Source organism: Rhinatrema bivittatum, chromosome 2 (genome assembly GCF_901001135.1).
Source record: "Rhinatrema bivittatum chromosome 2, aRhiBiv1.1, whole genome shotgun sequence".
Classification (NCBI taxonomy): domain Eukaryota; kingdom Metazoa; phylum Chordata; class Amphibia; order Gymnophiona; family Rhinatrematidae; genus Rhinatrema; species Rhinatrema bivittatum.
The window spans coordinates 18230586-18283054 of NC_042616.1; the positions used below are offsets into that span (position 1 = coordinate 18230586).

A 52469-nucleotide genomic window follows, 5' to 3' on the forward strand; every position below is an offset into this window, starting at 1 on the left:
CATCACTTTGGAGGCGAGGCTGCCATCATGTGGAGTTGTTTGTCCCCCATTAGAGGAATGTCTTGGTCTTGTAGGCAGTACCGCAAGCAAGATGTCTTTTGCAGCCATTCTTCGAAGTTGAGTGCATGGTGGAAGTGCGGGAGAAGATCTGTGCCGCTTTGCCAGGGTTTCCTGGAGTTGGGGCGATAGGCATTTTCGTCTTGAGATAGAGGACAAATCCGAGTAGACTGTGTCTGGAGCTCCCCGAATGGCTACCAGATGGAGAGGAGTTAAGGGGGTTGTCCAGGTCTGAGATGATCTCCACATCACTGTGCGCATCTCCCGAAGGTTCCTGAGGGAGCGAGTGAGGTGGATGTTTGTGGCGCGCTGAGTGTGCGGAATGCTCCAAATGGGTTGAAGCAGGTTTTCAGTGGACAGAGTGCACATGATGTTTGGGATGCGGCGGACTCTTCTTGTGCGCTGTTTGCTTGGGATGCGCTGATTGTGTCATCTGCGTTGGGTGCACCATATGTGCCGTGTGCGTTGAGTGTGCTGGGCGCTCTGGATGTGTCCGCCGCTCTGGCGCTTCGTGTGACTGAGAAGGCGCTCCAGGCTGGGTTCCCTGACCGTTTTCTCCCGTGCCATGGAGCGGGAAGGGTCCAGTACGGCTCTCTGTCTGTGCCCTGACTTTTCCAATGGTGTTCCCGAGTGAGGGGACGCAGTGCTGCGACCTTTCAGGGTTTTCTTGTGGGCCGTGTCACCTGACCCTGAAGACTTGGGCGGTTTAGAAGGAGGCCGCTTCTGGGTGTTGGGTTTGGCGTGAGGTGGGCCCTGAGGTCCCAGGGAGGACACTCTCTATTTATTTATTTATCAAGTTTTATATACCATCATTCGGTTTCGCCATCACAACGGTTTACAAGTTTCGATGGGTAAGATGTTAAGAGGTTAGGATGGGGATTAACATCGTTAACTTCCGGTGTTTTCACTCGATGGCGGCGTCTCTTTGAGCTATGGTGGTGGAGTTTTTGTGAAAGATTGGAAAGATTTATACTATGTGAGATGAAGCACTCTTTAAATTTGAATATAAGACGCTGGGAAATAAGAGTCGGGGATGTGTCTGGCTGAATGCCTGAGAAAAGGTTTTTGGGGCGTTCAGATGATAAAACCCCTTCAATAGATGTTGAGGATATATGAGCAGTAGGAGACTCCTTAAAAAATTCTCCTGAAGAAGCCTGAGGGAAGGCGAAACATGTTGAGAAAAGATGAAGATGGATTGAAAGGAGAAGATTAAGGATTGAAAGGACTGGCGTTTTCTACAATGGAGACAAAATTCCTTATGCAATAGAACTCTTCCTGCTTGTAAACAGCTTGTATTCAGAATTGATGAAGTTATGTGAAAAAGTTTACATTTATGTGTAATTTAAACTTTCGAAGTGTTTTATATAATAGAGTGTATGAGTGATATAAAGAGTGAATGTGAGTGTATGGGTGTGATGAGATTTTTAAATGTTTAGTGTCTGGGGTATTATGGAGACTGTTACGACTGGGCTCCGGTCAGGAGTCGTGAACACCACCCAGAAGGATGGCTCCAGGTTGAGAGAGACAGGAATGGCTAAAACAGAGTCTGGGTCCAGGCTGGGTCAGGGCAAGCGGCAGAAAGCAGTGTCTAGGTTCAAGCTGGGTCAGGGCAGGCGGCAGAAAGCAGTGTCTAGGTTCAGGCTGGGTCAGGGCAGGCGGCAGAAAGCAGTGTCTAGGTTCAGGCTGGGTCAGGGCAGGCGGCAGAAAGCAGTGTCTAGGTTCAGGCTGGGTCAGGGCACAGTAAGCAGGGCAAGGCAGGTCAGAAGACCCGTAGGCCACACACACACACAGAAGGCCCGTAGGCCACACACCGTAGTCGGGGCAAGGCAGGTCAGAAGGCCCGTAGGCCACACACACACACAGAAGGCCCGTAGGCCACACACCGTAGTCGGGGCAAGGCAGGTCAGAAGGCCCGTAGGCCACACACACACAGAAGGCCCGTAGGCCACACACCGTAAGGCAGGTCAGAAGGCCCATAGGCCACACACACACACAGGAGGCCCGAAGGCCACACACCGAAAGGCAGGTCAGAAGGCCCATAGGCCACACACACACAGAAGGCCCGAAGGCCACACACCGAAAGGCAGAGCAAGGCAGGTTAGAAGGCCCGTAGGCCACACATACACAGAAGGCCCGTAGGCCACACATCATAAGCAGAGCAAGGCAGGTCAGAAGGCCCGAAGGCCGCGCAAGGCAAGGCAAGGAAAGGAAAGGCCCGAAGGCCGCGCAGGGCAAGGAAAGGCCCGAAGGCCGCGCAAGGCTAGAGCAGGGAGCCCAGGTGAGCTCGATGCCGAAGCACCGAGGCAACTGTCAGGCAGGGTTATAAGGGCACACCCAGAACATAGAGTGGACAGAGGAGATGGACTGGGCCTGTCAGGAAAGCCAGCACTAGAGGGACCCCTGGTGGTGAGGTGGTTGCACTGCAGCCAAAACTGTAACAGTACCCCCTCCTCAAGGCCTCCCCCTCCTCCTGGATCCCATCTTAGCAGGGGGTACTCAAAAATGAAATCAGACCCCTCTGAGGGCAGTAACAGCTGGAGCAATTCAACAGGCTCAGATGGCTGAGTCAGAAAGTCTGTTAGTGGTACCGGTTTGAACCCCTCCGGGGGTGGCAGCAGGGCCGGTTTAAGCCCCTCCGGGGGCGGCAGCAGGACCGGTTCAGCAGGCTCTTCTCGGGGTAGTGCAGCAGGCTCGGGCCCCTCTCGGGGTGAAACAGCAGGCTGGAACACCTCTCCGGGCGTTGTCGTAGGCTCGGACCCCTCTCGGGGCGTTGTAACAGGCTCGGACCCCTCTTGGGGCGTTGTAACAGGCTCGGACCCCTCTCGTGGCGTTGTAACAGGCTCGGACCCCTCTCTGGGCAATAAAGCAGGTTCAGACCCCTGTCGGGGCGATGAAGCAGGCTCGAACACCTCTCCGGGTGTTGTAGCAGGCTCGGACCCCTCTCGAGGGGTTGTAGCAGGCTCGGACCCCTCTCGAGGCGTTGTAGCAGGCTCGGACCCCTCTCGGGGTGTTGCAGCAGGCTCGGACCCCTCTCGGGGCGATGAAGCAGGCTCAGACCCCTCTCGGGGCGATGAAGCAGGCTCAGACCCCTCTCGGGGCATTGTAGCAGGTTCGGACCCCTCTCGGGGCGATGAAGCAGGCTCGGACCCCTCTCGGGGCGTTGTAGCAGGCTCGGACCCCTCTCGGGGCGTTGTAACAGGTTTGGACCCCTCTCGGGGCGATGAAGCAGGTTCGGACCCCTTTCGGGGTGATGAAGCAGGCTCGGACCCCTCTCAGGGTGATGAAGCAGGCTCGGACCCCTCTCGGGGCGATGAAGCAGGCTCGGACCCCTCTCGGGGCGATGAAGCAGGCTCGGATCCCTCTCCGGGTGTTGTAGCAGGCTCGAACACCTCTCTGGGCGTTGCAGTAGGCTCGGACCCCTCTCCGGGCGTTGTGGCAGGCTCGGACCCCTCTCGGGGCGATGAAGCAGGCTCTAACACCTCTCGGGGCGTTGTAGCAGGCTCGGACCCCTCTCGGGGCGTTGTAGCAGGCTCGGACCCCTCTCGGGGCGTTGTAGCAGGCTCGGACCCCTCTCGGTGCGATGAAGCAGGTTCGGACCCCTTTCGGGGCGATGAAGCAGGTTCGGACCCCTTTCGGGGCGATGAAGCAGGCTCGGGCCCCTCTCGGGGCGTTGAAGCAGGCTCGGACCCCATTCGGGGCGATGAAGCAAACTCAGATGGCAGAGCAGCAAGGTTAGAAGTAGTGTACATGGAAGACACAGATTGTACTGCCAAGGGCTTGATACCTCGAGCCAAAGTCTGAAGCTCCTGATTTTGTTTCTGGAGGAGCAGGTTAGAGAAGGCACAGGCCGTTCTAGGACGTCTAGGGAAGGAGCTCGTTACAGGCTGTTCAGCAGCTGTGGGAAGCAGAGCCCTGCTCGGGTTAATGAGTTCCATCTGTTTTTGTGCTTGATCTCCTAGAATGGAAGTCCTAGAAGTTCTCTTGGCCAGGTAAGTTTTTGGTTTTTCTGAAGTATAAGCTGCTTTTTGGTAAAAGGTTTTGTGACGAGTTATGCTACAATCTTCTGTTAGTAAACTGTCCAGGGTGAAAACATTCCTAGCTGAGCCAGAAGCAGGGCAGAGTGTGATAGCTCTGGCTGAATCTTTATGAGGAGACGGTGGCCCGTTAGCTGTGCAGCGGGGGCAGGGTTTGCCTGGAGGCAAAAGACAAGGAAGACAGAGACACTTCCACCAGCCTGGTTTGGGAGAATTGCAATTAAGGCATTCTTGGTATACAGACACATTTCTTCTGTGACAGTTGCTGCACATCCAGTGCTCCTGGTCCGAGAGCTGACAAGCTAAACAGTTCAGGTACGTAGGATAATTCAGAGTTTGACAAATGGTACAGATAATAAACCGTGAGGACTCACCGTCTGAATACTGAGTCCTTTCTGTCTCTCCCAATGTGAATGGCTTCGGCATACTGTTACGACTGGGCTCCGGTCAGGAGTCGTGAACACCACCCAGAAGGGTGGCTCCAGGTTGAGAGAGACAGGAATGGCTGAAACAGAGTCTGGGTCCAGGCTGGGTCAGGGCAGGTGGCAGAAAGCAGTGTCTAGGTTCAGGCTGGGTCAGGGCAGGCGGCAGAAAGCAGTGTCTAGGTTCAGGCTGGGTCAGGGCAGGCGGCAGAAAGCAGTGTCTAGGTTCAGGCTGGGTCAGGGCAGGCGGCAGAAAGCAGTGTCTAGGTTCAGGCTGGGTCAGGGCACAGTAAGCAGGGCAAGGCAGGTCAGAAGACCCGTAGGCCACACACACACACAGAAGGCCCGTAGGCCACACACCGTAATCGGGGCAAGGCAGGTCAGAAGGCCCATAGGCCACACACACACACAGAAGGCCCGTAGGCCACACACCGTAGTCGGGGCAAGGCAGGTCAGAAGGCCCGTAGGCCACACACACACAGAAGGCCCGTAGGCCACACACCGTAAGGCAGGTCAGAAGGCCCGTAGGCCACACACACACACAGGAGGCCCGAAGGCCACACACCGAAAGGCAGGTCAGAAGGCCCGTAGGCCACACACACACAGAAGGCCCGAAGGCCACACACCGAAAGGCAGAGCAAGGCAGGTCAGAAGGCCCGTAGGCCACACATACACAGAAGGCCCGAAGGCCACACACCGAAAGGCAGAGCAAGGCAGGTTAGAAGGCCCGTAGGCCACACATACACAGAAGGCCCGTAGGCCACACACCGTAAGCAGAGTAAGGCAGGTCAGAAGGCCCGAAGGCCGCGCAAGGCAAGGCAAGGAAAGGCCCGAAGGCCGCGCAGGGCAAGGAAAGGCCCGAAGGCCGCGCAAGGCTAGAGCAGGGAGCCCAGGTGAGCTCGATGCCGAAGCACCGAGGCAACTGTCAGGCAGGGTTATAAGGGCACACCCAGAACATAGAGTGGACAGAGGAGATGGACTGGGCCTGTCAGGAAAGCCAGCACTAGAGGGACCCCTGGTGGTGAGGTGGTTGCACTGCAGCCAAAACTGTAACAGAGACATGATTTTGGGATGTGTTTTATGAAGATTTTTCACGAATAAAGATTCATAATTGGATATATGTTACTATATGGTTATTGAATATTAATTAGTGTGTGATATATAAATAGATTGCCAGGTTTGTCGTATCTTGTTTACCAAATGGGGCAGGAATGCACTCTACACAACACTGCTGAGACCATAGCCATCCTACTCTTGAATCACATGTTCTACTGCTGGGGCCTGCCAATGAAAATAGATTCAGACCAAGGTCCCCATTTTGCTGGACAGGTAATTAAACATATGTGGAAACTGGTGGGTGTGAAAAATAAGCTCCACATATCTTATCACCCCAATCATCCGGTCGGGTAGAGAGGACATAGAAAACCATAATCAGCATTCTAAAGAAATACGTGTCCATCAGGTAAGGTCTGGGATGTCAAACTAATCCTAGTGTTAATAGCTATCAGAGCCATGCCACTCCGTACCATGGGGTTCTCCCCGTTTGAGATGACGACAGGGCAAGAAACGACCTTACCTATGCATTTGCTTTTCGGGACGCAGGATGCTAATTTGGCTAGTACTACACTTGCACATGAATATATTACCCTTCTGCGCGAACATATGAAAAACACTTTTGCCTTTGCCCAAAAGAATTTGAAGATGAATATCGGCCCATCTATCTGGAATAGCATCCCATCAAATCTCAGACTGAAGCCTTGCCTTTTAACTTTCAGAAAAAGACTCAAAACCTGGCTCTTTCACCAAGCCTTCCCTGAACCACCAGACAATTACTAGTTGGCCTTCATTCCTACCCGGTCTGGCACTCCGTTTCTCAATGAAAAAAAAAATGGACTCTGAGACTTTCAGGTTAAAGCACCGTTCTTAAGTTTTTAACTTGTACACTCTATGGTAACAATACTTGTACCGGCCTTTCTTCTTTCCAGCTTGTTGCAAGCTTCCAAGTTCTCTCCCCCTGTTGATTGTAACTTTGACTTATTCCTACTTATTGTTATCTTTCGTTTACGTGAATTGTTACTCTAGTTTTTCCCTTTGTTAAACTGTAAACCGATCCGATATGGTAATTTACTATGAAGGTCAGTATAAAAAACTGTTAAATAAATAAATAAATAAATAAATAAATGTAGAAAGGCCTATTATGATTTGAAAGCTTTCTCCAAAGAGTATAAAATTGGAGACAAAGTCTTCTTATATATATTGCCAAAGAAAGCAAACTCTTGCCTAACTGGAAAGGACCTTTTGTAAATGTGGATAAAGTCTCACCAGTTGCATATCTTATCTGAACTGACAACCCTTGATGGTGAAGATGTCCTTAAATGGGTCCATATTACTCAACTCAGACCTTGTCACCCTCATAAATTAATGGATCAAAATATGGTGCCCACTAACACTGATACTAACAAAGAGCCAGAGTAGCAGTCTATTGTTTTTCAGATGGAGCGTGGAGCCCTAAAAGGGATTTTTGAGGTGCTGCTGCTGACAGGAGCAAGCGCTGCAAGTTGGTTGAACTGGGCCCCTCCTCCAGCATCGTGATGCAAGATACCCCCAGCTTCCTCATTACCCAGTCACAGATAGTTACCCAGAAAGTCTTCATGTCGCCAGACCGCTGGCATGTGATCCAGAAACACATTAACCTCACTAGTATCCAGTTGCCTTCAACCAGGATGGAGGACACCACCAAGTTCAACCTTGGATGGAGGACACCACCAAGTTCGCCACCCAGAATGTTTGAAATATTCTGAGCCAATTAGTTAAGATAATGATCCAGCCTATTACCAAAGACGCCAACAAACCCAAAAGGTTTATTGGACTGATTAGTGGACCCATTATCTACTCAGCCCTGGGTTCTCTCTTTGGTTCCCTTCATGTCCATTGCCAATGTAGTTTCCATAAAGAACTTGAGAAATACTGTAGCAGAGTTGCAGGGTGATATGAAAAGTATCTCTAAAGAGATACGGTTGCAACAAAAACAATGTAAATGTTCGGGGTAGAACCCTAAGCAACACCATCCTGTTGGTTATCTTACATTCTCAAGCAATTTGATAAGCAGCAGGAAGAAATCACCCTTGCCAGAGTATGGCAGGGGGAGAACCATACCATTCTAGAGCCCACCCAGACATTAGCCCATGACTTGTTTAGAGAACTGGACAATAGCATTAGCAATCTGAGGACAGATCCCCATGCACTTGCTTCCCCAGATGTCAGTACAGAGGCCTTTGTGAAAATTACCCGAAATAACATTGGAGTTTATGTAGATCCAGATTTCTTATCATATGGGTAATGCTATTCCTCTGTATGTGGACTTAGAAACTATGGAGGTTGCCTTTGTAATAAATTTACCTTTCATTTTGTCTGAAAATATGTACTAGTTGAAACGAATGGTTAATGTAGGTACCTGGACAGACAGTATCTACCTACCTGTAGACACTCCGCCCCTTTTGGCCTATCAAAGTGATAACCCCAGCAGTATCTCATCCCTAACTTAGGCTTGTACCAGCAGACAAAAGGCATACATTGGCTCTGTCCTGGTAAGCCTTTCTTAAAAGATACAATTGAAGCTCTGTGTGGTTTGTCCCCAGGCAGTGTCATGGAGAAGTATAAGATTACCATGACAAAGTATGATTTATTTATTTATTTAAAGCTTTTTTTATACCGGCATTCATGATAAAATCACATCATGCCGGTTTACAAGTAACAAGGGGGGTGATAACCTAGAACATTTAACAGGTGACGAGAAGCAAGAAAGTTACAATAAAACAGGGGAAGCAGGAACTGGGAGAAGACAAGAAGCCAGAATAGTTTTAGGAGTAAGAACAAAAAAGGAACAGCTATTTACATAGTGCTGGAATGTAACTTGGTGGTTGTTGCAGTCAGTCTGTTAGGTCCATTGGAGGAGTCAGTGAGATTCAGGAAAGGCTTGTCTGATTCTCTGAGACCAAGGGTGCTGTAGTGGATAATGTTTGGTTGGTAGCACCCCACTGATGGAAATCAGTATTTCTAATAAGTGTGATGTCACCAGCAAGGTTCCCTTACCCAGCAATGTTTCTCTAATTACCATGCCAAAGAACTCTAGTTACTATAGGGGGGATGTTCCTGTAATGCCTTGAACCTGACCCTATCCCTACAGAGATAGAGATCCTAAATGTGTTTTGGGGACATGAAATCAACATTGATGAAGACCTGGCATATCTACTAGACTGAAGAAAATCTCACACTATTGAGCTGTCTGTGGACCAGGACTCCACGGAAGTTGCAGACAACAGGGATGAGGATATTTTGCAAATGGACTATGTTCTGATTTATACCCTACTTATCCTAGCTGCCCTCTCAGCTGGGGTTCATGTTTTCTCTTTAGGAAGGTTGTAACTCTAGTCAGGGCCCCGATAGAGAACTCCTCCTCAGAGGTCAGACAGTTGCATGATTTCTCCTTGGAAATGTAGTTTAGCTTGGCACTTGTGTGTATCATATGGGGTTACTCAGGAATGAGCCATGCACAATCATGAGATTATTGCATCACACTTAGAATAGAAGTGAGTATATATTTGCACACATATACCCCAGATCTAAGGTTGTCCTTACACATATGGTGTGATCTATGATTTTCATTTATTCTTTTCCTTCCTCATTGCTATTACTATCCTTTCTTCTCTCTTCTATTATTGTATCAATATTATTGTTACATTTTCACTATCATGCTTATTATTTCATTATTGTTATTATTCATCAGTATTATTTCATTATTGTATTACTATTGTTCCATTTATTATTGCCTTAAGGCTTGTTGGCTCATGCCATCTAATTGTGACTTGCGCAGTTAGCCTGGTAGTTAGTTGTAAACAGTGCGATGCTCCCTTGAGAGCCCCTCCCTGTTTAAAAAGGGAGAAATGTAGGGAATATCCCAATTCTTGTCAACAGGACAAGCAGCCAAAATGGACTCTCTGATGTTAGTAAAAATGGGCATTGCTTGTTCTGCCATGGGCAGCCAAATGCAGAGACTGCAGTTCTGTGCATGTGCCTAGCTGGACAGATTTATGGACCCTTTTGCTAGCTGAGCTAGCACCAAAAGAAGCCAAAAGAAACATTAGTACAAATGGTGCTGTGTGTGACTCAGTACCAGAAAAAAAATCAGGGACCTCTTTTTATAGCTAGTCCCTGTCAGAAATGAACAACTGGCAATTAGCTTGAAGAACCTGGAGCTGAGATAAAGGACTGGCCAAAAGAGTGGGAAGATCAGTTGATTAAAGCCTTAATTATGCATTCACCTGACTGCATGAAGCTGCTGAATTATGCATAGGTGAGCCCTTACAAAGCAGCAGGGTGCCAGCATATAGGTTCATCATCAGCTGATCGTTACTCAAAGAGAAGGAGATGGCCCATCTGAGTGCTGTTGCCTCTCCAGGCTGGAATCTGCACCCGCTGCAGAGAGAAAGACCAATCCCCTCCCGGGTGTCCCTAAGTAGAGGAGCCAAGTGCACCTTGCTGCTAAGAGTCACAAGGTGCAGCCTTTTTCAGCCCAGGACATTCTGCTGCCTCAGACTCTGTGGTCCCAGTCACAGAGAGATCAGCCTGAAGATCCAGAGAGAGAGTGTGATTTTGCAAGTCCTGTGTGGTGAGAAACTGTAGCTGCATTCCCTATCAGTGGGTTAGTAAGATAGAGCTCATTAGCAGTTCAAACGCAACTCTCTGCTAAAGAGAGGTGAGCCCAGCATTAATTAATTGTAATCTGATAAGCACTGGATGTCAAGCATGCTTTTGTAACATTGTTTTCTTATTTTCTCTTTCCTTAATGGCTTGTGGGTTTGCTGAAGTCGTGTTAAGCTTAGCCCCGTGTAACTGTAAAAAATAAAGCATTCTTCAGACAAACAATTTTATAATTCTCTAAGCAAACGGAGAGTCACAGGGTGAAGAGGAGATACATACACAGAGGGAGGTGGGGTTGGAACTCCTAGCTCTTCTCCCTTCAGATCTGTTCAATAAAGCAAAAGGAATAACTGAGAAAAATAAATCTGTAGGGGTTGTGCCCTATGCGGTAAAGTAGGCTTCATCGTTGTCAATCTGTAAAAATGAAAAATCTTGCATACGAAGAAAAATTAATTCCATCTTTAAAATCAAATCACATCACAAGACAAGAACAGCTATAAACAATTAAGCTAACTAGTCATATCTTCATTTCTAAACAAAATGGGAAACACCTACTTCAATTAATTTACAGTTTAAAAAAAATAAACAGCTCTGTTCTAATTACATGATTTTAATTTCTCAAGCAAGAAGCAAAAAGTTTACATTCCTTCAGTTTTATATCAGGCAAGAAGGAAGAAAGAAGCTTATAAGAAGACAGATTACTTCCCATCTCTTATTTCTATAACCCAGCCTCATAATGATTCATATCAGATCTCAGTATAAACAGCTACACACATAGGTCTACGGTTTGAGACTTCTCTGCTGGCCTACATGTATATTTATTTATTTTATTTATTTTAATTTTTTCTATACCGGCATTCGTGAAAATATCACATCAAGCCGGTTTACAATAAACAATGGGTGATAACCGGAACAGAGAACGAAATAATATGAACTATAAATAATATAGATGCAGTCACAATAAACAGGGAGACGTACAACTAGGAGCAAGAAGAAGACAAGATAGAAACTTTAACAAAGTGTATAAACCTGTAGAATGGAGGAATTTCCAAAAATGGATGTTTGAGAATTACAATGAATTGTTCCGTACAAGTATGTAGTTTAACAATAAAGGCGAAATCATAAGTAATGAAGATTCTGGATGATAATAATGCTTAGGGGTAGGATACCAGGATGGTTATAATAATAAAATATGTTGATTGGAGGTTGAAAATCGGATAGAATAGTTTTTAATCTGCGTCTGGGAAGGCTTGTTTGAAAAGCCATGTTTTAAGTCTTTTTCTGAAAGTCAGTAAGCAGGGTTCCTGTCTAAGTTCCGTTGGTATGGAGTTCCAAAGCGTGGGTCCTGCTGTGGAGAAAGCCCTATCTCTGTAAGTTATGTGGAGGGAAGTTTTGGAAGGCGGTACTTGTAGTGACTCTTTGTAGTACTCTCTTATGGGTCTGGAGGAAGTATGTTTTATGAAAGGGATTTGTAGGTTGAGAGGGGCGATTTGTTGGATGGATTTGTAGATTATGGTGATTGACTTATAAAGAATTCTGAAATGAATTGGTAGCCAGTGTAATTCTTTAAGGATTGGGGAAATGTGCTCTCTTCTCTTTGTATTAGTTAGGATTCTGGCTGCAGTATTTTGAACCATTTGTAGTGGTTTGGTGTGTGCTGATGGGGTACCTAATAATAAAGAATTGCAATAGTCTAACTTGGAGAAGATTATTGTTTGTAGGATAGTCCTGTAGTCATGGTTGTGGAACAGTGGTCTTATTCTTTTTAGAACATGCAGTTTATGAAAGCAGTCTTTAGTAGTTTGGTTTATGAAAGCTTTTAAATTAAGTCTATTATCGATGATTGCGCCCAAATCTCTTACTTTTGTTGTTTGTAAATTAGTTTGAGGAATTGTGGGTGTGTGGCAGATCTCAGAGGATATGAGAAGGAGTTCCGTTTTTGAGGAATTTAGGATTAAATTCATACTGGAAAGGAGGGAGTTGATTTCTTGTAGACAATAATCCCAAAGCTCGAGGGTTTTTTTAATGGATTCTTTGATTGGTATTACAATTTGGATATCGTCGGCATACAGGTAGTGTTTAAGGTTCAAATTGGTTAAAAGCTGGCAGAGAGGGAGGAGGTAGATGTTAAAGAGGGTAGGTGAGAGGGATGAACCCTGGGGAACTCCTTGTGATGAAGGGTAGCGTTTAGATTCTTTGCTGTGTATTTTTACCTTGAAGCCTCTATTTTTTAAGAATGAGTGGAACCAGGACAGTGCAGAGCCCGTTATGCCGATGTTCAATAGTTGGTTTAAGAGCATGGAGTGGTTAACAGTATCAAAGGTGGCTGAGAGGTCCAAGAGAATCAAAAGATAGGACTGGCCTTTGTCTAGGCCTAGGATGAGGTAGTCTGTTAAGGAAATTAGGAGAGATTCTGTACTTAACGATTTCCTGAAGCCATATTGTGAAGGGTAGAGAATTTTGTGGTCTTCCAGGTAGTCTGATAATTGAGAGTTAACCAGTTTTTCCATGACTTTAGCAATGAACGGGAGGTTTGAGATAGGGCGAAAATTGGAGGGGTCGTCTGGGTCTAACTTTGGTTTTTTCAAGAGCGGCTTGATTGATGCCATTTTGAGGTCGTCAGGGTAGAGTCCTTTAGATAAAGAGCAATTGATTATGTCTGCCAGAGCTTTGGATATGGTGTCCGGAATAAGGAGGAGTAATTTGGAAGGGATTTGGTCTAATGGGTGTGTCGATGGTTTCATATTTTTCAGTATTCTATGGATTTCCGAAGTTGTAGTGGGTTCCAATGTGTTGAGTGAGATGTTTTTGTTATGGTGTATAAAGGTACTATGAGGGGAAGAAGTATTGAGCAAATTCTTAGAAAGAAGGTTGGCTATTTTGTTGTTGAAGAAGAGGGCAAGTTCCTCTGCTTTTTCTTGGGCTTTGTTAAATGGAATGTCAGGTATTTGGATTTGAGTTAAGTTGGAGACGTAGGCGAATAGGGCTTTAGCATCAAAGATCATATGATGAATCTTATGAGCATAGAAGTCTCTTTTGATTTTTAGCAAGGAATTTTTGTAGTGATGGAGAGCAAATTTGTAGGTAGAGAGGGTGGACGCTGAAGGAGATTTGCGCCATTTGCTTTCTTTCCGTCTGAGGGAAAGTTTTAGATTTTGTAGTTCTTCATTAAACCATGGTTGTTTTTTTGGAAGGTTGTGTTTTAGTTTTTTAGTTGTTAGAGGACAGAGTTATTAGCTGCAGTTTCTGTGATATTATTCCAAGAATGAAGTGCTGAATTTGGAGAGGAAAGGTCCATATGGGGAAGTTCTAAAATTAGGTGGTTGTGGAGGTCCTCGGATGTACATATTTTCCTATAGGAGAATTGTTGTTGAGGGGCGAGGGAGCTGTTTTTTTGTGCAAGTGTGATGGTGGTCGAGATTAGAGAGTGGTCCGACCAGGGTACTGGTTCGCAGATTGGTTGAGTTGAATTAGAGATACCAGAATTAGTGAAGATGAGGTCCAATGTGTGACCTGCTTTATGGGTGGGTTCCTTGATAATTTGCTTGAAACCTAAAGCAGATAAGGCGGTAATGAGAGTTTTCCCATTTGTAGATAGAGAGGGATTGTTAACATGTAAATTGAAGTCGCCGAGTATAATTGCTGGAGAATCTAGATTGATGTGGGAGACTATTAATTCCAGAAGAGGAGAGGCATCTGAGTCAAGAAGGCCTGGGGGAGCATATACAAGAAGGATTTGAAGATAGTTTGATTTGAAAAGGCCTGTTTCCAGTTTGTTAGGAGAGTTGACTGTGTATTGGGTGAAATTCAAATCTTTTTTGGTAGCAAGAAGAATTCCTCCACCTTTTCTTTTCTGTCGGGGAATTGAGAAGAAGTCATATGAATGTGTAGGTAATTGGTTAATTAGTGCAGTGTCTGTCGGTTTGAGCCAAGTTTCTGTTATAGCGCATACGTCAGGATTTGCGTCTAGGAGAAGATCGTTGAGAATGGGCGTTTTCTTAGTGATGGATTGGGCGTTGAATAGAAATAGTGAGAAAAATGTTAGCCCTAGTAATTGTGTAAAGGGAGACGCAATAATGGGAATGAGGGCTTTATAGGTGTGAGGATGAGAAATCAGAGACTTACTAGTTGCGTTATGTCTTCTGTGATGGAGAATCGGAATCGAGAGACCACAGAGCATGATGGTTAGAAATAGTCGAATGTCTTGTTGTTATTTTTTAAGAGAAGAATTAATGGTTTGTTGTATGAATGGGGGTGGGTAGGTAGGAGAGATTCACAGTAGTTTTGTGATTGAGGTTTGAATGAGATGTGCAGTTAGAATGCAGATTGCTTGTAGGCTTGGAGAATGGTCGAGTGATTTGAAGGACTGGTAATTGAAGAAGAGTGGTAGATGTTGATTGTTAAGGGAGCGTGTTGTGCCTCCGGGATGCACGAAGGGGCGCACAAAGGGGCAAGCCCCTTTGTCGCGCTCCTTCGGCGCGCGACGCCGGTGCGCAACGCCGGAGGGTGAAGAATTTTAAAAGTCCCTCTCGATTTGGATTGGCTGTTCGCGGTGGTGGGCGTGCCTAGGAGTCGAGGGGCTGCCGCTCAGCCGCGAGATCGACGGTCAGGCTCGCCGGGGGGAAGGGAAATTAAAAGGCCTTACCCCGACGGGTCTGGGCGCCGATCGCGCAGGCCTCCCTTCGCAGACGATGGTGCAGTTGCGGCTTGAGGTGAGTAGGAGCAGCTGGTTAAGTTTTGTTTAATCGCGGCGCCGGAGGGTGAAGAAGTTTAAAAGTCCCTCTCGATTTGGATTGGCTGTTCGCGGTGGTGGGCGTGCCTAGGAGTCGAGGGGCTGCCGCTCAGCCGCGAGATCGACGGTCAGGCTCGCCGGGGGGAAGGGAAATTAAAAGGCCTTACCCCGACGGGTCTGGGCGCCGATCGCGCAGGCCTCCCTTCGCAGACGATGGTGCAGTTGCGGCTTGAGGTGAGTAGGAGCAGCTGGTTAAGTTTTGTTTAATCGCGGCACCGGAGGGATATGTATATCGGATGTATATCCTACAGCTATGCAATTTTAACAATAACGCAAGCTTTCATTCGTAAACTGCTAGCACACAGAAAAATAACACAAACATATGCTTCATTCAAAGATCAAGGCACTCAGAAAATGAACTGCGTTTCAATTTCAAGTTATCAACTGAGGCCTGATTCCACACTGTTTAAGCAAATAAAGAGTGTAGAAGAAACAGGGTCAGCCAACCTGGGAATAATCCTCAAGCCTGCTGCAAGGTGGAATTAGGTATTAAATGTGAAATTTGGGGGCCTGTACTGTAACCATTCCTGGCTATATGGCCCTTCCTTTTACAATGAAAGCAAATACGGTGAAACTTCACTGACTTGAGTTTTAGGAGCTGGATCATGCTCCCGATTAAGTGCAGGGCTCCAATTTTTAAATCTTGTCAGGGATGCACACAATGATGACATCCTCACTGCCCCCTTCTCTGCAGGATCATTTTCTTCACTCTCTCCAATGGTTTCTACATTCCTATCTCCCTTATTCTTTTCGGCAGAGGGGAATTTATATGTACAATGGTCCCTTGGGCCTGGATTCACCATTCTATCGCAGAATAGTGAATCCAGCGAAAGCGTGGGGGGGGGGGGGGGGCCTGCGAAAGCCGGCAGCCTTCGCACAACCGTGGTGTTTTTGCTGCCGGCTTTCGCACCCAATAGCGCCACCGTGAAAGGCGGCGCTACTGGGCGCGCCACTGGTGACGATAACGTGGCTTACCTTATTGCCGCCAGCGAAGACACCGCCGAGTCCGTCTCCTCGCCGCCCCGACTCCTCCCCTCGCATGCTACCGCACACGATAAGCATCTGAAAATGACCCCCTTGGATTGCTTTCTTGTCATCTTTATGAAGCAATTGTTCAGTTAAACAGGAAACGTCAGACTTTAAAAGCCTCATTCTGGGTACGAAACTGGTCATTGTCACCCTGTAAAGTCTTATTCTTGGCACTAGCAATTTTTAGCTTCAAAAGCAAATAATCTTCATGCTCCACATTCCACTGTCTTTTGGCTGCCGACGGGGCAAAAGATAACGCACTGAGACATTCGGACCTTGCTTTCACACGATCTAGCAGCAGCCACATTAAGGATGAGATCTGTTGTTTTTTTATTTCTATTAAATGTGGAGTTAAGAAATTTATTCTCCAAATCAGAAAAAGAATTTTTCTACTGTGACTTTAGGATCCCATGGGTTTTTCCCACATGCTGTTACAATTTCTAAACTATACCTCCCGCGTGGTTCTTCTGATACTATCTTATTGTTCTTTGGGCTCTTAACAAATGACACTTTTTGGTACAACATAGTGCAGACTCTAAATACACACACAAGTCTGTACTCAATATGTTCTTTCCTGTACCAAAACAAATAAATCTGGCCTTCACACTAAAAAACAAACAAAAAAAAAACGACCCAAAAAAGAAATATTATCCCATCCTCATCGCCGTGTGTAGTGGGGTCTGGAATGAGGTGGTCCGGATCACACAGACAAAGAAAATAACAACATTGACTATGTTTTATGTGCAACAATGAAAAGCTATATTTTTTCTGTAAAATATATATGTACAAAACAGGTGCTTATGAAAAAACCTAAGACAAATAACAAAACAGTATATAAACAGTATATGAGCACAATAATCAAGAGTAAATATCTTAACTCCCCAATTAAAAGGGAATCATTAAATACAAAAGCTTAGTGAAAGCTGTCACCTTCCTGGAAAAGAGTATCCAGTCCCCACAGATAGTGAGTCAGCTAAGCAGGTTCTCAGTTGGAAACAGGTCAGTGCTGGAGATCCCTTGTTGTGAGATTTGGCATCCTGTCTATTCAGAATCGGTTCTCAGCAGGGAATCTGACTGAGCTATGATGTGCTGTGGTTGTATGCTTTTTGGGATAGGGCATGCGCTGTTCCAATTTCTTTGTGTAACTTTCTTGAAAGATTGCCAAGTTACTGCTAAGAAAAAAATTACTTCATGTAAAAATGGTGGACTTCATGTATCCACAAAACGAATGTCCAGTTTATAATAATCCTGGGCAGTTGCCAGATGTTTCTCTGCAAAATATTTGCTATAACTCTTAATCTGCTAGCTGACTTAAGTAAGTGGTGATCTTATGCCTTTAAGTCAAGTTTCCATTTTTTGCTATGTGACCTTGAAGTTTGCAGACCTCAAGATAGAAGAAAGGAGGGCTATGGGATGGGGAACTGTGGGCTGTGAAGTGAGGGTGAAGCTGTGAAGGCTGTGTGTAGGCGGTAAGGTGTTCCAGGCTCCTTCTAGCAAAGGGGGAAATGGGAGGGAGATTGTGAAGCATGAATGCAATAACTAAACAAATCATAACTATATGACTATTTCTCTCATAAGGGACAAAACTTAGACATGAATACAGCCAGCTGCTCACTCTAGGTCAAAGGCGCTGGCTAGCCCTCATACTAGTTGTATATCCTACTTCCTTTTTCTGACAGAGGAACTTACTTATGTTGGAGTTTCACTGAGCCAATATGAATCTATTCCTGGGGGTTCCCTGCCTGCCCTCTCACTTCTGCCACCCCTTACATCTTGGGGGCACAACCATGTAAGCTCCAAACATTTGTCTTTATGATAATGGTATCAGCAATGAGAACTGCTGCAGAGGACTTCCATCCCAGAATAAATCTGATGCCCTTCCAGGATACCTGAGGTCTACTAGAAGCTCTCAGCTTAACATAAGAACCTAAGAAATTGCCATGCTGGGTCAGACTAAGAGGTAGATCTTAAATAAGTATGCACGCGCGAACAAAAGAAGCCGGATTTTATAAGATACGCGAAAGGCTCCGCAAAATCGGCAGCCTGCACCTGCCGAGCCACGCAGCCTGCCTCCGTTCCCTCCGAGGCCGCTCCAAAATCGGAGCAGCCTCGGAGGGAACTTTCCTTCCGTGTCCCCCCACCTTCCCCTCCTTTCCCCTATCTACCCCACCCCCCAGCCCTACCTAAACCTCCTCCCGGCCTGCCCCCAAACCATCGCCACGCCCCCGGACCCACCCCAGACTGCCCCCTGACATGCCCCCTCCCGCCCCTTTTACGAAGCCCCGGGACTTACGCATATCCCGGGGCTTTGCTCGCGCTGGAGGACTATGTAAAATAGGCGCGCCGGCGCGCAGGGCTTTTAAAACCTAGCCCTAAGGGTCCTTCAAGCCCAGCATCCTGTTTCCAACAGAGACCAAACCAGGCCACAAGAACCTGGCAATTATCCATGCTTCTGATGCAATTAATAGCAGTGGCTATTCCCTAAGTAAACTTGATTAATAGCAGTTAATGGACTTCTCCAGCAAGAACTTATCCAAACCTTTTTTGAACTCAGCTACAATAACTGCACTAACCACATCCTCTGGCAACAAATTCCAGAGCTTAATTGTGCGTTGAGTGAAAAAGAATTTTCTCCGATTAGCATTAGCTAATGGCATTATATTAAATTATATTATATTAATTAAATTATATTAATTTGTTTAGTTATTGCATTCATGCTTCACAGTCTCCCTCCCATTTCCCCCTTTGCTAGAAGGAGCCTGGAACACCTTACCGCCTACACACAGCCTTCACAGCTTCACCCTCACTTCACAGCCCACAGTTCCCCATCCCATAGCCCTCCTTTCTTCTATCTTGAGGTCTGCAAACTTCAAGGTCACATAGCAAAAAATGGAAACTTGACTTAAAGGCATAAGATCACCACTTACTTAAGTCAGCTAGCAGATTAAGAGTTATAGCAAATATTTTGCAGAGAAACATCTGGCAACTGCCCAGGATTATTATAAACTGGACATTCGTTTTGTGGATACATGAAGTCCACCATTTTTACATGAAGTAATTTTTTTCTTAGCAGTAACTTGGCAATCTTTCAAGAAAGTTACACAAAGAAATTGGAACAGCGCATGCCCTATCCCAAAAAGCATACAACCACAGCACATCATAGCTCAGTCAGATTCCCTGCTGAGAACCGATTCTGAATAGACAGGATGCCAAATCTCACAACAAGGGATCTCCAGCACTGACCTGTTTCCAACTGAGAACCTGCTTAGCTGACTCACTATCTGTGGGGACTGGATACTCTTTTCCAGGAAGGTGACAGCTTTCACTAAGCTTTTGTATTTAATTATTCCCTTTTAATTGGGGAGTTAAGATATTTACTCTTGATTATTGTGCTCATATACTGTTTATATACTGTTTTGTTATTTGTCTTAGGTTTTTTCATAAGCACCTGTTTTGTACATATATATTTTACAGAAAAAATATAGCTTTTCATTGTTGCACATAAAACATAGTCAATGTTGTTATTTTCTTTGTCTGTGTGATCCGGACCACCTCATTCCAGACCCCACTACACACGGCGATGAGGATGGGATAATATTTCTTTTTTGGGTCGTTTTTTTTTTGTTTGTTTTTTAGTGTGAAGGCCAGATTTATTTGTTTTGGTACAGGAAAGAACATATTGAGTACAGACTTGTGTGTGTATTTAGAGTCTGCACTATGTTGTACCAAAAAGTGTCATTTGTTAAGAGCCCAAAGAGCCTGCTACCCAGGCTGCCTTCTCCTGATCTATAAGCCAGGATTTGTGGAGTACTAGATGACTGGCTTTGGCCCTTAGCCTAGACCTGGAGCCCTTGTTGTCCGCTAGGAACCTATGACTGTATCTGGAATTTGTCCACTCAAGAGGACTGAGCCATCTCTGTGGATCCCAAAGGACTGTAACCTGCAGCCTGATCTGGCCTCTATTTTGACTTCTGACTCTTCTATATATGTTTTTTACAGCATTGTGCAGACTAAAAAACCTCCAGGAGGATATCTGCCATAGAGAAGGGAGGCAAAGCCAGTATAGTCACACTGGGTGCATTCTTTACTGGCCAGAGAAATATTAAGGCCCCCTCCTTCCCAAGGAGTCAGTTCTCAGAGAAAAGGAAGATCAGCCAGCACTTGGCTGTCATCTAATAATCCTCCTCAACTCAGCCTTGACTCTTAGAATGGGGAGACTGGCCCATGGACATCATCGTCAGAGCCCAGTTTCTTCATCTGCTGAGAAAGAGACCAAAGATCTGAACACAGCTTCTGACCTTTATAGGGGGGGTGAAATCAGCTTTGAGCTTTTTTTTCTGTCTCCATCTGCTGGCAGGAGGCCAGAACCAACATGTCTAGACTGGTCTGGCACGAATAATAAGGAATTTGCATTATTTTGGTATTTATTTTATTTATTTATTTTATTTTTTCTATACCGATATTCTTGTAGAGATACAAATCATACCGGTTTACATATAACTTCAATTTCGCCATAAAGCGATACAGTGAAACAAGTTTCAACAATTTTAACAGTAAAAAGAGATGAAACATTCTGGTCTGAACTTTGCCTTATATGATCATTGGAAATTATTTATACATAACAAACAAGCACATCAAAGAATCAGAGGAATTGAGATATTCATCTTAGCGGGATGAGAGTAAGGTTAAATAAATGAAGAAAATGATGAGGAAAGTGTAGGGGGTAGAGGCAAAGAAAGGGATGGGTGAGAGAGATAGTCTGAAGAAAAGCAAGAAGAGAGAATATTGAAAGGTATCCCCATATGTACTTTGGAGGGAGTCTGAAATTTAGGGGTGGGGCATTAGATGCTGGCGTTTGCTTTGATCTACTGATCTGTAGGACCATCTGATGTCATTAATTTAAATCAGAAAGGGGTCTGACAGTCAAGGCATAAAACACTTTAATGTCCATGTCCATTATAGCATAAACAACCACACTTTGTCCCTGCATTGAGTTGAAAGTAAATCAGCACAGAAAGTATCCCCTTGCTCTGCCACACAAGAAATGCAGTCCTAGAAATTCCTGAGGTTGTGTTCCTGATGTGGTAAAAAAAAAATCCTCAGTAAGACCAATCCAAAAGATGGATAAACTTCCAGTGGATTTACTCACTAATGGGCCGATACAGTAAAAATCACGGGAGAGCGGGCAAGCGCCCGCTCTCCCAGCGCGTACACAGGCCACTCTCCTGTGTGCGCAATACAGTAATTTAATTTATTTAAATTAGGGCCGGCGGTAAAAAGAGGCGGCTGTCAGTGGGTTTGACAGCTGGCGCTCAATTTTGCCGGCGTTGGTTCTCGAGCCCGCTGACAGCCATGGGTTCGGAAACCAGACATCGGCAAAATTGCGCATCCGGTTTTCAACCCACGAGCCTATTTCAAATTTTTATTTATTTATTTATTTATTTTAACTTTCGGGACCTCCGACTTAATATCGTTTTCGACCCCTTACTGAATAAGGGATACAGCTAGCGCTTCAAAAACGTGCGTCCAATCGCGGGTTAACAGTGCGCTCCACCAGAGCCGGAGCACACTATACTGTATCGGCCTGTAAATATAGACCAATCTCAAACTTACTAAATTGAGGCAAACCTAGAAAAGGCAGCACATGTAGAGTTAAAAAAGTGTTTTGAAGAACGCCAAATCCTACCCAATAATCAGTGTGCATTTAGGGCTCATCACAGTACTGAGACCTTAGTGGTCTCTGTAAATGACTTTATCCTGCATACTTTAAATGCAGGAAATTCTATCATTGCTGTATATCTTGATGTCGCCTCTGCCCTCGATTCTGTCAACCACTGTCTCTTAATAGCCAGGTTAGAAACAAAACCCTGGGGTTTGGAGAACAAGTGATATTGTGGTTTGACTCACATCTCTCTAACTGGCCAGGTGAAAGCTGATGGCAAAACCTCTAAATAGTTTGCACTTGAAGTGGGAGTTCTCCAAGCGTCCTTTTGTTATCTACTATTTTTAACATCTTCCTTCAGCTTTTATGCTTCATACTGGACTCTTACAAAATCCAGTTTAAGCTGTATGCCAATGACATTCAGTTCTACTTTCTTGTTACTAAGGACCTTACACCAAACAACAGATTAACTCATGCCTGCAAAAGGTCAATGAATGCATGACATCGAATGCCATACATTTAAATCTAGCTAAATCCAAGCTTTTATGGATTTCCAGAAAAGAAAGGCCTCCAGATTTGCAGGCCTTCAAATTAAATGCTTCCATAACTTCACAATTTAGGGTTCAAGTTTGATTCCAGTGTAAGATATACCTCAGATAAGATCAGTTCTATCCATTGGATACTTTATATTGAAGCAATGGCGACATCCTAGACCGTTCTTAGAACAAAAACGACTTTCACACTATAGTGCAGGCATTTATATTGACAAAGATAGACTATGCCAACTCTTTATACGCAGGGCTTCCAAAATCTCGTTTTGTGCTTTGCAACACTACAGAACTCTGCTGTGAGATTAATCACTAATCCCGCATGATGAGAGCACATCACCCCAGCTCCGCGGAGCCGACACTGGCTTCCTGCACCTCAGCATTTAAAATAATCATGCTGGTTTTTAAGGGTCAGAGGAACATTTCCCCGCTTGCCTAGAGTACCCCAAGTATTAAGGAGGTGTCTCTTCAGGAAATGCGTAACTGGGCCTTTCCAATTATTGGCCCCTACTGGAGGAATTCATTACCAGAAGATTTCAAGCAATTATCTGACCTGAGGAACTTCCAAAAAAACCTAAAAGCTCTGCTGTTTGTTGAAGCTTTCGGGTGTGAGGAATAATTAATCTTACTGTTATTACGATTTTTTTTAGTAACTCAATTACAGCATTGTTAATATAAAGGCAAGAAATGTTGTTTGACAGCTTTTAGTATGAGGACTGAATTTATTAAGATTTACTGTTTTATGTTATTTTATTATGATATAATCTGTCCTATTGTTTTTACTTGCTTATCTGTAATCTGCCTAGCATGAACTCATTATAAGCGGAATATAAATGTTTTAAATACATAGATAGATTCATGAGTTTCTTCCCATTAGTGTTAATTACATGAAATACCTGTTCCTTTGTTTTTCTGACATACTAACATAAGGTATTTTGTCCTGGGATATGCACTTGCTCCTCTGATTGGTAAAAAAAGTCAAATTCATTTCCTGTGCATGCATTCAGGTCCCCAGATATTAGGATTTTACCTTTTGTTTGGAAGGCAGCAGTTTCAGATTGGAGGATTGTAAAGCATTCAGTGATAAAATAGGGAGAATCAGAGGTGGGGTGTACAAAGGCACAGGGATAAGTATCTTGTAGCAGCTGGAGTCGATCTTCTGATATTTTAACCCACGAGCGTGATTCACCTTATTTAATAGGTGTAATACATTCTTCTGTCTCCTTTCTGTACCAGATCATGAAATCCCACCCGTCCCCCCGAGACTCTGCCCTGGTTTATTCTTTCCTGAAGCAGGAATTCACTGTTCTCTGAAACCTGTGGGGCAGTGAGCGGCTGAGTTTGCCTGCCCAGGTTTCCTGCAATATGACCAGGTCATGGTTTTATCACATTACCAATGAATTCAGGGTCTCTGCTTTCATCTCCAAGGATTGAGGATGTCAGACCCTGGATGTTCCAGCTACTGATAGAGAAAGATTTCATTTCAGAGGTGCTATTACTTTATTATACAATCTAATTATGCTGTGGCAAGTTACATGCGATACAATTTCTAGTGCCTTAGGCTGTGAATACAAGCATCTCACACTCATGTATTGGGAATAGGAGCAGGATGTATAGATGTTTAGGAACGGATTTGATACAGACCAATTTATTGTGGTTTCTACTTCTGGTTTATGAGAGTTTCTCATACAGGACACTCAGCATTGTTTTTTGTCATTCAGTTCTGCGTCCCTGTGTCCTCTTGTTCTCCTCTGCAGTGGATCCTGTTGGATCTCTGGTATGGTTTGTGCTGATCCTGTATTGGAGGAGGTTGTGCTGTGATTCCTGTTTCCTGGAAACCTGTATAGGGGATGTTTCTGGGTTTCTGATGTGCCCTGTGCTGATGCGATGTCACTGGAGGTGCTGCTGAGGTTCTGGTGTCCTGGTAATCTCTGGATCTGGATCCTGGGTATATGTTTCTGCATTGCTGCAGTTTTGGGGGTTCTGTTCTGTGACAGAGGAGACTCTGCTCCAGTTCTTATCACTCCTTGCCTATTCCTGTAGGACTGGGAACTTTCCCTGTCTGTTGGGGAAGGACTACAGCTCACAAAGTACTGGAAAGCTCAGTAGTGGTTGCAGCAGCTCACGTGTGGTCGCTTAACCACTGCAGTGGATTTGGGTAAATGTTAGTGGATGAGTCCCCTTTTATTTTTGGATTTTAGATTTTATTCCTCACCTTTCCAAATGCATGCTGAAGGCAAGTTACACTCCAGTACAGTAGGTAGTTCCCTGCTCTGGAGAGCTTACAAACTAAGGGGTGAGGAGAGGTTGCTTAGGGCCACTGTTGGCATTTAAATTTCAGCCCAGGAGCATCAGGATCTATTTTATGATCCTGATGCTCCTGGTGAAAGTTAGCTAACTTTCAATAAAAGTAGGCGGCATACGTTACTTGAGGAAAGTTGCATTATTTTATTAGTGTAAAATTAGCTAATAATGAGCTTTCTGTCCATTTGAATAACTTATTCATGCAAAGTAGCTCATCTCTATACCCGCGTTAGTTTTGTTTACATAATGCATGAAAATGAAATATCACATGATATTGCTGCATTAGGCATATATCGCAAGATAACAAACACCAAGTAAAATATCCCTAAGTTTGTTCCTGAGGCAATGGAGGGTTAAGTAACAAGCATCAGTGGGAGAAATGGGATTTGAACCCTGGAATTCAGCCCTCTGCTCTTACTGTAAGTCTACTATAGACGATCCTCCCCCACCCTAGCACTCTCCTCCTTCTCCCCCGGATGATTAATCTGATGATGCCACAGCTTTCCTCCTCTGTGCAAACTGCTGTGGGGGGCAGCCACATGCTGCCTCTTCCTTCCTGTCAATGTGGATTAATGCAACACACCTCTCCCTTCTTCAGGCTTGTGCTGAGACCCATGCAAGTGCAGGCAGTGTTAAAGGCCTTGCACTACGGGCATGGGGGGAGGTCAGGGTGAAGAGCCAGGAGGGTCTGCACAAGCTGCAGCTGGACTGCGTGCACTGCTATCCTAATTGGTAAAACTGGCTATTTCCTTGCCATGTGCAGGTTATAAAATTTATTTAAATTTCTTGTATTCCACACCGATGCAGCACAGCTGTTCAAAGGGATCACAAAAAAAAAAAGCACTCATAAAATAATAAACTCACACACACAAAATCCCTTGACTTATGCATGTAAAAGCCGAGTTGCAGGGGTAAAAGCATCACATTAACGCGATTACAATCTTCTTGTGTGTCCTTTTAAAACTGGAAGTACAAATTCATGGGTTTATCGTTTGTGTACACTTATCCAGCTAATTTCCAACTTATTCAGCTAGGCCACACCTTTCCTGCTACATAGATGGACAAATCTGAACTTAGCTGGATAAGTGCCTCTACTGATCTAGAGAAGTAACAGAAGGCCTACATAACTGGATAAGTCTGAAAAGCCTCTTTTCAGACTTATGAGGCTACATACCACTGCTTAGCCAGATAACTTGGGAGCATGTGTTCATGCATATGTACTTGTATTTTATAACCTGCAAATATTGTTTCCACACAGGATATAAAATACAGTAGCAACTTTGTATTTGCCACTGAAGCAGATCTGAAAGTTATCCGCCCTTTGCATGAGAACGGTCTCTCGCAGGGCAGTGTCTCCAAATGGGTTTGTTTTACATATCCCTTGACAGGAATGAATGTCATTCGCAAGCCAGTGTTTATTGGGAATGATCTCACTTGCTCAGGTTTACTGCTAAGGTCCTTCTTAATGCTTGCGTTGTACCAAAGAGAGCCGCCTCCTGAAGTTCATAAGGTGTCACCTCAAAAGGTAACATATCAAGATGTGCATTAAAATTCTTCTTAATGAGACCAGTGGCATCCATTATGGTTGGGAGTATTACAGTATCTTTCTACAACATTTCCTTGATCTCTGATTGTATCGCTTGGATTTAAGGATCTTTGTTTTCTCCATATGATCCACAAAATAATCTCTGGGTACTAATACTTCTATCAACAGTGTTGTTCTTGTGGTCTTCTCCTTCACCACAATATCTGGTTTTCATGCATTGATGTTCCTGTCTGTGTGAATAGGAATGTCCCAAGTGATCACAACTTCTTAGTTCGCCACTATTCTATTAGGGTTGTGCTCCCAATGTTTATTTGGTACATCAATGTTATAATGTTTACACAGCTTCCAATTAATACGCTGTGCTACCTTGTTGTGTCTTGCTGTTTACAGGCCTTCTGACATCAACACCTTTTCTCTACCATTGCTGTGTCAAATCTTGATCCAGATGTAGCTCTCTCTACTCCCCACTGTACTTATGTTCTGCCAATTATCCTTCCTTGTTTGCTGGTCTGATTCTTTAAAGAGAGTTTCTTCTCTTGTTTTGCACATTCGGTAGCTTCTTTACCTTCATGCACTGATGGATTTTCAGTCATTCCTTCTATTTCTGGGAATGATTGTCCTAATATAAGGACTAAGACCGAGGATGGTTGCTCACTTTCATACTTCCATTTTAGCATTTGGGTCCTGAAGGCCTATTATGGTAGCTCTATAGGTGTAATCAATTTCAGCAAGACTCATATCTTCTTCAGCTCTCGGGTTGTATGATCTCGGAATACACTGGTTCTTATACATCACCTGATGGGCATGGAGGAGCTTTCTTGTTTTTACATCCAATTCTTCAAGGTATTTATAAGGCCAGTCTGCTAGTCCAAAGCTGTATGATAATGCAGGGATTGGAAGCTGGTTAATAGCTTGTATCTTATTCCGTGCTGTTAAAGGACTCTTCAGTATCAGATTCACTCTTCTATAGTACTCTTTATTGATCTTCTCTCTCAATACTTTATGCTGGATGTCTCCACCTTCCTCTACTCCTAGATATTTATATGCTCACTCCTGCTCCAGCTCCCCTATGTTGCAATCTTCAGTCAGGGAGATGTTTTCAATTTTGCTTAACTTTCCTTTCAGGAAAGTTGCCTTAGCAGATTTGTCCAAGCCAAATGTCATTCAGTTGTCATCTGAGAAAATCGTCACCACGCAGAGTTTCTCTTAAATGAGCATCACAAGAACTGCAGAGTTTAAATCATTGACAAATAGTAAATGGGAAACCTTCTGTAGGGGATTGGGTGCTCTAGGATTAAAGTAAATTCCATAACCCAAGGAATTAATGAGAGCACTCAGTGGGTTTAATGCCAGACAATACAAAAGCAGCAACAGGGAATCTGCCTGGAATATTCCCCACTGGATCTTAATATTGGAAATGACGTATGCTAATCCTCATAATTCAGGTGACGTATAGTCCGCCACATTTTCGTGGTCAACTTGATGTACCCAATCAGTACCAGATTCATTTTGTATATTTCAAGGCAATTTATTATCCAATAATGTGGGATGCTAACAAAGGCCGCCTTATAGTCAATCCATGCTATACTGAGGTTTCAGTTATGGCTTTATTCAGCATCAGCTGCTCTTTGCTTTCATAGGCTCCTCTCTTGTTACTTTTCTGTTTTATTGCCAAGATTTTATTAGAATCAATGTGGCGATATATTCTATCTGCATCAGTGCAGTGAACAAAATATCAATTGCAGGCAAGCAGGTTATTAGTCAATAGTTTCTGGTGGCATTGTTTGGCTCTCCCTTTGGCAGAAGACATGTTCTTCCTGTTATTAGCCTTTGCGGAGTTAATTCTAACTTTCTGATCAATTGATTTTTGCAGTTAGCCAGATTTTGTTGGAATGAGTTCAAATATTTAAGCCAAAGGTTGGGCACACAATCAGGACCAGGACACTTCCAGTTTATGGCTCGATTTAACATGGCTTCAAGCTCTTTGTAACTTCTGACCATTCCATAGTAGTGATGTTTGCCTGTTCTATATTCCCTTCTATGCTGGGTAACCATTCTGCTTCTCTGTTATGTGTTACAAGATCTGCAAACAAATTTCTCCTAAACTGCTTCCTTTCTTCTTTTGCTAGTGGATTTTCTCATGTGGTGAGAGATGTGTCTTCCTAATAAAACACTTTCCACATTCTGTACATGACAATGGTCTTGTTCCTTTGTGTAAGCTCTGAAACATTTTTCTCACTCAGTACATGTAAATGGTTTATCTTCTGTGTGGATTTTCAGGTGTTGTGAGAGGCATGCCTTCCTAATGAAACTTTTTCGACATTCAGAACAAGACAATGGTCTCTATGTGTATTTTCTAATGCAAGATTAGTATATACTTACTAATAAAGCTTTTACCACACTCAGTACATGTGCAAGTTCTCTATCCTGTGTGAATTTTCAAGTGTCGGGAGAGGTTTGTCTTTGTAATGAAACTTTTACTGCATTCAGTGCATGAGAAATTTTTCTCTCCTGTGTGGATTTTGTGATGTTGTGAGAGATGTGTCTTTCTACTGAAACATTTTCCACATTCAGTACATGTAAACGGTCTCTCTCCTGTGTGGATTCGCTGGTGTTGTAAAAGGTCTGTCTTTCTACTGAAACATTTTCCACATTCAGTACATGTAAATGGTCTCTCGCCTGTGTGGATTTTCTGATGTTGTGAGAGGAGCGTCTTTCTACTGAAACATTTTCCACATTCAGTACATGTAAATGGTCTCTCACCAGTGTGGATTTTCTGATGTCGAGAGAGGTGAGTCTTTCTACTGAAACATTTTCCACACACAGTACAGAGAAATGGTCTCTCACCTGTGTGTATTTTCTGGTGTTGTGAGAGGTCTGTCTTTCTACTGAAACATTTTCCACATTCAGTACATGTAAACGGTCTCTCTCCTGTGTGGATTTTCTGGTGCAAGATTAGTATATACTTATTAATGAAGCTTTTCCCACACTCAATACATGTAAATGGTCTCTCTCCTGTGTGTATTTTCAGGTGTTGTAAGAGGTGTGTCTTTCTATTGAAACATTTTCCACATTCAGTACATGTAAATGGTCTCTCTCTTGTATGTATTTTCTGATGTGATATTAGCATATACTTATTACTAAAGCTTTTTCTACATTGAGAACATGGGAATGGTCTCTCACTAGTGTGTACATTTTGGTGCGGTCTTAGAGCATCCTTACACATGAAGCTTTTGCTGCTTTCAGTGAATGGAAAAGCTCCTTCTATCCTTAGCTGGGTATTTAGATTGCTCCTCTGGCTGATACTTTTCTCAAATTTATTGCATAGAAATGGAGTTTTGATCGGGTGGGACTTTTGGCATGTTATTAAATGTGATTTCTTACTAAAGCATTTTCCACAGGAGTCACACAGAAAGGATTTCCTCCCTTTTCCCTCCTTCCAGTGGAGGTCAGAAAGCATTAGATTACTGTTATTTCTCTGGAAGGGTGTCTCTGCTTGCAAGTGTCTCTGTTGCTCAGGGATGACTGTGCTCTCCCTCCTACACTCAATGACTCTATCTAGCGAGTCTCCTGCAAAGTCTCTTGGCTTCTTCTCTGATTCCTGATGGCTATTGCTTGTATTTCTCCTCTCCGTCCCCTGGGAACCATTCTCGCAGGCATTTCCTGATTCTCTTGGGATCAGTCCTACTTCCAAAGGATATTCTTTTTTATTCTTCTCCTCCTCCTTTATATTCTGTGTGAGCTCTTCGCTTGCTGGTGATAAAAGAAAACATTACGTGTTAGTAACCAGATAAAAGTTTGTGATCCTATAATCATTGCTCTGGGGTTGTCACAAAGTTTAAAACTGAGATGATGGAGAGAATGAGAGATAAAGAGAGTATGAATGTAAGTGAGCTGGTTGGAAACATAGCGATTATTCCTTATATAAAATAAGAGTGGGAGGAATGAATGGGATAGAATAAGCTGGGAGAGGAAGTGAGCTGATGTGCCTAGGTAGAATGGAAGTTACCATAAAAGGTTGGGGATGAAATTGATAATCCCTGCTGAGAGGAAGAGTAGAAGAGAGGATAGAAGAGAAGACGAGGGATAATAGTCACATAGATGAGAAACTCTAAAGGTGAGAGAGGTGATGGCTGAATGAGAAGAGGAAAAAGTTGAAGTGTAGTGGACAGGTCTGGGGAGTTGGAAATGACATGTTGGGAAAGAGCACTTAAATCTTGAGAAAAAAAATTGTTGGAGGGTTAAACTATTGCTAGGTGTTTATATTGTGTGCAAGTTTTAAGCTTAGTATTTGCCATTGTTAGAATTGTGTGTGTGTACTGGGAAAACAGACGGATTAAATCAGTGAGCTAGTAAAAGTTAGTGTTTGTTTGAATTGGGAGTTTGCAAAGCTTGCTTACTTGATCTGAGAAGGTAAGAGAACTCATTCCTGGGCAACTAGCCATTGGTTTTATTCCTACCCACCCCAATAACATTTATTATACATAGATTATAACCTCCACCAAAGGAAAGTCTACAAAATAAGTCAATTAGTGATTTAGAATAAAATTCAATTCACTTTGATTTTAGTGACTAATTTTAGTCCTATTGCTGGCCATTCATGAACTAATATTATTTACCTAGTTATATTTAAAAATTATAGATTTAAAAGACACACAAATTTAAAAACCACCTTTAACCACCCATAAAATGGGACATACCTACTTCTTAACTAGCTTTTTAGACTTCAGCAACTCAAATTAAGATATAGACAGAAGCCCAGCAGTGAGATGGGAGCTATCCAGTCTTTTGTACCAATTACCACTTCCTTGTCCTTCTGTTCCACCAGACAAGAACATGTGGGTTTAGTCCCCCCCTCCAGCAATTGGAGGCAGAGGTTTTTTTTCTGTTTTGAGGAAATCGCCTGTATGTATGTCATTCATGGAACCAGATACAGCCAATGTTTCTCTGCCTCCGGCTATTGGAATGACGGTTATGGACAAGTCTCGACCCTGTTTTTTTTTAACTGAAAATAATGTTTATGACTATTTTATGGCTGTGATATAGCCCTTAAACTAGTTTTGAGTCAAATTTCGCTTATTGGGCCAAGCTCTTGGTGCATAGAACTTCTGGCTCTCAGAGAATGAGCCTGATCTCTGGAGGCCAGAGTGGCAGACCTGGAGGAGATGAGGCAAACCCAGAGTTACATAGAGGAAACCTTAAGAGACAGAGCAGAGCAGTCCCAACTCCACACTACCAGCCCTTGTGCTGCTTTTGGAAGGAGAGCATCACCTTGGTATGGCAGGAAGTGATCCTGGAGCTAGGACCTGCCCTCCAGGTGAAGCTTTATCCTCTTACACCGAGAATGTGTCTCCAGGGGCTGTGCCCAGGAGGGAAGGGTTGGGATGGCTGTTGTAGAGAGTGATTCCATCATAGTTCAGAGGGAGGTATCTTCCAAGGATACTGGCACAGTAAGTAAGTTAGAATGTACTAAGAGACATAGTTGCAAAAGCTGAAAAAGCACAAATGTATTTAAATACAAAGCATGCATATAAAAATGACTCTATAAAAATAGAAATACAAATAAAGCTACTTGAAAATGTCTGTATGCTTAGAAGTCTTTTTTATTTATTTTTTTATATACCGACATTTGATCTGAGATATCACATCGGTTTACATTCAGGTACTGTAGGTATTTCCCTATCCCCAGAGGGCTTACAATCTAAGTTTGTACTTGAGGCAATAGAGGGTAAAGTGACTTACCCAAGGTCACAAGGAGCAACAGCGGGACTTGACCCCTGGTCTCCTGGTTCGTAGCCCACTGCTCTAACCACTAGGCTATTCCTCCTCCCATAAAGTCTGACAAATAAGACTTAGAATTGAATGGCACTAAAGGAAGATGCAGTCATAATTGGCATCTCAAAGACCTGGTGGAAGGAGGATAACCAATGGGATTCAGTGAAACCACGGTATAAATTATATTGCCATGACAGCGCAGATAAAATTGATGGAGTAATGGCAGTTTATATAAAGAATGGCATAGAGTCAAGATGGATAAAATTTTTCAGGATGCAAAATTCATTATGGAATCTTTATGGATTGAAATTAGAAGGAAAAGGGAAGAGTTTAGTAGTGGGGATGCATTACTATCTACCTCACCAGGATGAGGAAATAGATAGTAATGCTAAATGAGATTAGACTGCCTAGTAAAATGGGTAGCATAATAATGGGAGACTGCGATTGATTAGGCAAATGTCACAACAGGACATGCGAGGAAGGAAAATTTCCTAGATGCTATCAATAACTGCCTTGTGCAGCAGTTACTCATGGAATCAACCAGAGGGGGAACTATATTACATCTAGTACTTAGTGGAATACAGAACCTGGTGCAAGAGATTAAAGGCGTAGAATCCACTTAACAGGGAAAACTACTGCAATAGCATTTTAGAAATAAAAATGGAAACAATAACAAAAAGAGGAAATGTTCACAAGGTTCAAAACTTGCAGGAGAGGCATGGACACTTAAAAATTACTATCCTCGAGGCCCAGACAAAATGTATTCCATGCATTCAAAAGATTAAAGGATAACCAAATGACTGCTGGCTTGGTTTAATAGTGAGGTGAAAGAGGCAGTTAAAGCCAAAAGGGCAACATTCAAAAAAATGGAAAGCAGATACAAATGAGGAAAATATGGAAGCGCAGAGGCACCGGCACATTAGATGTAAAAAAATGTAATTAAGCAGGCTAAGAAATAATTTAAAAAGAAGCAGGCCACAGTGTTCAAAATAAGAAATAAAAACTGCCTCCGCCTACTGGCAAGCAGGGGAATCCCACAGGTGTGGACTGGACTGCAGGATGAAAAGGAAAACAGCATTACTAATAGAAATCTCAGAAAAGTGACTATTCTGTACTGCATGGAGAGAAAATCATCAGGTACCAAAAGTGAGGGGTTTATATTACATGGCACCTTCCCTACAAGTAATATGACAAAGGCTCTGCTGCTGAGCTTTTGTCGTTTTTCTTGTGGAAAGCGGGTAGGGGTAGGAACAGAAGGGAAAGACAGCAACAGGAGGAGGCGTGGTAGCAGGGAGAAGAGAGCAAGAGGAGGGGTTAGCAATAGCAAGAAGAGAGGAAGAAAGCCAAAGGAAGAGAAGAGGGATGGGACATGAAGCAAGAGTAAAAAGGGAGGGCAGATGAAGGAGGGATGTGTGGTGCAGAAGGGTGAATGGGGGAGAGATGTATGGTGCTGAAGAAATAGCAGAAAAGATGGCTAAGAAGAGCAGCAATCCTAGGGAGAATAGTTGGAAAGCTGTGATCACAAATGCTTGCAGTCTGGGCAATAAAATCCTAGACCTGCAGGCCTTAATGGTAGAAGCCGACTTGGACATCGTTGCTGTTCAGATACCTGGTTCACTGAGTCTCATTACTGGGATACAGCCATCCCCGTCTATAACTTGATAAGGAAGGACAGAGAGGTCAAAAAAGGGGAGGAGTAGATCTTTATGTCAAAACAAATATCCAAGCAACTGACGTGGAGTACAGAATTAGCATTATGGACAGTCCTAAAAAAAAAAAAAAAAGACGGTGCTTTCATTTTTACTGGAGTGGCGTACAGGCCTCCGACTCATAAACTGTAGAACTGGACAGAGATCTGATCAAAGACATCCAAAAAGGTGGGATAGAAGGGAGACGTGGCAATTGTTGGAGATTTTAATCTGCCGGATGTAGACTGGAGAATCCCTTCTACAGAATCTACCAGAAGTAGAGAGATAGTGGATGCCCTGCAAGTGACTCTGTTCAAACAAATGGTAATGGCACCCAGGAGGGAGGGAGCTATACTCGACTTAGTGCTCACTAACGGGAATAATGTCTCTTATGTCTGGGTGGGTGCCCACCTCAGCACCAGTGATCATGAAACAGTATTGGTTTGACATCGCAAATAAGACACGGAGAAGTCATACGAAGACCTGAGTTTTGAATTTCAAAAATATGGACTTTGTTGAAATGGGGATGTACCTGGCGGTAGAACTAGAAGACTGGGAGAAAATGAGAGAGGTGGAACCACAGTGGGCCAAACTAAAAGGAGCAATTACAATGGCAACAAATCTATATGGTAGAAAAGAAAAGTAAGAGAAATAAGAATCCAATCTGGTTCTCAAAGGAGGTGGCTGACAAAATAAAAGCTAAAAGAATAGCATTCAAGAAACAAAGGATCCCAAAAAGAGGAACACAGGGAAGAATATCTGGTGAAACAGAGAGAGAGAAAGAAAAATCAAGAAAGCAAAAAATCAGGCGGAAGAAAGGATTGGCAAAGAGGGAGAGCGAGGTGACATAGAGAAAGGAGAAATGTCTGACGTGGTATAGTGAAACTGAAAAGTGACAAAGATCAACGTGTGGAGAAAGACGAAGAAATAGCAGAAAAATTAAACAAATCGTTCCGTTCGGTGTTCACCAAAGATGACCCTGGGGGTGAACTGTGACCCTCAGATATCCGATATAAAATCCAAGGTCATGGCTATGGAGTCTACAATAAAGGAATTACCGGACTTTAATGCATTAGTTGCCAAGAACCAAAAATGCTTTGTCCAGAAGGACTGAATCCTTAGAAACTCATGTCAGGCATTTGAAACTCTGTTTCCTGAATTTCCCCAAGGTATTGGTAGAGATGCCTTATGTTCTGAGGAATTTTTTTTTTTTTTTTAAGAGGCTCTGCATTTTGACTCGGATAAAGTTCTGTTTATCAACAGAACTTATTTCTTATTTGGAGCGAATCGTTGAAACTCCTTACACCCTCAAGGTGCTCAGCTCCCTGGGCTGGATAATCTGGTGGATTCTTTTCGAACATTCAGGCCCCGAGGTCACTGAACCCTCTACATTACTTGTTTCTCTCATTTCTGAGCAGAAATTAAGCGAAGTTCTGAAGAGATATTTTAGAAATGTTTCTTTGCTTTTTCATTGGTCAAGTGGTTCATGTCGTCCCTGATTTCACTCATAGTATTCAGGTGAGAAGGAAGAATTTTCTTGCCTTTAGACAAAGGGTCATTTCCTTAGGTTGTTCATTTGTATTAAGATCCCTCTACAAATGTATTGTTAGATACCAAAATGAAGGCTATATTTCTTTTTTCTACCAGAGCAATTGAAATCCTTCTTGGACTCCAAAAGTGATGTGATATCTCCTTCAACAACCCAATAAGATTCACATTTCTTTCACTCTGTTAGCATTTAGTCGCAATCTGATACAAGTCAGGCTAGTTTCTTGTTGTATAGGTTGCCTATTGTGTCATTTTTTTTCTGCCCTCCTTCCATGTTCCCTTTGTAGGCTGGCACATACTTCTGTTATGATCCCATTTTGTGTTGGTTTTATGGAGCTATCTTTTCTTTTATCGCTAAGCTATTCATTTTTCTAAAGCAAGGTCAATTTTGCATTGTAGTTATTAAAAATTGCAATAAATAAAGTTAAAAAGAAGAAGATCCTGGAGAAGGACCGTCGCCGGTTGACAAGACTGTAGATGGGGGTGGGATAGATGAAACACTGTTTACAGACGAGAATGTATGGGAAGGGCTAGGAAAACTGAAAATGGACATGGCCGTGGGGCCTGATGAGGTTCATCCCAGGATAGTGAGGGAGCTCAGAGATGTGCTGGCGGCTCCGCTGTGTGACCTGTTCAATAGATCCCTGGAAACGGGAGTGGCACTGTGAGATTACAGAAGGGTGGTGATAGTCCCGCTTTACATGAGTGGTAGCAGAGATGAGTCTGGAAACTACAGACTGGTTAGCCTCACCTTGGTGGTGGGCAAATTAATAGAGAGACTCTGCTGAAGGAAAGGAGAGTGAACTAGCTACAATCTGTTGGGTTGCTCGACCCGTGGTAGTATGGATTCACCAATGGAAGGTCCTGACAGACAAATTGGATTGATTTTTTTTTGATTGGATAACTAGAGCATTGGATCAGGGAAGGGCACTCAATGTAATCTACTTGGGTTTTTAGTAAAGCTTTTGATAATGTCCCACATAGGAGACTTGTGAACAAAATGAGAAGCTTGGGAGTGGGTGGATTGCAAACTGGTGGTCTGACAGGAGGCAGCGTGTAATGTTAAGTGGAAGAAGACTTAGCACTATTCTGAAGAAAGAACAGTGTTACGTGCAGTGCCACACATCTGTGTTGGGACCGGTTCTGTCCAATATCTTTGTGAGCGACATGGTGGAAGGGACAGAAGGTAAAGTGTGTCTGTTTGCGGATGATGCTAAGGTCTGTAACAGAGTAAATAGAATGAAAAGTGATTTAAGAAAGCTTGAAGAGTGGTAGAGTATTTGGCAGCTTGGATTCAAACGCAAGAAGAGCAGAATCCTGCATCTGGGGTGCAGTAATCCAAAAGAGCTGTGTGTGATGGGCAGTGAAAGACTAATATGCACGGACTGGGAGAGGGAGCTTGGGGTGACAGTGACTGGTGATCTGAAGGCGGGAAGCAATATGACAAGGCGACAGCTAAAACTAGAAGAATGTTGGGCTGCTTAAAGAAAGGAATAATCAGTAAGGTAAAGGTAGTGGTGATGCTCTTGTACAGGTCCTTGATAAGGCCTCACCTCAAGGACTGCGTTCAGTACTGGAGCCCGAATCTCAAAAAGGATGGAGACAGGATGGAGGCAGTCCAAGAAGAGCGACCACAATGGTGTGAGGTCTGTATCGGAAGACTTGTGAGGAGAGGCTGAAGGATCTCAGTATGTACACCCTGGAGGAGAGGAGATGCAGGGGAGATAGGATACAGACCTTCAGATACTGGAAAGGTTTTAATAATGCATGAACTTTGAACCTTGAAACGGTAGAACGAAGGATCACGAAATGAAACTCCGGTGGGGGGCGATGACTCAGAACCAATGTCAGGAAAGGGTGGTAGATGCCTGGAACGCCCTGCCGGAGGACGCGGTGAATACAAAAAGCGTCAAAGAATTCAAGCGCTGTAGATCAATAAAGACCGAAGGACAGAAATGAAGAAAAGGGCGCATGAGGGTAACCTGCTCGGTGGCAGGTACTACCCTTAACCAATAAACCTTCAGGAATCTGACATAACCGATCACCGTTTTGACATCGCTCTCCACTTTGACAGCTTGGGGAGGGGAAAAGGGGAATTGGCTTCAGAGGACAACCAACATGGGCCCCCAACAATTAAGGTGTGGGGTAAACAGACAGAAGGGGAAAAGCCCAGGACTGCTTCTACGGCCAAGTTCAATGCAAAGCATGTCGGGCAGCTTTGTCTGAATTTTCAAGAAGGCTCCTCACCAGTAAAAATGTTGCTTTGTTAACATCTAAGGCTGGGGGGTAACCTGCACAGAGAGGCAGTGGCTACAACAGGAAGCTGGCTGCCCGTACTACATGGATTATTTGGTCATTTTTCTGTCCCGACTACTCTGCTACTGTACGTTACTATGAAGAAGGAAAAAGAGGAAGAAGGGGCGAGAACAAGAAGTAGTGGGGATAGGGAGAGAGGTGGGGTGCTGAAGGGGAGGCGGAGAGAGAAGAGAGGTCTGCCCCTAAGAAAAGCAAAGGCTCGGTGGTCCCTATATAATATGGTAACTTGTTGGGCCTGCTGATCCTTTGTTATTTTTCATGTGGTAGGATTGGACAAACTACTGAAGGAAAAAGCCATAAAAAGTTATTAGTCAGGTAGACCTGGGAAGATCCTTGCTTATCCCCTGAGAGTGAGATAAAAAAAATAGTTCAGTTATTGGGGATCTGCCGGCTACTTGTGACCTGGAATGGCCACTGTCAGACACGGGATGCTGGGTTCAATGGACCCTGGTCTGACCCAGCATGGAACTTCTTATGTTCTTACCTTTGTGGAAGCTCACCTGCAAGTGTCCTCCGGTGAGATATCGAAATATATGTAAATTCTCTTTATCTCAGCAGAAACATGGGATCAGTTCTCAGACTCACTGCCAAGGACTGGTCTCTTGTGAAAAGACCCAAACATCCGATCTCAGGTACCAGCCCTGACACAGAGCCGTGCAGGAGCAGAGTCGGGATAAAAGTCACAAATGATCTCAGTATATCAGCCCTCGAGGCAGATAAGATAACAAGGAATAATGAATTTTAGTAAATCAGTCCCTGGGTCTGCTAAACATGCAGATAATGCAGTCCTTACCGAGGGAGATGAGGGTTTCATAATTCTCCTTCATCACCTCCCTGTAAAGCTCCTTCTGCCCTTCATCTAAATACTCCCACTCCTCCTGGGAGAAATAGACAGCGATGTCCTCAAACGTCACCGGCACCTGAAACACAAACCAGAAACACTCAGAGACACGTGGAGGGGCTCAGCGTGCATGAGATCTCAGCTGGATTTATTCTCACATTTTATCATGGAAGAGAGGATCCCAGCTCCCCTCTCCCCCAGGCACTGTCCCACGTTCCCCTCCGGTTATGCCCCTACAGTCATTTACCCTCCATGGACCCCAGGGTCTGCAAATCAAATTGTGAACAGATTCTCAAAAACTCATGCTTCAATAAATTGGTTACTCTATAAGGTACCACCCGACTCCTGTCATATATATTTGGAGGAGTAGGCTAGTGGTTAAGAGCAGCGGGCTACAAACCAGGGAGACGAGGGTTCAAGTCCCATTGTTGCCCCTTGTGTTCTTGGGAAAGTCACTTTACCCTCCACTGCCTCAGGTACAAACTTCCGGGCCGATACAGAAAACCGCACGGGAGAGCCGGCGAGCACCCGCTCTCCCGACGTGCGCACAGGCCACTCTCCTCAGTGCGCGATTCAGGAAGCCCAGGTATGCTAATTAGGGCCCGCGGTAAAACGAGGCACCAGGGACACTAGCGCCTCCTTTTTGACAGGAGTGGCGGCTGTCAGAGGGTTTGACAGCAGGCGCTCAATTTTAGCGGCGTCTGTTCTCGAACCTGCTGACAGCCACGGGTTCAGAAAACGGATGCCGGCTAAATTGAGCGTCCATCTTCCAACCCGCGGACAGATTTTACATTTTTTTTTTGTCCCTGCTGAGTACAGGGGCAGAGAAAGTTGAAACCTAGATGGTTCTCAGTGTCCCCTGAAGTATTCTGCTAGACTGCTGGGAAAAGTATTCGGATCAACCTTTTGTATTCTGCAACTAAAAAGTGTGTGGGAGGCCATGAAATATGAAATCTTCTGGGCTTGCAGTGTCCTCTGCTGGGGCTGCTGGGAGAAATATTAAATAAGCCTTCCAAGGCTGCCGTGCTGTGAGGACGCGAAAGCAGCAGCTCCCAGTTTGCCGAAAATTTCCTGGTTTCTCTAAAGGGATTTTCTTTTGCTTTTTTCCTCTGGATATAATGCCACACACTAAAAGAAAAGCCCGTCTAGGAGAGGGCTTACCTGTTTCTGAAGCGGATATTCGGCAGCCGAGTATAGGGGCTGCTTTTGCCAAGACGCCATTGAGGAACCCTGGAGGCGGAGTCGCTGGGGCTGGTAAGGAGCAATTACCAAGCCCTCTGACCCTCGAAACAACTTTGAGCCCGGGGGCTCCAACAACGCCGGATCCTCCATCTGGTAGAGAGGAAGAACTATTTTCTGAAAGACAACTTATGTCGGAAAACCTATTTACTCCTGGATTCCAGAGAAGAGCAGAGGGTCTGTCTGTCTCTTCGGAGAACCCGGTGGTACCGGGTTTCAGGAACCAAGGGGAAAAAGCAACACAACGTTTGGAACATCGAGGAGAAGGCACAACGGAGGTAGGAAATGAGAATTGAAATTTCCCGGTGACTTGCTCTACTCCTACTTTAGCACCTTCCCTGGAAGAAATTAGGAATATATTGATGTCAATGCAAAAGTCTATCAATACCTTGACTGTAACAGTTCAAGAGGCAATTATGAAGTCACAAAAAATGGAGGAGAAGACAGATAACTTGGAAAAGTGTCTTAATCAGATGGAAGATAAAATGAAAGACATGGAAAGGATCCAAGTAAATTTAATTACATCTGAGAAGATACATGAGAACAAAATGGAGACATTTGAAAATCAAATGAAAAGGGCAAATTTGAGAATATTAAATTTCCCTAAAATGAGGATGATGTCACCGAAGGATCTTTTCAAAAGTTATTTGCTTAATATCTTAAAATATTCAGAAGATAACCTCCCAGTAATATCGAAGGTTTATTATCTGCCTCAACGTTTCTCAAGTGAAAATAATGCCAACCAGCAATCAAGTCAGCAAGATATAAATACAGATTTAAATTTGACTGAATTTTTGGAGAAATCCTTTGAGTCAGATATAAATACAAGATCAAACACTTTTGATTCAATTTTCATGTATAACAGAAAGCGATAATGTGTTAAGATCCTACTTTAGATTTCAAAAGTTGAAATTTTATGGCCAGCCGGTACAAATGTTTCCGGATATCGCAAAAACGACTCAATTGAAAAGGAAAAAAAGGTTTCTTGTAATGAGGGAAGAAGCTATTCAACGTGGAGCAAAGTTTATTTTGCGATTTCCTTGTAGAAGCATATTATCCTTTAACGTCTCTAAATATGTCTTTAATGAACCTGAGCAACTATGTTTGTATTTAGACTTACATTCTCAATCCTAGGAAAACTCCGTATAGTAGTTGGATTTAGAAATGATGGGTGTAACTCACAGCACGGCTTAAATTCTGTACTAGCTATTTCCTAGAAGTATTGCTCCTGTTTCTTCTTGGTCTCCTTCAGATTTCTCTAAGATTTATTCAATATGAGTATAGACCAAATCATGGAATATTTTCTGTTGTATATCTTGAATGATATTGTATTTTGTTTTGATTTGGAGTACACATGTTGTAATTTGATTTCTCGTAATAATTGTTTAAAATTCCATAAAATATAAATAAAAAAAAAATAAGCCTTCCAGTTCTTTGTTGCTGAAAACAGTGAAGGGTCTTTGGAAGCTGAACCTCAGACAGCTCACGGTGTCCTTTGAGGTCTTCTGCTGGGTGAAGTGGGCAGATGACCCTAAGGTCCTCTGGTACCAGCTTTAACCTAGATGGTTCCCAGTGTCCTCTGGAATTCTCTGCTGGAGCTGCTGGGAAAAGTATGCAAATGAACCTTCTAGTTTTCTGCAGGTAGAAACAGTGTGAGGGCTAAGGAAGCTGAAGCATAAACAGCTCATGGTGCCCTCAGAGTCCTCTGCGGGGAGCCTTCAGATCTCGCTTGTGCTCAGAAGAGTGTGGTGAATGTAAAAGCTGAAATCTACATGGTTTGCAGTGTCCTCTGGAGTTCTGTGATGAGACTACTCAGGAAAGCATGCAAGTAAACCTTCCATTTCTCTCCTGTATATATATATAATATATATATATATATATATATCTATACACACAAAAAAAACCCCCAAAACCAAAATGTTTGGGGAGAAAAGCACTAATGCTTCTAATTTAATTAATCTCAAAAACTACGTAATTCCGTTAAAATAATTATACTTTATTGAAAGTGTAACATAATGTAATTTTTGCTTTTTTTATAAAACATATCAGCATCTAAAAAATGCTTTTTATAATTAATTTCCACCTTAATGACAATATCCTCAAACATACAGTCTTAGACCCAACTGGTATTTGCCCTCAACTAGTTGAGGGCAAATACCAGTTATATTTAATAACGTAGTTTTTGAGATTAATTAAATTAGAAGCATTAGTACTTTTCTCCCCAAACATTTTGGTTTTGGGGTTTTTTTTTGTGTATATCACATTGTAAGCACAAATAAAATACAATACGTTGCTGTATTTTTGACTTACCGATATATATATATATATATATGTATATATATGTGTGTGTGTGTATATATACACACACACACACACACACACACACTTAGGAAATATCTGTCTATAGCAGATGACTAGGAGACTCATCTGCATACTTCTTACAGCAGCACCATGAAGCGATACAGAGGCATTATGACATCCACCATTTTATTCGCCATTGCCGTCCTAATAATTCTTAACATTCTATTTGCTTTTTTGATCGCCACAGCATACTGAGCTGATGATTTCAATGCATTATCCACTATGACGCCTAGATCTTTTTCCTGGGTGGTAACTCCTAAGATAGAACCTAACATTGTGTAACTACAGCATGAGTTATTTTTCCCTATATGCATCACTTTGCACTTGTCCACGTTAAATTTCTTCTGCCATTTGGATGCCCAATCTGCAATTTATCACAATCCGCTTGAGATTTAACTACTCTGCATAATTTTGTGTCATCCGCAAATTTGATCACCTCACTCGTCGTACCCTTTTCCAGATCATTTATAAATATATTAAAAAGCGCTGGTCCAAGTACAGATCCCTGAGGCACTCCACTGTTTACCTTTTTCCACTGTGAAAACTGCCCATTTAATCCTACTCTCTGTTTCCTGTCTTTTAACCAACTTGCAATCCACAAAAGGACATCGCCTCCTATCCCATGACTTTTTAGTTTTCTTAGAAGCCTCTCATGCGGGACTTTGTGGAACACCTTCTGAAAATCCAACTATATACCATCTACTGGTTCACCTTTGTCCACAAGTTTATTCACCCCTTCAAAAAAATGTAGTAAATTTGTGAGGCAAGACTTCCCTTGGGTAAATCCAAGCTGGCTGTGTCCCATTAAACCAAGTCTGTCTAAATGTTTTGTGATGTTATTCTTTATAACAATTTCCACAATTTTTCCCGGCACTGAAGTCAGGCTCAATGGTCTATAGTTTCCCGGATCACCCCTGGAGCCCTTTTTAAATATCGGGGATACTTTGGCCACCTTCCAATCTTCAGGTACAACGGATGATTTTAATGATAGGTTATAAATGAACTGAAATAGGTCTGAAATTTCATTTTTTAGTTCTTTAAGACCCCTGGGGTGTATACCATCCGGTCCAGGTGATTTACTATTCTTCAGTTTGTCAACCTGGCCTACCACATCTTCCAGGTTCACAGTGATTTGGTTCAGTTCATCTGAAACATTACCCTTGAAAACTATCTCCAGAACAGATATCTCCCCAACATCCTCTTCAGTAAACACCAAAGGAAAGAATTTGTTTAGTCTTTCCGTGATGGCCTTATCTTCCTTTAGTGCACCTTTAACCCCTCTATCATGTAATGGTCCAACTGACTCACTCGCAGGCTGCTTCAGATATATTTAAAAAGTTTTTATTATGAGTTTTTGCCTTTATGGCCAACTTCTTTTCAAATTATTTCTTAGCCTGTTTTATCAATGTCTTACATTTAACTTGCCAATGCTTATGCTTTATCCTATTTTCTTCTGATGGATCCTTCTTCCAATTTTTGAATGAAGATCTTTTGGATAAAATAGCTTCTTTCACCTCACTTTTTAGCCATGCTGGTAATCGTTTGACCTTCCTTCCATCTTTCTTAATTTGTGGAATACATCTGGACAGGGCTTCTAGGATGCCTGTTACACACTTTTTACCTTTGTAGCTGCACCTTTCAGTTTTGATTTGTTTTTTGGTAACTATTTTTCTCGTTTTATCAAAATTTCCTTTTGAAAGTTTAGTGCTAGAGCCGTGGATTTACTGACAATCACCCTTCCAGTCATTAATTCAAATTTGATAATATTATGATCACTATTGCCAAGTGGCCCCACCACCAAATCCTGTACATCACTGAGAATTAGATTTAAAATTGCTCCCTCTCTAGTTGGTTCCTGAACCAACTGCGCCATAAAACTGTCAATTATTCCATCCAGATTCTTTATCTCTCTAGCATGCCCTGATGCTTCACTTACCCAGTTGATATTGGGGTAATTGAAATCTCCCATTATTACTGCACTACCAATTTGGTTAACTTCTTAATTTCTCTTAGCATTTCACTGTCTGTCTCACCATCTTGGCCAGGTGGATGGTAGTATACTCCTATCACTATTCTCTTCCCCAACACACAAGGGATTTCTACCCATAAAAGATTTGATTATGCATTTAGTCTCCTGCAGGATCTTTATCCTGTTGCACTCTATGCCATCCCGGACATAAAGCGCCACCCTGCCACTATTGCGATATAATTTGTACCCTGGTATAGCACTATCCCATTAGTTATCCTCTTTCCACCAAGTCTCTAAGATGCCAATTAAGTCTATGTCATCATTCAGGTTGATGCTCTTTGTTCATGAGACCTTCCTCCTCCAAGGCAGCACCAGAATTGCCAGTCTGGAGTTGGAACTTGGCTACTATGTCCCTGAAGGTCTCATCTATATACCTCTCTGTCTGCCTCAGCTCCTCCAGGTCTGCCACTCTAGCCTCCAGCGATCAGACTCGTTCTCTGAGAGCCAGGAGCTCTTTGCATCGCATGCACATGTACAACTTCTCACCGGTGGGTAAAAAATCATACATGTGACACTCGATGCAAAAGACTGGGAAGCCCCCTCTTGCTGCTGGACTGCTGCCTTCATCTCAATTTTGATCAGTTCCTAGTTAAGTTTTAGGTTGCTATGGGAGTAGGAATGTGTCTAACTTCCTTTAAATGTATTAGTGAATTCACTATATATCTGGTAGTGATCTACAAGGGAATGATTAAACTCTTGCTAGGGTATGGGGAATTTCTGAATTTAAGTTAAAAGGCAGATTTTTTTTTTGTGTGTGTGTGAAAGTGTCACCTGCCTATAAGTTTAAGGATGAGCTAGGGGTGGTTTGGGAAATGGAAACACAAACTTCTGTTTTTTGCCTGCCTGACTACCTATTTAATACAAAACACAAACATACTAAATATATCCCAATAGTTTACTTCTCCCCAATACATTTACGTTTTGAAAATTTCCTCAAGCAGTACTTACTTTTTTTTTTTTTTTTTTTTTTAAATCAGCCACCAGCAAGGTGATCCTCTCCTCTCAGTACTCCCACTGAATTAATGGAGACACTCCTGAAAGACAGGATATTGAGCTATCTCCAATCTGGGGGATTGTTTGAACCGAGGCAGAGGACGTTCTGGTCAAGTGTACCTGAGTGATTTTTTTGATTGGGTAACTAGAAAATTAGATCAATAAAGCACACTAATGCTCTTAGCGAAGCTTTTGATACGGTCCTTCAGAAGCAGCTCATAAATAAAATGAGAAGCCAAGGAATGGGTGCCAACATGGTGGAATGGCCTACAAATTGGTTGACTGACAGACAATGTGTACTGGTAAATGGAATCTACTCTGAAGAGAGAACAGTGTTAAGTGAAGTCCAGCAAGGATCAGTTTTGAGACCCATTCTGTTCATGAGTGATATTGCAGAGGGTTTAGAGGGAAAAGATTATCTTTTTGTGGATAATACTAAGATCTGCAACAGAGTGGACACACCTAAGAAGTAGAATGCTTCTGACAATGTGCCCAATCTGAGAATTAATCAGCATTGCTTGCCCCACAACCTCAGCTGCATAGAAAAGGGAAACCATCCATAATCTCGGAAAAAACCCAAACATTAATTTTCAAGGAAGCTGACAAAGGAGGAGCCATGATTGTCATGAATAATTTGGACTATATATGAGAAGCAAGGAGATAATGTTCCAAAACAACATTTTACAAGCTCCTGCCCTCAGACCTCACTGAAGAATACCAGAAGAAACTACACAAACTCCTGAAGGTATTCACCTGGAATACATGAACAGATTTACATGGACACACCCCAGGAACCTATTACCCAAAATACACAAACCGGGGACCCCTGGTCATCCCTTTTGTTTCTAACATCAACACCCTCCCAGTAGGAGTGTCTGGCTACACGGTATCCATTCTCATAACTATGCCATCAGCACTCCTAGCTAACTTTGCGACACCACAGATTTTCTGAGGAAGCTCCATTCTATGGACCACCTCTCAGGCAAAACCATTCTGGCAACCATGGATGTTGAATTCATGTACACCAACATCCTTCACAAAGACGGATTACAAGTCATCAGAAATATCATCTGAGATGCCACTACAGCTGATCCGGCCAACAAACATTGAAGTTTTGTCATCAAGCATAACAACTCCTGATATGAAAAGGACTTATATCTTCAAGTCAATGGCACTGCCATAGGTACCAGCATGACTCCACAATACATGAACATTTTCATGGCTGATTTAGAACAAAGTTTCCTCATCTCTTACACCCAGAAGCCGTTCCTCTACATAAGGTACATTAATGACATCTTCATCATCTGGACTCATGCACATGAAATCCTTAAAGAATTTCACCAAGAATTCAACAAACTCCACCCCACCATCAATCTGAGCCTGGAACAATCCACACAGAAAGTCCACCTTCTGATGCAACTGTCCAATTAAATGAGGGACACACAAGAACCACATTATACCAGAAACCCATTTTTTGACCTTTGCAGGGCAATGGAGATGTCTTATCTGGGTCCCACACTAAACCTTTTATTGAATGAGCATGGAAGGGGTTGCTTCATATTGTGCTATACGGTGGATGTGGAAGGGCAGCTCATTCCTCCTCAGGAAATGGAAACTCAATTTGGGATGAGGGTAGGACAGCACTTTGCCCACAATCAATTGTAACAATACTGGCGGTCTATGTCGAGTGTTATCCTTAAGGAAGAGTTTATTGAAGAATATTTTCAAACTGGGGAACGGAGGAAAATGGGTATTTCTCACTTACAGAAGGCATGATCAGGGCTCTGAACTACAATTTCATTTAGACCCCTATTGAACATAAGAACATGCCATACTGGGTCAGACCAAGGGTCCATCGAGCCCAGCATCCTGTTTCCAACAGTGGCCAATCCAGACCATAAGAACCTGGCAAGTACCCAAAAACTAAGTCTATCCCATGTTACTGATGCCAATAATAGCAGTGGCTATTCCCTAAGTAAACTTGATTAATAGCCGTTAATGGACTTCTCCTCCAAGAACTTATCCAAACCTTTTTTGAACCAAGCTACACTAACTGCACTAACCACATCCTCTGGCAACAAATTCCAGAGCTTTATTGTACGTTGAGTGAAAAAGAACTTTCTCCGATTAGTTTTAAATGTGCCAGCTGACATCAGGGTTGGATAAATGGAGGACTGATTCAGGTGGCAGAGAAGCCTTTGGTAGGGAATGCTCATTTGAGAGAGGTGCAATATAAATCCTTCCTGAGGCCTGCTTACCAACAGTTAGGCTGTTTAAAGCAGGGTTTAAATATCCTGGCTTGAACGGGCCGGTCTTCTGCCACTTTTTCAATTTCGTTGCAGATCGGGCAATCTAGTTGGAGCACTTTACTTCGCAGAGGAATTCTACGTTTTCGGATAAGTCTCCCTGCCGCAGGAAATCCAAAACACCAGCTGACATCAGGGTTTTAATTTTTCTATTCTCAGGCTGATTTTTCTGAGCGTTATTCTTAAAAGTTTAGTTTGCATCCAAAAAAAAAAAAAAAAAAAAAAGAGTGCGTAAAAAAATAAACTTCTCTCTCTGTTACCGTTTTGGTTGCCTTTATACTTTCTATGGGTGAATGATCGCGAGGTCCGGGCTACCACCTTAAAGCTGGTCTTACACTTGTTTCCTGGCTTGCTCTGAAATTTGATCATACGTGTTTGCCATTATTATAGTCGTCGTCTTTGCTCCTGTTTCGTTTTTTTGTGCTCGATATTTTTGTGGACGGGATTTTCCGGGACCAGTTTTCTTAAAGCGGTGTTGTTACGGTCTGACATATGCCCCAAGTGCTCCTCCGAAAGAGGAACTTTGGGTCACTATTGCTGGTCCTGCCCTGCAGTTCAAGAATTTGGGGACAAAACGAAAAGGTATTTGCCAACAGATCCTGCCGCGTACCCTCTCCTTCATTCCAGGAGTGTAAGGAGGCAAGGGCCATGGCCTGGCTTGTGCTTTCTGTAGGGTGCGACAAAGATGCTCCTGCGTACTGGGCCTGGAGGAATGCGCTGCATAGTCTGTCTCTGTATGGGACAAATATCTCCAATGGTGGTCTCCTACAGCTAAAAGCACGGTGCAAAATTATCCTTCAATGCTGTTGATTATATCCTCTGCTGTGGGATGGGTCTGTTTACAGGAGCAGGAATAGTCTCACTATATAATGATCTTAGTTTGCTCTCTGCTTTTTTGTGGGGTGACTTTTGTGCTTTTTGAGAGGGTGGGGAAGTAGAAAGCAAGCTGTAATTGCTCTGCGCTGTTGTCCAATGCACACCAGTATTTGTTTGTATTGTTCTTGCTTACAATAAAATGATTTCACATAAACCTCCAGCGTACGTCACTGGGAATATGTGGTCGCTTTGATAGCCCCTGTGTCTCCTCCCCCCCAGGAGCAGAGGGGCTCCGAAATGTCCAGGAATTTGATTGGGAAATCGCCTTACTGTCAAAAGGCTCCAGCTGTCATTTTTGTCAGCCATAAGCTGACGCTAAAGACTGTATTTTTGGTACCTGTCACTTCAGCAAGGAGGATATCTGAAATTCAAGCTTAATCGTGCTGTTACGAGCGCGCGCGGGCGTCTCGGGCGGGTGGTGAGCCCTTGGGCCACGGCAGGACCCCAGGAGGAGCCCAAGGCCACACCGTGGGAGGTGAGCTGAGCAGGCATGGAACAGAAGCAGGGAGTCCGGCCCTCAGCCGGACCGGCATGCCCATGGTTGACTAATGAACGGTCCTCCGACTGTTCCCGGCCCTTTCGGACCTGCCGCAGGGAACGGCAATGGGCAGCAGGCCGGACAGAGGCGAGGGCAGACAGAGTCCTTAAACAGACGACATCAGACAGGGCAGAAGCAGGCTGAAGCAGACGGAGACATCAGGACAAGGGCTGAAGCGAGACACTAGAAGGATCCAGGCGAGTAGGAACTCCGATGCTGGGATACTCACATCCGAAGCCCCCTCGGCTGGCAGAGGAAGACATCAGGGTACGGGCTGAAGCAGACACTGGAGACAAGGCTGGACGGGAACATTGCACTGTCCATCAGGGCGCCCTACTCAGCCCACCCGTGGGACTGAGTCGCGGACCACCCTGTCCCAGACGCGCCCTACACAGCCCTGGGAGGCTGGTCGCGGACCACGCTGAGAAGGAGGGCGCGGGGAAGACCCAGGCGCACAGGAACTCCGATGCTGGGAAACTCACATCCGAAGCCCTTACGGCTGGCAGGCACAGGAACAAACATCTAGGCAGGGTCAGAGACAGGCATCAAGGCAGAGACACTGGACATCAGGAACATCAAGCAGAGACAGGACAAGGCGCCATCAAACATGGAGGACCTGGATCGGCTAGGTTACAGGCGACTGTAATGCTCAGATCCAAGGCCAAGACACAGTGAACAGAAAGTCCTTAAATACTGGAGGAAGAAGGCAACTCCCTGGGAGGAGCTTGCCAGGACCGCCCACCGCTGGTCCTATAACTAGGGTAGAGAGCTGCAGGCCAGCCCCTAGGGAAGGGCGTCGCCCAACAGGAAGTCCAAACACTGAGGCTGCAAGCCACAGGCATGCCTCAGGAGCAGCTAGGCCTCTCAGGCCCTGGAGCAAGTCCTGGATGATGCGCAGGCGAGGCCCTGGCTTCAGAGCGGCCTCTGGAGGAAGGTAAGAGACCTCCTGCAGCGCAGCAGCAGGGGGGATCGCAACACGTGCAGAGATCACTTTTTAAAAAAATGAGGCAAATTCACCGATATTTAATCCGGTCCCTTCAATTCTGGCATTTTGACTTTCCACTTGAAACAATCCATCCTTTTACCAAGTCTCAGAAAAGAAGACTGTCAAGGGAAAGGAAGCTATAGGACAGGGAACGTCCCCAACCAACCTTATCCTGACTAATATCAGTTCTCATTAGCTAAAAATGTATTCACGCCCTCAGCAAGCCTTCATCACTGCCTCTTTTTATCCAGCTAAATTGTGCCCATGTAATGACTGAGCAACCGATACAAACTGGAGTCAGACAGCAGGGGGAAATATTCAGTTTGAATCAAGACCTCTCAGTGTACAAAGGAAGAGGTGAGAGAAGGATAAAGGAGAAGCTAAAGAAATTTTGCTGCAGAAACTGAGAGACAAAAGGCCAGAGGAGCCACTGCAATGTGAGGGGAGGAGAAGCAGGAAGAAGAGCCTGAGAGGATGCAGGGAATAAAGAGCCCAAGGGATGGATTCAGTGAGAGGCTGGGGGGATGGGAACAGTCCCAGGCTGCATCCCCTGCCCCCCTCCTACCTGCTGAGCAGAAAGCCCTGCAGCCATTCTCCTGCCCCTTCTCCAGAGCAGGATTTCCAGCCCCGGCTCCCTCCCTGCACGGTCCCTGGGGTGGGGGATGGGATCAGTCCCAGGCTGCATCCCCTGCCCCCTTCCTACCTGCTGAGCAGAAAGCCCTGCAGCCATTCTCCTGCCCCTTCTCCAGAGCAGGATTTCCAGCCCCGGCTCCCTCCCTGCACGGTCCCTGTGGTGGGGGATGGGGACAGTCCCAGGCTGCATCCCCTGCCCCCCTCCTACCTGCTGAGCAGAAAGCCCTGCAGCCATTCTCCTGCCCCTTCTCCAGAGCAGGATTTCCAGCCCCGGCTCCCTCCCTGCACGGTCCCTGTGGTGGGGGATGGGGACAGTCCCAGGCTGCATCCCCTGCCCCCCTCCTACCTGCTGAGCAGAAAGCCCTGCAGCCATTCTCCTGCCCCTTCTCCAGAGCAGGATTTCCAGCCCCGGCTCCCTCCCTGCACGATCCTTGGAATGGGGGCAACTTCGGGCTCTGCTGGGTGAAGTTGCTCAGCTTCTCTCCAATATTTCCGGGCCTCAGCACTGCCCTGCACAGCAAGCCCCGCCCCCTTCCAGCATAAAGTGACATCCCCTGACAGGAAAACTAAGGGGTTGCTGGGAATTGTGGGAAATGTAGTCCCAGGGCATGGATTGTTGTAATTGGCTAATTTAATAAGAACAGTTCTGTTTATATTAATCAAAATGGGTAACTCTGCTTCTGAGAGAGCCTGGGGACTGAATGCAGGTCCCTGAAGGGAGAGGGGAAGCAGAAGGGAGAGAGGCTATGGGAGAGGAACAGAGGTGGAAGAAGTGAAAGCCAGCGAGAGGGAGAAGGGAAGGGAAAGAGTCTGGGAACAGAGCACAGAGAGGAGAAGCAGGAGGGAAGGAGGGAGGACGGGGTTGAGCCGCCTCTGACTGCTGCCATCTCCCGCCCCACCCAGCAATGACAGCAGGAATTTTGTTACTGGCATCTCAGATTTATACATGATCTGATTTCTAGAAATAACACTGTGTTTATCTCATGCTTTCTTGAATCCCTCGCTTTCTTGTTCCGTGCATCCAATTCCCTCTCTGTAAAGAAATATTTCCTTAGATTACCCCTGAGTGTGCCCCTTTTCACATTCATCCCATTACTTCTCTTTTTACACCAGGGCTTCCCAAATAAACAAGGGTCCATCAAGCCCAGCATCCTGTTTCCAACAGAGGCCAAACCAGGCCACAAGAACCTGGCAATTACCCAGAGGAGGTGGTTAGTGCAGTTAGTGTAGCTGGGTTCAAAAAAGGTTTGGATAAGTTCTTGGAGGAGAAGTCCATTAACGGCTATTAATCAAGTTTACTTAGGTAATAGCCACTGCTATTAATTGCATCAGTAGCATGGGATCTTCTTAGTGTTTGGGTAATTGCCAGGTTCTTGAGGCCTGGATTGGCCACTGTTGGAAACAGGATGCTGGGTCAGACCCTTGGCAATTTCTTATGTTCTTAAGATCCCATGCTACTGATGCAATTAATAGCAGTGGCTATTCCCTAAGTAAACTTTATTAATAGCAGTTAATGGACTTCTTCTTCAAGAACTTATCCAAAACGTTTTTGAACCCAGCTACACTAACTGCACTGACCACATCCTCTGGCAACAAATTCCAGAGCTTTATTGTGCTTTGAGTGAAAAAGAACTTTCTCCGATTAGTCTTAAATGTGCTACTTGCTACCTTCATGGAATGCCCCCTAGTCCTCCTATTATCTGAAAGTGTAAATAACCGATTCACATCTCCTTGTTCAAGACCTCTCATGATCTTAAACACCTCTATCATATCCCCCCTCAGCCGTCTCTTCTCTAAGCTGAACTGCCCTAACCTCTTCAGTCTTTCCTCATAGGGGAGCTGTTCCATCCCCTTTATCATTTTGGTTACCCTTCTCTGTACCTTCTCCATCACAATTATATCTTTTTTGAGATGCGGTGACCAGAATTGTACACAGTATTCAAGGTGCGGTCTCCCCATGGAGCGATATAGAGGCATTATTACTTTTGTGTCATCAGCAAATGTGATCACTTCACTTGTTGTTCCCATTTCCAGGTCGTTTATAAACATATTAAAAAGCAGTGGTTCCAGAATAGATCCTTGGGGCACGCCACTATTCACCTTTCTCCATTGCGACAATTTACCATTTAGCCCTACAAGCTTTACTATCTTTTGACCAGTTGGCAATCCACAATAGGACATTGCCCCCTATCCTACGACTTTTTAATTTCCTAAGAAGTCTCTCATGAGGGATTTTGTCAAATGCTT

General features: G+C 44.0%; 1 protein-coding gene across 1 annotated transcript; it reads right to left on the minus strand.

Annotated features, from left to right (window-relative positions):
- Positions 1–23773: 23773 nt before the first annotated feature.
- On the minus strand, positions 23774–38269 carry LOC115083611 (zinc finger protein 501-like). Its single transcript, XM_029587532.1, has 2 exons — positions 38215–38269; positions 23774–29847 (listed from the first exon to the last, which is right to left on the minus strand). The coding sequence occupies exons 1-2, from the start codon at positions 38246–38248 to the stop codon at positions 28517–28519; spliced, it is 1365 nt and encodes a 454-aa protein (XP_029443392.1). The 5' UTR covers positions 38249–38269; the 3' UTR covers positions 23774–28516.
- Between the last annotated feature and the right edge of the window lie 14200 nt (positions 38270–52469).

What these genes read in the sequence shown, in the direction of transcription:
- LOC115083611 (XM_029587532.1), bottom strand. Translation starts at nt 38,248, where the DNA reads ATGAAGGAGAATTATGAAACCCTCATCTCCCTCG. An exon ending in TGAAACCCTCATCTCCCTCG is followed by an intron (nt 29,848 to 38,214) that starts GTAAGGACTGCA and finishes TTTTATCACCAG; the next exon opens with CAAGCGAAGAGCTCACACAG.